Source organism: Juglans regia, chromosome 10, assembly GCF_001411555.2.
Source record: "Juglans regia cultivar Chandler chromosome 10, Walnut 2.0, whole genome shotgun sequence".
NCBI lineage: Eukaryota > Viridiplantae > Streptophyta > Magnoliopsida > Fagales > Juglandaceae > Juglans > Juglans regia.
Window position 1 is genome coordinate 37,117,620 of NC_049910.1, and position 60,948 is coordinate 37,178,567.

A 60,948-nucleotide genomic window follows, 5' to 3' on the forward strand; every position below is an offset into this window, starting at 1 on the left:
TGCTAAATTGCTAATTAATATAACATGAAATTCTAATATTATTATTCAAGTCTATTAATCTTATAATATAAAATTAATATAACATTTTATGTAAGTTAGACACTACTTATACTATTATAATTAGACACTATTTATAGTATTTTAATATTATTATTCAAGTTTATTACTCTCACTAATAAGTTAGACATTACTTATACTATACTAATATAATTGAACATTAATGAATTAGTAATTGTTAATAATAAGAACTAAATTCTAATAATTAAGTTTAGAATTGAAAAATTATAATACTAAACTTATATAGTGTCACACGTGTAAACGATAAACTGGAAAATCAGATCAAACCGGACTAAAACCGAAAAATCAAAAGTTCCTGTTTCGGTGATGAATCCATCTGTATCGGTTCTTAAATTTTCAAAATCAATGTATACCGGTTCGGTTAACAAATTTGTCCAAAATGGGGCCGAATCGTTCCGGTTACACTCCTAGGATTGTTTTATAATCCAATGATAATATAAACTTAGAAAAAAGAGTATGAGTTATAATAAAAGGTCAAAAATAAAATGACGGTACTTTCCATTTACGGAGCCAAAGTGAGAAAAGTGATTGCGATAGATTAAGAGTTCTTCCAATGAAATGATCTCTTGTTACAAAAATTTATGTTATTAAATAGAGGTACATTATTAAATTTATAATATGGAAACTTCATAAATTACACCACCATCCTACTGTTATCCAACTATGTAGATTTGAGGGATTATGATCACACACCAAACAGTGTACCTTTTGGATTTACATCCTCTCTATAGTGATTGTTCCTATAGGGGTGTTAGTTGAGAAAGTGTCAAGTGGGCATTGGTTGTGCGATCTGCCAACAAGTGCCTTGTGGTCTATAAACTAATACAGACCGTTTGTGCACAATTTGAGTACTTGCAATTCTTATGTCTATTATCAATCTATGAGACAAATACCCTACTGAGATTGTCACCATTTTGTGAAAACACCAACAACTATTTTTGTTCTTCATTTTCTAACATTGGTATCTGAGACACTTCAAGAGGCATCAAAGAAGTCCAAATCATGGTGGAAGGGATCGCCCGAAACAGGGAAGTCCAAAGATTCTTCAGAAAATTTTCTTGCTGGTTGCCAGATTCCCTTGCCCCCCAAGGGGTAGAGTGTTGGGGACACTTCAAACGTTACACATTGCTGTCCATCATGCCAGAAGAGGGTGAAAGTTGGAGTTTTTTGGAATTGGCCCCCAGTCTGGGTAAGGAAGAAGACAACACTCTTGGTCGAAATGATGTTGTTTCGACCAACAGTCATCAGAATTGAAATAATTATGTACTAAACAACATTGTCGCTTAGTCGACTAAGGAGAAAAATGATCAAAGCGTCTTTTTTTGCTTTACACCTGTAGATTCTACTCCGACAACAAATGGTGTCGTTCCAAACAAAATTGAACATGACATCATTCCAAGAATCGAGCTGACCCACGTATTGAACTTGCATGCCGAGCTGTGAGTGGAGACAAGTACAGAGCCACTGACTGGTCCATTGTGCCGAAGCTCGGTCTAGCCGTTTGAATCAGTTTTTTGACTGGTTCAGACCAATTTTGGTGTTTTTGGCCATTTTGAGTCATTTTAAACCCAATTTGGTCCGTTCAAAAGCCGTTTCGGTTCTTGTTATGTGTCAAATCTTTTTAGAACATTTTTTATTGCTGAAAATCACAAGAAACTCCTTGAAAGAGGATAAACTTCAAGAAAACTTCATGGGAACACTCGACCAAGGCAATACTTACATTATTCAACTTATGTGAAAACATATATATTATGTTGTATCTTTATTGTTAATATTAAGGTTTTTTATTAGTGGCACCGAAGGAAAGTATTGATCCCTCGAGGATTGAAAAACTAAATGGAAGGAAATTCTGGGTCTGGAAAAGGTATATAACTTTTCTTCAAACCAATAAAAGACCTTATATACATTAAAAACACTAAAGCTATATGAGAATATGAAAAATGACTTTGCAATCAGTGATCTAGGTACGAAAAATATAAAATTGTGCTTTAGAATAAAAAATTTAGAATTAATCGGCTATAATGACGTTGATTTTGAAAGTGATGTAGATAATAGAAAATCTACAAGTGAGATTAATCATGACTTAATTCTAGGATAAGGTTTTTTCCTCTCTAGGTTCCCGTGGGTTATCTACATAGAGGCCATTACCACTGCCGTCTCGTGCAGTTTCTGTTCTTGGTTTGGCTTAATTGGTTTTATGGAGGAGTCTCTCAACGATCTCTACCAGCGCCTCTCATTGACCGAGAAGGAAAATGCGGAGGTGGTGGTGGAATCAGAGAAGTTGGCGGATGCTTTTCTAAGTGGGGTAAAGTGCTTGATTATGAAGGTGTTCACTGCGAAACACTATAATAAAGATATTTTCAAGAGTACGATGAGGAAAGCATGGCATTTGGGGCTAGGGGTGAAGTTTAGAAACCGGAATTCCACTCTCATGCTTGTTGAATTCGAAGATATAAGGGATAAGGAAAATGTGCTCCACAAGAGCCCTTGGTCTTTTGATAAACATATGGTCTTAATGTCTAAAGTTGATAGTCGGAGACAAGTCCAGCTGATCCAGTTAACATCGGCTACATTTTATGTAAGGCTTCATGATTTACCTTTAATGGCTTACTGGGTGGGAAATTGGAGTTGTTAAGGAGGTGGATGATGAGGAAGGGGAGATGGACTGGGGGGAATATTTGCTAGATCGAGTTACTTTTCCAGTAGATAAACCGTTGCTCAGCGGCTTGAAATTCATGATTGAAGGTGGAGAACCGGTGTGGGAGAAAGCCGTGAAACTATATTCAGGATCATGAGTTCGCATGGGAGACTTTCCATTCTAGCTTGCTTCTCTTTCTTTCAAGGTCTCTTTCCAAGTCCGAGTCAATGACAATGTGAAGGTTTACAATACAAATTAGGAAAAACAAGAGCAAAGATACCGAGGGAAGACAGCCTGCAAAAAAGTCTGCAGTAAAATGCCCTTTGATAAGAGTTAATATATGAAGAGAAGGAAACCACAAGGGAAGTATGCAAGAGCCAAAGCCGAATAATTTTATTGGAAAAAGGTTGGTTTTTGCTATCCTTAGTGAAAATGAAACAAAGTTCTTTGTCAATGAATTGGTGGCCTTGTTGTCAATGACTCGCCCGTAATCTCAAAAATCAAAAGTGGCGTTTGTACTATCGAAAAAAGTATTACCTCATATTCCCACTTTAGGAGTTTATAGTCAGTTTCGTATTTTGGTATATATCACTGAGAATGTTATTGTCATGAAACTTGAGGCTGGCTCTAGGATCATTTTTCTCCCAAGTTTTTTAATAGGCATTCTCTCAATAGAAACGTGAATGTCTCTTGGACCCGCTTGGGATCACTGAGAATCTGAGATCAATCGACCCTGAAAGGCTGACGACATACCCGAGATTGCTAAACAAAAGGGTCTAGCGGATCATAAGAACCTAGCATCGGGGGTTAACACGTTGGTTTTGAGACGTAGGGCACGATGGACGTTTCAATTTCCCTAAGGATAAAAATCTCTTCAACAAAAGTGTGCCCTTTTGATAAAAGGTGCAAGGAGCGAAACGACATTCATCATGCTCGATGGAATTGCAAAGTTACCTTGTTGCTCATGTACTTGATCAACCACTCACTAAATTGGGTACCGTATAAAGAAGTTGACGATTCGTTTAAAGATTGTCATAAATTGAATGTCTGAATATTCTCAAGCCAAAACAACAGGAGCATTGTTCGGTGGATCAAAGAAATTCATGAAGTGCGTCTACAAAGGAAAATTAAGGCATTTTCGTTTATGATTGACTGATGTGTACCTAACTTTCATTAGTTCTGTTGCATCTTCTGTTTATTTCATGTTTAAGGCCTTTTTTTTTTCTTTTTTCTTTTTATGTTGAACGTGAGTGAGTCACTCTTCCCGCTATCTCTGTCACCTAATCCACAAGCCTCTCTCTTTTGTGTGAATCCGCGTCTTGTCCCAGCTCCCCACTCCCTTCCCCCTGTTTCCCCGGTCTGGTCCCTGTGTGCTTATCATTTCACAAACATTTTATTCTTCTTGTATAGATCACTTGATAAACTCCACGTGTCTCTATAACTACTCATGCCTAATTTTAAACTAGGGAACAAAGAAAATAACGAGGACGATTACAGAGAGAAATCATTATCGAGATGGAAGCTTTTTTGTAATAGAATTTTGTACATGCACTAAGTTACTTGATAGTGATCAATTTTCAACATACAACAAAGTTAGTTTCCTTTAATCTTCTAATCAGGATTATTAAAATAGCATCATCGTACCCAAGAGGTGAAGAAAAGGAATAAAATTAGAAAGTACTTCTCAATAATATTATCAAGAGGTTTTTATTGGAACGGCCTTCATTCCCATCTTTTTTTTACCTTCCCACTTTAATTCAATGCGAAGTAATTGGTAATTAGGTAGAAAAAGAAAATCACTTGTTTGTGTTCTTAAGGTTCGCATGCTGCATGTTTGACTACCTTGGAATAATATCAGTATTGAGAATTAGCTAGGTGCGTTCGATCTTGATGAAGCTTAGCGCTGATGAAGCAAGCATGTTAATTTGTTGTTAAGTCCATATATAAGCTATGGGTTAGTGCTTTTGATCCGTTTGTTTTTACTTCTTATAGTAGTTGGACGTTTTGGTCTTCAAGGTCGGGGCTGTTGCAATATATCTGAAGTTATAACATCTTGCATGTCTCTTTCCATCAACATTATCAACTTCATCACTTCCATAACCACAATTGATCATGTATTTTACGACAAACAAACTGCATGAATGCATGCATGCATGCAAGATTATATATATATTAACGTAGTACACAAGAACAAGAAGTTTAATTAAATTATATTGTAATAATCTTATTGTGATTTATTTGGTAACTTTAGGAATTTATTTAACCGTACAAGGAGGAGGATTATGTTTCCCACCGAGGGTTGGATTGACATTAGTGCATTGGAAAGTAGCAGGACCGTCTTTTCCTTGGTATCGGATGTCTATGTCAGTGACCTTCACATTCTTACACGGTACTGCCTTACTGCAAATAAGCTTCACTGCCCCCTTTGTATTAGCTGTACCTTTTATGTTCTTGAAGCTGACATCGCTGATCTTGATCTTGGAGGGGATCTATATAGCAGATCAAACAAACACCATCAAATTAAAGAATTAGTAATATTCATAAAGTTTGAACATTAAGAAGTCTACAGCTGATCAAAACGTAACTAGCTAGTAGTTTGATATAATATTGTAAGTACGTACTTGTGCTTTGCACTGACGCCATGGGCAGTATGATTGATCTATGAGGACAGGATAGTCGACATTGTTCATGACGAGATTCTCGAAATGCAGATCAGAGGCGGTGCCAGCAAAGGAATTAGGCCATGTCTTGATTCTCACGCCATTCTGTGTGTTTGTCATTGTGCAATCAAGAACTTTGACTCCAACCACAGGTTCTTCATTCGTGTACTTGCCAAGACTTCCGATGCTGATTCCATGGCCAGGTCCACAAGTTACTCTTTGGACAAGTATATCCCGACTGCCATCACCAATGGAAACACAATCATCACCAGTTGCAATCTTTGTATCGAGTATTCTGATTCCAGATGATCGCCCAAGATGAATTCCATCAGTGTTGGGACTATTTCCAGGTGCTATGATATTTACGCGTTGGAAGGTAACATTTTTGCAACCCAACAAATTAATGTGGAATTGTTTGCTATCCAAAGATGTTATGCCCTGAATCAGTCCGTTGCTGATGAAATCAAACCTGAGACTCTGTACATGATGATCAAAGTAGATTTTCATGAATAAGCGCGCGTACGTTCTTAATTTACAGGAATATAAAAAGAAGAGAAGATGTTGGGAAAAATATATATTAATTGATCATGTTATTGAAAATGAAGTACTACTACTACGTAGTACTTACGATGGGAAGGTCACCGCAGTATTTAATACCGGAACACGATTTCGTTCCCCATACGCTTTTGCCTTTACCATCAAAAGTTCCACCGCCAGACAAAGTGAAGCCGTCAATGCGTAAAAAAGTGACCCAACTTCCCGACTTGAAGTAACCGCGACCGCCTGGGGCTTGTACGGTTCCTTGAATCTGAAACTCGATCCTACCCTTACACGGTCCACTAAATGTTACAGCCCCCATTCTGTATATCCCTTTTGGAATCACTACTTTGCTCCTTCCCGCTGTTTGGCAGGCTCCTTGCCAAGCTTTTATCACAGCCTAATTAATATATTAATTAAACACCCACAAAATTAATTAGAATAATAATGAAAGTGAGATTAATGCATGCATGCATGCATGCAAATATATATACGTAAGTACTATATACGTACGTACGTACGTACCTGGGTGATATCTCCATTCGACTTGCCACCGTACTTTCTGATATCAAAGACACCAGGTTGGGCATTGGCAGCATATGCTAACAACAACAGCAATGCTATAGTACTTCCCATATTGATTTTCAAACCCATGATATTATTATTATAATATTGGTTTGAAAACATGACATTTGGGGGAAAAAGATGATCGATCCTGAGTTGGCTGACCAGTAGTACTTTGGTTTCAATATTTATAGTGCAACACAGAAGCTCATCACCACTAAAATCTCAAACCACCTTTTGCATGGTTTTCCGCAATTATGTGTACTATTTTTTGCCTTCACGATCTAATCTTCTTCCTAAATTATCTTAGTACCGGCCGCGCGCCAACCATGCACATGATTAATTATACCATGCAAAGCAAACCTCATGTAAAGTTTCTAAAACTTCGATATACCTAGAAATGTTTCTCTCCAATTTGTTTTCCTATAGTCCCAAATTAATTTTATATAATTTATATATATTATCCATTTTCAATGATATGGCCTCATCAAAATTAAATTAAAACTAAGTTTAGGAAAAATAATAAACTTATTAATATGAATCCCAAAGTTGGGCCCCTCGAAGAGATTTATGGTTCCACCACTGTAGCAAAAAACCATCAGTTGCTTGGAGGCCTGTACTGTTGCATAAGCTGCTGCATCTGGAGTTGCATGTCTTCTGAACTCTTCTTGTTGTTCTTCATGTTGTTTGAGGCGCATCTCCATATCTACTTATTTTGCCAATTGAGCCTTTAACTAATGCTGCATTGCAGTCAATTCTTCGATTTTGGAATTCACATTTTCTAGCGCAATAGAAGTCATAGATGCATTCCCAGAAGAAGAGGAAGAGGGAGAAGGCTTTACACAGCAACCCAAACCCTTAAATATCCTAAACGTTGACCCAGGACTTGTGTAAAAATATCAATATCACTTGTTGAGGAATCTTGATCTGACGCAAATTCAGTACGTAGGACAATCATTTTATCCTATACATATATAAGATAAAGAATTAATATCGTCATAAATATTCTAATATATTTAATTAAAACAATTTATAATACTTAAATAATTTTTGCGGGCATCAGGATGAGTCCACTCTCCATTACGATCAGTGTGCGATGCAACATATAATTTTGTCATATCATAATTGGTATTTGAATCTTGCTACAATAAATGTATTAAGATATAAAGTCATTATGATTAATCCAAATAATTAACTATATCCAATAAAAAAAAATAGAAATACCAATTTCTTAGAGAGGCAATGGAAAGATCTTGAACTTGCATGATGATTAATTTTCAATTTTGATCTATTTATTTAGAACTTCGCTCCTGCAAAGAAATTGAAAATATTATGAAGCGAAATGACAAATAGGACAATTAAAATAATTAAATTTAATTATACTTGATATGATGGATTCTCAAATATGTCACAAAGTTTTTCCCACTCAGAAGGTTGGACATCCTGAAAAGAATGTTGGCGTGCATCTTCCTTATTCTCAAACTTATTATAATGCTCATTACACTTCACCTTATATTTACGGAATGCATTACCCATAAACTCTTCCACAGTCTTACGCTCATCTCTCCAACCAAAATTTAATTCGAAATCATCCTTGAAAAAAATAGTCACAAATACATTATCATTTATAATATTCTAAATTTAAGTAAAATATAAAAATTTATTCTACTAAATTAATATTTTAAACATTTCCAAACAACGCTTCTTGATAAGCTCTTTAACATCTTGGGAGATTTTATTCCCTGAAGTCGTTGACAAAGGAGCGTAAGTTCGTGTAAGAGCACCCACATGCGATGCAAGCCAAGCCGCTGGTTGTCCTTCACCCCCGGTATGTTCGTTAGGAATGTTAACCTTGATCTTACCCACCTTACGATATTTTTCCAACATTACCCTTCTAGTGGTGCCTCGACCTTGATGAGATTGTACTGTAGACTCTATAAAATATAACATTGTAATCAATTTCATTTATATGTCTATTATATGACCTTAATTAATAACTTTTATGAGTATTAGATTTTTACCTTGTTCTGTGGAGTCAATCTCTAATAGTGAGTCTGAATGAGGGTTATGAACAAGTGAAGATGGGTTGCGAACTTCCTTCCTCTTTGGCGGCATAATTTCAAATTACTAATACATTCAATAAGTAAAATATTTGTCATCAAGTGTAATGTTAACACATAATTGTCACCAAGAGTGAAGATTTGAACCTCTGAATTCATATTAGTGAGTCTAAGGTTGCATTTGGGTAGTGAGATGATCTCAGATATTCTGTGAATAACAGTGAAAAAGTAATGATAAAATATTGAATAGTAGTGAATAGTAGTAAAAAGTTGTAAAAAATAGGTAAAAAGTAATGATAAAATAATGAATAATTGTTATGGTGATATTGCACCCTAGAATTCTGTAACAATAGTAGGGGAGTGTTCTCACTACACAAACGGAGCCTAAACCCACATTGGTAGTCTCTATCTGCATTCTTATAATACACTTAAGCACCTTGTATTCCTTGGTTGTGGGATGAAACCCAAATCCAAAATCCAGCTCTTGATTCAAATACTGTATGGATTTAGGGAGCACTTGGTAATTCCTGGAGAAGGGATTATGTAACGCCTCGACCCAGAGGGTCCGGAGAGTTAACTCATATCACTTAAAAATCATTTCCAAATAATACTTTTAAAATAAACCAGAATCTCCATAACATATTAACCTATTTGTTCAACACAAATATCCATGTTCCTACATAATGGCACATCAGTGGTGTCTCATTGATATAGATAAACTTTTCCACAAGGACTAAAAATATCCAATACTCAACATACCAAAGCCACATAAAATATCAACGCTACCAAAAGACTCTCCAAAAGTCATTGTACCCTAGGGCACATAGTCTTCTATGATCCACAAAATTTGCAAGTATTCTCTATTCCTGATTTCCAGCTGTTGCATCAAAAATTATCTGAAACATATTGTGGAGATAGATGTGAGTTATCAACAACTCAGTAAGCAGAGAACATATACTAGTATGCAAACATGAGCATTTACAGATTTCATAATGCAGAACAAAACACTTTTTATTTTCAGAATGCAGAGTAAGAACATGTTATAAAAATATCAGAGCGAAAGTTCAAAAATATTCTTATTCAAATTCTTTTGGCATAGCATAACTGACCACCCTCGTACCAGAGCATCATATCGCATCAGAGGCCATGTTTAACCCCCGTGGTAGGGTTGTGCAAACCCCAGTAGCTAACCGAGCAGAAACAGAATGTGAATCTTCCCCTTATTTATTCTCGAAACCCCGAGTGTGCACACAGGAAAGACAACCAGAAAACCACTTTGTTTCCAAAGTGGGTGCACCAGAAACAGAACAGTTGGTACCAACCTAAACAGAAGCCACTATTAGCACCCGTGGTAGGTCAAATAGGTCACCATCCACAAACAACATCCCGATTCAGAATGTCATGCCAAAAGCTTTTAGAAATTTCATCATATCAGGGTACAGAACGTTTTCAAAACATAACAGAGTTTTCAGAAATCATATCTTATCAGAGTACAGAATATATTCAGAATAGAACAGAGTTTTCAGAAAGTTACAAAACATAATTTTATGCATAAACTTTCATATTCGCTCTCTTTTGCACAGTTCAGAAACAAAATGCAAAATAGCTCATGTCTACACCAGTCATGCCAGAAAATACTTTATTTTTAAATAGAATCTCATGAGTAATGCAGAAAAAAATAACTGAGGTATTTCAAATCTCTTTTCATAACAAAACATGCATATTTTCAAAAATCAACCTCAGTCTATTTTATTTTTATGCAAATCTAGCATAGGGACCCCGCTTACCTGGACTTCTTAGCTTTTTCAAAAATTTCCTAAATAATGCCGAACAAACTTAATCGTCACCTATAAAATAATCACGTAAATTTTCATAAATTTCTATTCAATCTTGTATTTCGATATTTAAGCCTAAACTTCTAAAATAACCTATTTTTAATTCCTCAAAATCGAAAATTCTCATTATTCCTAGAATACTAGCATCACTTTCTAAACTCATCAATATCCAATTTAATAACTCCGACTAAAATATTAAATTCTAACTTATTTACGAATGAGACCTTACTATAAATTATAAAAAAAAAAAAAAAAGAACATAACTATATCGAAACCATTAAAACCATAGCTTTTGTTTAAATCAAAAATATTCTTTTAAAATGATTCAAAATAAGATTTTGCACTTACTGATCATTCTAAAAAAAAAATTTATCAGTATTTACTTAATAAATATTTCGATAAAATATCAGTCTCTTAAAAATACCAACTTAGCGAAATAAACCCACATGCAGCCCAAATAAAAATTTTTTTACTAAAACCGTGTATCAAACATAATAAAATCAGGCCTGATAAAATAAAAAAAATACACAAGTCTTTCAAAATGACGTATGTCTCATTAATCTCAAGCCCAGTCCACAAAAAAAAAGCTCATTACATTTAAACACTAATCAGTTAAAAGTAAGCCATCAGCATAAGTCTTGTAGTCCATTGAAAGCCTTTCCAAAAATTTAAAACATGTTTTAGAAAATAAAAGGGTAGGAAGGTAAAAACAGACTCTTCTTCTTTACCGAAATATCTAATATATACTGTTTCCCTTATAGTCAACTAACAGACACTAAAACATGAGTTGCGGCAGGGCTTACTCAAGGGGAAACTAGGCGGCAGCGTGCGATGACTCGACTGGGTAGGCAGTGGCGGAGCAGCTGGAGAGCAGGCGTGCGGCGGAGCTTCCGTCGAGCTGCGCTGAGCACGAGAGAGAGAGGGAGAGGTGAGCGAGAGAGAACGGTGGGAGACAGAGCACGGAGACAGAGCTTGGCTTACCGAGGGTGGTCACGGCGGACCTGAGCGTACGACCGGCGTCTTCCTGTTGTTCCCGCTTGAGGCTGAGCAGTTTGGGTGGCGGCGCTGGGGTTCACTAAGGAGGAAGGCTGCTGCCCTGTTTTTCGGTGGTGCAAACAGAGGTGGGTTTACGTGGAGAGGGTGGTGGCGCGCGGCTTGAGTGGTGGACCTGGGTGGCTGAGGTTCCGTGTGTGGACTGAGTTCGTTGGACAATGACGTGGAGGAAGGAAATGCTCTGATTTGAGCTGCAAGAACAAGGTGGTTTCGGTCGTTTGTCTCTTGGTTGGGGTGGTAGCCGTGGTTCACAGTGGAGGATGGATGCTAGGAGTTCGGATGGCTGAGGGTGATGAAGAGGGGCAGCGGCACTTATTCTAGGGTTGAGAAATGCTTAATATATACAAGAGCTATAAGAGGGAAACAGATGAAACCTAAAGATGGAGAAGGGAGATACGTGCATGAAAAAGGAAATTGGACGCAAACCGTGCGATGGAGTCTGGACCCGCGCGATCTCACGGCTGGGCTCTGAACGAGATTAAGGCATTGCTTTTATCTGAAGTTTTGGGTCTCTAATCAACTAAAATATATATATATATATATATATGTATAGATATAATTATCCCATAAATTTCGATGAATATCCACTTGATCCATTAAGCTTTAAAACCTAAATATCAAACTTATAAAAAAAATTATACACCGCCAAAAATATCTTAGGCTCAAACTCTCTTCTAAATATTTTACTCGTAATCCCAAATGATTTTAACTAAAACTCAAAAATTTTTGTAAAGTCGCTTGGCTAGCCCGGGTGTTACAGATTATGTTTGCAGAGTGCATCACTAAACAATGGATCAGATAAGCAGAGCAAACCGTTACATGAGCCTACAACATCAAACTCAGGCCGAGAAAGGCACATGTAGCTTTTTCACCTTTTCCTTCTTGTCGATGCAAGCAGGGAGCTCTACATAGTAAAGCTGGTTTCTGATTAGATAATCATAGTGGAAGATGAGGCAAAGATTGCTCTCAGCTATGCGTGTGCTGTGCATATTAACAAGATTAGGATCTTGTGCTAACATGCGCCAACCTTTGCATACAGACTTGAATTGTACTAAAAATGATACAGAAAGCCGTGAAACTATATTCAGGATCATGAGTTCGCATGGGAGACTTTCCATTCCGGCTGTTGGTGGTCCTCCTTCTAGCTTGCTTCTCTTTCTTTCAAGGTCTCTTTCCAAGTCCGAGTCAATGACAATGTGAAGGTTTACAATACAAATTAGGAAAAACAAGAGCTAAGATCCCGAGGGAAGACAGCCTACAAAAAAGTCTGCAGTAAAATGCCCTTTGATAAGAGTTAATATATGAAGAGAAGGAAACCACAAGGGAAGTATGCAAGAGCCAAAGCCGAATAATTTTATTGGAAAAAGGTTGGTTTTTGCTATCCTTAGTGAAAATGAAACAAAGTTCTTTGTCAATGAATTGGTGGCCTTGTTGTCAATGACTCGCCCGTAATCTCAAAAATCAAAAGTGGCGTTTGTACTATCGAAAAAAGTATTACCTCATATTCCCACTTTAGGAGTTTATAGTCAGTTTCGTATTTTGGTATATATCACTGAGAATGTTATTGTCATGAAACTTGAGGCTGGCTCTAGGATCATTTTTCTCCCAAGTTTTTTAATAGGCATTCTCTCAATAGAAACGTGAATGTCTCTTGGACCCGCTTGGGATCACTGAGAATCTGAGATCAATCGACCCTGAAAGGCTGACGACATACCCGAGATTGCTAAACAAAAGGGTCTAGCGGATCATAAGAACCTAGCATCGGGGGTTAACACGTTGGTTTTGAGACGTAGGGCACGATGGACGTTTCAATTTCCCTAAGGATAAAAATCTCTTCAACAAAAGTGTGCCCTTTTGATAAAAGGTGCAAGGAGCGAAACGACATTCATCATGCTCGATGGAATTGCAAAGTTACCTTGTTGCTCATGTACTTGATCAACCACTCACTAAATTGGGTACCGTATAAAGAAGTTGACGATTCGTTTAAAGATTGTCATAAATTGAATGTCTGAATATTCTCAAGCCAAAACAACAGGAGCATTGTTCGGTGGATCAAAGAAATTCATGAAGTGCGTCTACAAAGGAAAATTAAGGCATTTTCGTTTATGATTGACTGATGTGTACGTAACTTTCATTAGTTCTGTTGCATCTTCTGTTTATTTCATGTTTAAGGCCTTTTTTTTTCTTTTTTCTTTTTATGTTGAACGTGAGTGAGTCACTCTTCCCGCTATCTCTGTCACCTAATCCACAAGCCTCTCTCTTTTGTGTGAATCCGCGTCTTGTCCCAGCTCCCCACTCCCTTCCCCCTGTTTCCCCGGTCTGGTCCCTGTGTGCTTATCATTTCACAAACATTTTATTCTTCTTGTATAGATCACTTGATAAACTCCACGTGTCTCTATAACTACTCATGCCTAATTTTAAACTAGGGAACAAAGAAAATAACGAGGACGATTACAGAGAGAAATCATTATCGAGATGGAAGCTTTTTTGTAATAGAATTTTGTACATGCACTAAGTTACTTGATAGTGATCAATTTTCAACATACAACAAAGTTAGTTTCCTTTAATCTTCTAATCAGGATTATTAAAATAGCATCATCGTACCCAAGAGGTGAAGAAAAGGAATAAAATTAGAAAGTACTTCTCAATAATATTATCAAGAGGTTTTTATTGGAACGGCCTTCATTCCCATCTTTTTTTTACCTTCCCACTTTAATTCAATGCGAAGTAATTGGTAATTAGGTAGAAAAAGAAAATCACTTGTTTGTGTTCTTAAGGTTCGCATGCTGCATGTTTGACTACCTTGGAATAATATCAGTATTGAGAATTAGCTAGGTGCGTTCGATCTTGATGAAGCTTAGCGCTGATGAAGCAAGCATGTTAATTTGTTGTTAAGTCCATATATAAGCTATGGGTTAGTGCTTTTGATCCGTTTGTTTTTACTTCTTATAGTAGTTGGACGTTTTGGTCTTCAAGGTCGGGGCTGTTGCAATATATCTGAAGTTATAACATCTTGCATGTCTCTTTCCATCAACATTATCAACTTCATCACTTCCATAACCACAATTGATCATGTATTTTACGACAAACAAACTGCATGAATGCATGCATGCATGCAAGATTATATATATATTAACGTAGTACACAAGAACAAGAAGTTTAATTAAATTATATTGTAATAATCTTATTGTGATTTATTTGGTAACTTTAGGAATTTATTTAACCGTACAAGGAGGAGGATTATGTTTCCCACCGAGGGTTGGATTGACATTAGTGCATTGGAAAGTAGCAGGACCGTCTTTTCCTTGGTATCGGATGTCTATGTCAGTGACCTTCACATTCTTACACGGTACTGCCTTACTGCAAATAAGCTTCACTGCCCCCTTTGTATTAGCTGTACCTTTTATGTTCTTGAAGCTGACATCGCTGATCTTGATCTTGGAGGGGACCTATATAGCAGATCAAACAAACACCATCCAATTAAAGAATTAGTAATATTCATAAAGTTTGAACATTAAGAAGTCTACAGCTGATCAAAACGTAACTAGCTAGTAGTTTGATATAATATTGTAAGTACGTACTTGTGCTTTGCACTGACGCCATGGGCAGTATGATTGATCTATGAGGACAGGATAGTCGACATTGTTCATGACGAGATTCTCGAAATGCAGATCAGAGGCGGTGCCAGCAAAGGAATTAGGCCATGTCTTGATTCTCACGCCATTCTGTGTGTTTGTCATTGTGCAATCAAGAACTTTGACTCCAACCACAGGTTCTTCATTCGTGTACTTGCCAAGACTTCCGATGCTGATTCCATGGCCAGGTCCACAAGTTACTCTTTGGACAAGTATATCCCGACTGCCATCACCAATGGAAACACAATCATCACCAGTTGCAATCTTTGTATCGAGTATTCTGATTCCAGATGATCGCCCAAGATGAATTCCATCAGTGTTGGGACTATTTCCAGGTGCTATGATATTTACGCGTTGGAAGGTAACATTTTTGCAACCCAACAAATTAATGTGGAATTGTTTGCTATCCAAAGATGTTATGCCCTGAATCAGTCCGTTGCTGATGAAATCAAACCTGAGACTCTGTACATGATGATCAAAGTAGATTATCATGAATAAGCGCGCGCGTACGTTCTTAATTTACAGGTATATAAAAAGAAGAAAAGATGTTGGGAAAAATATATATTAATTGATCATGTTATTGAAAATGAAGTACTACTACGTGGTAGTACTTACGATGGGAAGGTCACCGCAGTATTTAATACCGGAACACGATTTCGTTCCCCATACGCTTTTGCCTTTACCATCAAAAGTTCCACCGCCAGACAAAGTGAAGCCGTCAATGCGTAAAAAAGTGACCCAACTTCCCGACTTGAAGTAACCGCGACCGCCTGGGGCTTGTACGGTTCCTTGAATCTGAAACTCGATCCTACCCTTACACGGTCCACTAAATGTTACAGCCCCCATTCTGTATATCCCTTTTGGAATCACTACTTTGCTCCTTCCCGCTGTTTGGCAGGCTCCTTGCCAAGCTTTTATCACAGCCTAATTAATATATTAATTAAACACCCACAAAATTAATTATAATAATAATGAAAGTGAGATTAATGCATGCATGCATGCATGCAAATATATATACGTAAGTACTATATACGTACGTACGTACGTACCTGGGTGATATCTCCATTCGACTTGCCACCGTACTTTCTGATATCAAAGACACCAGGTTGGGCATTGGCAGCATATGCTAACAACAACAGCAATGCTATAGTACTTCCCATATTGATTTTCAAACCCATGATATTATTATTATAATATTGGTTTGAAAACATGACATTTGGGGGAAAAAGATGATCGATCCTGAGTTGGCTGACCAGTAGTACTTTGGTTTCAATATTTATAGTGCAACACAGAAGCTCATCACCACTAAAATCTCAAACCACCTTTTGCATGGTTTTCCGCAATTATGTGTACTATTTTTTGCCTTCACGATCTAATCTTCTTCCTAAATTATCTTAGTACCGGCCGCGCGCCAACCATGCACATGATTAATTATACCATGCAAAGCAAACCTCATGTAAAGTTTCTAAAACTTCGATATACCTAGAAATGTTTCTCTCCAATTTGTTTTCCTATAGTCCCAAATTAATTTTATATAATTTATATATATTATCCATTTTCAATGATATGGCCTCATCAAAATTAAATTAAAACTAAGTTTAGGAAAAATAATAAACTTATTAATATGAATCCCATGCAAAGTTTTTTGTTATTCAATATTAAGCTTTTTAATATATATGGAATTCAAAGTCATGAGAATATAAGAAAAACCATTTAAAGTTGATGATTTATATAAAAAATAGTTGTGAGGTCTTATCCTCTAGAGTTCATTGAGCAATAAAAGAATTTATTTAAGGTGATCTCAGTTATACTATTATATGCTTAATGTGATTTGAAAATATCTAGATTTTGTATGAGACAAACTAGCTTACATATTAAGATGATCTTCTAAAAAACCACTTGATAGTTTCTATGAATAAAATAAATTCTAAATATGTCATTACAAAAATAATAATAGATTAATATTATTCCATGGCACATTATCGTAAAAAAATCTAAAACATATATTAAGTTGTATTTTTTAGATTTTTATTTCTACGTGTATATTGTAACAAATTATTGATACCTAACTTTATATATATATACAGTTATATTTTTATGATTTTTCTATTTTATATAAACGTGTCACTGAAGAAAAGTTGGGCCCCTCAAAGAGATTTATGGTTCCACCACTGTAGCAAAAAACCATCAGTTGCTTGGAGGCCTGTACTGTTGCATAAGCTGCTGCATTTGGAGTTGCATGTCTTCTGAACTCTTCTTGTTGTTCTTCATGTTGTTTGAGGCACATCTCCATATCTACTTATTTTGCCAATTGAGCCTTTAACTAATGCTATCTTGCAGTCAATTCTTCGATTTTGGAATTCACATTCTCTAGCGCTATAGAAGTAATAGATGCATTCCTAGAAGAAGAGGAAAAGGGAGAAGGCTTTACACAGCAACCCAAACCCTTAAATATCCTAAACGTTGACCCAGGATTTGTGTAAAAATATCAATATCACTTGTTGATGAATCTTGATCTGACGCAGATTCAGCACGTAGGACAATCATTTTATCCTATACATATATAAGATAAAGAATTAATATCGTCATAAATATTCTAATATATTTAATTAAAACAGTTTATAATACTTAAAAAATTTTTGCGGGCATCAGGATGAGTCCACTCTCCATTACGATCAGTGTGCGATGCAGCATATAATTTTGTCATATCATAATTGGTATTTGAATCTTGCTACAATAAATGTATTAAGATATAAAGTCATTATGATTAATCCAAATAATTAACTATATCCAATAAAAAAAAATAGAAATACCAATTTCTTAGAGAGGCAGTGGAAAGATTTTGTGCTTGCATGATGATTAATTTTCAATTTTGATTTATTTGTTTAGAACTTCGCTCCTGCAAAGAAATTGAAAATATTATGAAGCGAAATGACAAATAGGACAATTAAAATAATTAAATTTAATTATACCTGATATGATGGATCCTCAAACATGTCACAAAGTTTTTCCCACTCAGAAGGTCGGACATCCTGAAAAGGATGTTGGCGTGCATCTTCCTTATTCTCAAACTTATTATAATGCTCATGACACTTCGCCTTATATGTACGGAATGCATTACCCATAAGCTCTTCCACAGTCTTACGCTCATCTCTCCGACCAAAATTTAATTCGAAATCATCCTTGAAAAAAATAGTCATAAATACATTATCATTTATAATATTCTAAATTTAAGTAAAATATAAAAATTTATTCTACTAAATTAATATTTTAAACATTTCCAAACAACGCTTCTTGATAAGCTCTTTAACATCTTGGGAGATTTTCTTCCCTGAAGTCGTTGACAAAGGAGCGTAAGTTCGTGTAAGAGCACCCACATGCGATGCAAGCCAAGCCGCTGGTTGTCCTTCACCCCCGGTATGTTCGTCAGGAATGTTAACCTTGATCTTACCCACCTTACGATATTTTTCCAACATTACCCTTCTAGTGGTGCCTCGACCTTGATGAGATTGTACTGTAGACTCTATAAAATATAACATTGTAATCAATTTCATTTATATGTCTATTATAGGACCTTAATTAATAACTTTTATGAGTATTAGATTTTTACCTTGTTCTGTGGAGTCAATCTCTAATAGTGAGTCTGAATGAGGGTTATGAACAAGTGAAGATGGGTTGCGAACTTCCTTCCTCTTTGGCGGCATAATTTCAAATTACTAATACATTCAATAAGTAAAATATTTGTCATCAAGTGTAATGTTAACACATAATTGTCACCAAGAGTGAAGATTTGAACCTCTGAATTCATATTAGTGAGTCTAAGGTTGCATTTGGGTAGTGAGATGATCTCAGATATTCTGTGTATAACAGTGAAAAAGTAATGATAAAATATTGAATAGTAGTGAATAGTAGTAAAAAGTTGTAAAAAATAGGTAAAAAGTAATGATAAAATAATGAATAATTGTTATGGTGATATTGCACCCTAGAATTCTGTAACAATAGTAGGGGAGTGTTCTCACTACACAAACGGAGCCTAAACCCACATTGGTAGTCTCTATCTGCATTCTTATAATACACTTAAGCACCTTGTATTCCTTGGTTGTGGGATGAAACCCAAATCCAAAATCCAACTCTTGATTCAAATACTGTATGGATTTAGGGAGCACTTGGTAATTCCTGGAGAAGGGATTATGTAACGCCTCGACCCAGAGGGTCCGAAGAGTTAACTCATATCACTTAAAAATCATTTCCAAATAATACTTTTAAAATAAACCAAAATCTCCATAACATATTAACCTATTTGTTCAACACAAATATCCATGTTCCTACATAAGGGCACATCAGTGGTGTCTCATTGATATAGATAAACTTTTCCACAAGGACTAAAAATATCCAATACTCAACATACCAAAGCCACATAAAATATCAACGCTACCAAAAGACTCTCCAAAAGTCATTGTACCCTAGGGCACATAGTCTTCTATGATCCACAAAATTTGCAAGTATTCTCTATTCCTGATTTCCAGCTGTTGTATAAAAAATTATCTGAAACATATTGTGGAGATAGAGGTGAGTTATCAACAACTCAGTAAGCAGAGAACATATACTAGTATGCAAACATGAGCATTTACAGATTTCATAATGCAAAACAAAACACTTTTTATTTTCAGAATGCAGAGTAAGAACATGTTATAAAAATATCAGAGCGAAAGTTCAAAAATATTCTTATTCAAATTCTTTTGGCATAGCATAACTGACCACCCTCGTACCAGAGCATCATATCGCATCAGAGGCCATGTTTAACCCCCGTGGTAGGGTTGTGCAAACCCCAGTAGCTAACCGAGCAGAAACAGAATATGAATCTTCCCCTTATTTATTCTCGAAACCCCGAGTGTGCACACAGGAAAGACAACCAGAAAACCACTTTGTTTCCAAAGTGGGTGCACCAGAAACAGAACAGTTGGTACCAACCTAAACAGAAGCCACTATTAGCACCCGTGGTAGGTCAAATAGGTCACCATCCACAAACCACATCCCGATTCAGAATGTCATGCCAAAAGCTTTTAGAAATTTCATCATATCAGGGTACAGAACGTTTTCAAAACATAACAGAATTTTCAGAAATCATATCTTATCAGAGTACAGAATATATTCAGAATAGAACAGAGTTTTCAGAAAGTTACAAAACATAATTTTATGCATAAACTTTCATATTCGCTCTCTTTTGCACAGTTCAGAAACAAAATGCAAAATAGCTCATGTCTACACCAGTCATGCCAGAAAATACTTTATTTTTTTTAAATAGAATCTCATGAGTAATGCAGAAAAAAAATAACTGAGGTATTTCAAATCTCTTTTCATAACAAAACATGCATATTTTCAAAAATCAACCTCAGTCTATTTTATTTTTATGCAAATCTAGCATAGGGACCCCGCTTACCTGGACTTCTTAGCTTTTTCAAAAATTTCCTAAATAATGCCGAACAAACTTAATCGTCACCTATAAAATAATCACGTAAATTTTCATAAATTTCTATTCAATCTTGTATTTCGATATTTAAGCCTAAACTTCTAAAATAACCTATTTTTAATTCCTCAAAATCGAAAATTCTCATTATTCCTAGAATACTAGCATCACTTTCTAAATTCATCAATATCCAATTTAATAACTCCGACTAAAATATTAAATTCTAACTTATTTACGAATGAGACCTTACTATAAATTATAAAAAAAAAAAAAAAAGAACATAACTATATCGAAACCATTAAAACCACAGCTTTTGTTTAAATCAAAAATATTCTTTTAAAATGATTCAAAATAAGATTTTGCACTTACTGATCGTTCTAAAAAAAAAATTTATCAGTATTTACTTAATAAATATTTCGATAAAATATCAGTCTCTTAAAAATACCAACTTAGCGAAATAAACCCACATGCAGCCCAAATAAAAAAAATTTTACTAAAACCGTGTATCAAACATAATAAAATCAGGCTTGATAAAATAAAAAAAATACACAAGTCTTTCAAAATGACGTATGTCTCATTAATCTCAAGCCCAGTCCACAAAAAAAAAGCTCATTACATTTAAACACTAATCAGTTAAAACTAAGCCATCAGCATAAGTCTTGTAGTCCATTGAAAGCCTTTCCAAAAATTTAAAACATGTTTTAGAAAATAAAAGGGTAGGAAGGTAAAAACAGACTCTTCTTCTTTACCGAAATATCTAATATATACTGTTTCCCTTATAGTCAACTAACAGACACTAAAACATGAGTTGCGGCAGGGCTTACTCAAGGGGAAACTAGGCGGCAGCGTGCGATGACTCGACTGGGTAGGCAGTGGCGGAGCAGCTGGAGAGCAGGCGTGCGGCGGAGCTTCCGTCGAGCTGCGCTGAGCACGAGAGAGAGAGGGAGAGGTGAGCGAGAGAGAACGGTGGGAGACAGAGCACGGAGACAGAGCTTGGCTTACCGAGGGTGGTCACGGCGGACCTGAGCGTACGACCGGCGTCTTCCTGTTGTTCCCGCTTGAGGCTGAGCAGTTTGGGTGGCGGCGCTGGGGTTCACTAAGGAGGAAGGCTGCTGCCCTGTTTTTCGGTGGTGCAAACAGAGGTGGGTTTACGTGGAGAGGGTGGTGGCGCGCGGCTTGAGTGGTGGACCTGGGTGGCTGAGGTTCCGTGTGTGGACTGAGTTCGTTGGACAATGACGTGGAGGAAGGAAATGCTCTGATTTGAGCTGCAAGAACAAGGTGGTTTCGGTCGTTTGTCTCTTGGTTGGGGTGGTAGCCGTGGTTCACAGTGGAGGATGGATGCTAGGAGTTCGGATGGCTGAGGGTGATGAAGAGGGGCAGCGGCACTTATTCTAGGGTTGAGAAATGCTTAATATATACAAGAGCTATAAGAGGGAAACAGATGAAACCTAAAGATGGAGAAGGGAGATACGTGCATGAAAAAGGAAATTGGACGCAAACCGTGCGATGGAGTCTGGACCCGCGCGATCTCACGGCTGGGCTCTGAACGAGATTAAGGCATTGCTTTTATCTGAAGTTTTGGGTCTCTAATCAACTAAAATATATATATATATATATATATGTATAGATATAATTATCTCATAAATTTCGATGAATATCCACTTGATCCATTAAGCTTTAAAACCTAAATATCAAACTTATAAAAAAAATTATACACCGCAAAAAATATTTTAGGCTCAAACTCTCTTGTAAATATTTTACTCGTAATCCCAAATGATTTTAACTAAAACTCAAAAATTTTTGTAAAGTCGCTTGGCTAGCCCGGGTGTTACAGATTATGTTTGCAGAGTGCATCACTAAACAATGGATCAGATAAGCAGAGCAAACCGTTACATGAGCCTACAACATCAAACTCAGGCCGAGAAAGGCACATGTAGCTTTTTCACCTTTTCCTTCTTGTCGATGCAAGCAGGGAGCTCTACATAGTAAAGCTGGTTTCTGATTAGATAATCATAGTGGAAGATGAGGCAAAGATTGCTCTCAGCTATGCGTGTGCTGTGCATATTAACAAGATTAGGATCTTGTGCTAACATGCGCCAACCTTTGCATACAGACTTGAATTGTACTAAAAATGATACAGAAAGCCGTGAAACTATATTCAGGATCATGAGTTCGCATGGGAGACTTTCCATTCCGGCTGTTGGTGGTCCTCCTTCTAGCTTGCTTCTCTTTCTTTCAAGGTCTCTTTCCAAGTCCGAGTCAATGACAATGTGAAGGTTTACAATACAAATTAGGAAAAACAAGAGCTAAGATCCCGAGGGAAGACAGCCTACAAAAAAGTCTGCAGTAAAATGCCCTTTGATAAGAGTTAATATATGAAGAGAAGGAAACCACAAGGGAAGTATGCAAGAGCCAAAGCCGAATAATTTTATTGGAAAAAGGTTGGTTTTTGCTATCCTTAGTGAAAATGAAACAAAGTTCTTTGTCAATGAATTGGTGGCCTTGTTGTCAATGACTCGCCCGTAATCTCAAAAATCAAAAGTGGCGTTTGTACTATCGAAAAAAGTATTACCTCATATTCCCACTTTAGGAGTTTATAGTCAGTTTCGTATTTTGGTATATATCACTGAGAATGTTATTGTCATGAAACTTGAGGCTGGCTCTAGGATCATTTTTCTCCCAAGTTTTTTAATAGGCATTCTCTCAATAGAAACGTGAATGTCTCTTGGACCCGCTTGGGATCACTGAGAATCTGAGATCAATCGACCCTGAAAGGCTGACGACATACCCGAGATTGCTAAACAAAAGGTTCTAGCGGATCATAAGAACCTAGCATCGGGGGTTAACACGTTGGTTTTGAGACGTAGGGCACGATGGACGTTTCAATTTCCCTAAGGATAAAAATCTCTTCAACAAAAGTGTGCCCTTTTGATAAAAGGTGCAAGGAGCGAAACGACATTCATCATGCTCGATGGAATTGCAAAGTTACCTTGTTGCTCATGTACTTGATCAACCACTCACTAAATTGGGTACCGTATAAAGAAGTTGACGATTCGTTTAAAGATTGTCATAAATTGAATGTCTGAATATTCTCAAGCCAAAACAACAGGAGCATTGTTCGGTGGATCAAAGAAATTCATGAAGTGCGTCTACAAAGGAAAATTAAGGCATTTTCGTTTATGATTGACTGATGTGTACGTAACTTTCATTAGTTCTGTTGCATCTTCTGTTTATTTCATGTTTAAGGCCTTTTTTTTTCTTTTTTCTTTTTATGTTGAACGTGAGTGAGTCACTCTTCCCGCTATCTCTGTCACCTAATCCACAAGCCTCTCTCTTTTGTGTGAATCCGCGTCTTGTCCCAGCTCCCCACTCCCTTCCCCCTGTTTCCCCGGTCTGGTCCCTGTGTGCTTATCATTTCACAAACATTTTATTCTTCTTGTATAGATCACTTGATAAACTCCACGTGTCTCTATAACTACTCATGCCTAATTTTAAACTAGGGAACAAAGAAAATAACGAGGACGATTACAGAGAGAAATCATTATCGAGATGGAAGCTTTTTTGTAATAGAATTTTGTACATGCACTAAGTTACTTGATAGTGATCAATTTTCAACATACAACAAAGTTAGTTTCCTTTAATCTTCTAATCAGGATTATTAAAATAGCATCATCGTACCCAAGAGGTGAAGAAAAGGAATAAAATTAGAAAGTACTTCTCAATAATATTATCAAGAGGTTTTTATTGGAACGGCCTTCATTCCCATCTTTTTTTTACCTTCCCACTTTAATTCAATGCGAAGTAATTGGTAATTAGGTAGAAAAAGAAAATCACTTGTTTGTGTTCTTAAGGTTCGCATGCTGCATGTTTGACTACCTTGGAATAATATCAGTATTGAGAATTAGCTAGGTGCGTTCGATCTTGATGAAGCTTAGCGCTGATGAAGCAAGCATGTTAATTTGTTGTTAAGTCCATATATAAGCTATGGGTTAGTGCTTTTGATCCGTTTGTTTTTACTTCTTATAGTAGTTGGACGTTTTGGTCTTCAAGGTCGGGGCTGTTGCAATATATCTGAAGTTATAACATCTTGCATGTCTCTTTCCATCAACATTATCAACTTCATCACTTCCATAACCACAATTGATCATGTATTTTACGACAAACAAACTGCATGAATGCATGCATGCATGCAAGATTATATATATATTAACGTAGTACACAAGAACAAGAAGTTTAATTAAATTATATTGTAATGATCTTATTGTGATTTATTTGGTAACTTTAGGAATTTATTTAACCGTACAAGGAGGAGGATTATGTTTCCCACCGAGGGTTGGATTGACATTAGTGCATTGGAAAGTAGCAGGACCGTCTTTTCCTTGGTATCGGATGTCTATGTCAGTGACCTTCACATTCTTACACGGTACTGCCTTACTGCAAATAAGCTTCACTGCCCCCTTTGTATTAGCTGTACCTTTTATGTTCTTGAAGCTGACATCGCTGATCTTGATCTTGGAGGGGATCTATATAGCAGATCAAACAAACACCATCAAATTAAAGAATTAGTAATATTCATAAAGTTTGAACATTAAGAAGTCTACAGCTGATCAAAACGTAACTAGCTAGTAGTTTGATATAATATTGTAAGTACGTACTTGTGCTTTGCACTGACGCCATGGGCAGTATGATTGATCTATGAGGACAGGATAGTCGACATTGTTCATGACGAGATTCTCGAAATGCAGATCAGAGGCGGTGCCAGCAAAGGAATTAGGCCATGTCTTGATTCTCACGCCATTCTGTGTGTTTGTCATTGTGCAATCAAGAACTTTGACTCCAACCACAGGTTCTTCATTCGTGTACTTGCCAAGACTTCCGATGCTGATTCCATGGCCAGGTCCACAAGTTACTCTTTGGACAAGTATATCCCGACTGCCATCACCAATGGAAACACAATCATCACCAGTTGCAATCTTTGTATCGAGTATTCTGATTCCAGATGATCGCCCAAGATGAATTCCATCAGTGTTGGGACTATTTCCAGGTGCTATGATATTTACGCGTTGGAAGGTAACATTTTTGCAACCCAACAAATTAATGTGGAATTGTTTGCTATCCAAAGATGTTATGCCCTGAATCAGTCCGTTGCTGATGAAATCAAACCTGAGACTCTGTACATGATGATCAAAGTAGATTTTCATGAATAAGCGCGCGCGTACGTTCTTAATTTACAGGAATATAAAAAGAAGAGAAGATGTTGGGAAAAATATATATTAATTGATCATGTTATTGAAAATGAAGTACTACTACTACGTAGTACTTACGATGGGAAGGTCACCGCAGTATTTAATACCGGAACACGATTTCGTTCCCCATACGCTTTTGCCTTTACCATCAAAAGTTCCACCGCCAGACAAAGTGAAGCCGTCAATGCGTAAAAAAGTGACCCAACTTCCCGACTTGAAGTAACCGCGACCGCCTGGGGCTTGTACGGTTCCTTGAATCTGAAACTCGATCCTACCCTTACACGGTCCACTAAATGTTACAGCCCCCATTCTGTATATCCCTTTTGGAATCACTACTTTGCTCCTTCCCGCTGTTTGGCAGGCTCCTTGCCAAGCTTTTATCACAGCCTAATTAATATATTAATTAAACACCCACAAAATTAATTAGAATAATAATGAAAGTGAGATTAATGCATGCATGCATGCATGCAAATATATATACGTAAGTACTATATACGTACGTACGTACGTACCTGGGTGATATCTCCATTCGACTTGCCACCGTACTTTCTGATATCAAAGACACCAGGTTGGGCATTGGCAGCATATGCTAACAACAACAGCAATGCTATAGTACTTCCCATATTGATTTTCAAACCCATGATATTATTATTATAATATTGGTTTGAAAACATGACATTTGGGGGAAAAAGATGATCGATCCTGAGTTGGCTGACCAGTAGTACTTTGGTTTCAATATTTATAGTGCAACACAGAAGCTCATCACCACTAAAATCTCAAACCACCTTTTGCATGGTTTTCCGCAATTATGTGTACTATTTTTTGCCTTCACGATCTAATCTTCTTCCTAAATTATCTTAGTACCGGCCGCGCGCCAACCATGCACATGATTAATTATACCATGCAAAGCAAACCTCATGTAAAGTTTCTAAAACTTCGATATACCTAGAAATGTTTCTCTCCAATTTGTTTTCCTATAGTCCCAAATTAATTTTATATAATTTATATATATTATCCATTTTCAATGATATGGCCTCATCAAAATTAAATTAAAACTAAGTTTAGGAAAAATAATAAACTTATTAATATGAATCCCATGCAAAGTTTTTTGTTATTCAATATTAAGCTTTTTAATATATATGGAATTCAAAGTCATGAGAATATAAGAAAAACCATTTAAAGTTGATGATTTATATAAAAAATAGTTGTGAGGTCTTATCCTCTAGAGTTCATTGAGCAATAAAAGAATTTATTTAAGGTGATCTCAGTTATACTATTATATGCTTAATGTGATTTGAAAATATCTAGATTTTGTATGAGACAAACTAGCTTACATATTAGAATAAAAGATGATCTTCTAAAAAACCACTTGATAGTTTCTATGAATAAAATATATTCTAAATATGTCATTACAAAAATAATAATAGATTAATATTATTCCATGGCACATTATCGTAAAAAATCTAAAACATATATTAAGTTGTATTTTTTAGATTTTTATTTCTACGTGTATATTGTAACAAATTATTGATACCTAACTTTATATATATATACAGTTATATTTTTATGATTTTTCTATTTTATATAAACGTGTCACTGAAGAAAAGTTGGGCCCCTCAAAGAGATTTATGGTTCCACCACTGTAGCAAAAAACCATCAGTTGCTTGGAGGCCTGTACTGTTGCATAAGCTGTTGCATTTGGAGTTGCATGTCTTCTGAACTCTTCTTGTTGTTCTTCATGTTGTTTGAGGCGCATTTCCATATCTACTTATTTTGCCAATTGAACCTTTAACTAATGCTGCCTTGCAGTCAATTCTTCGATTTTGGAATTCATATTTTCTAGCGCTATAGAAGTAATAGATGCATTCCCAGAAGAAGAGGAAGAGGAAGAAGGCTTTACACAACAACCCAAACCATCAAATATCCTAAACGTTGACCCAGGATTTGTGTAAAAATATCAATATCACTTGTTGAGGAATCTTGATCTGACGCAGATTCAGCACGTAGGACAATCATTTTATCCTATACATATATAGGATAAAGAATGAATACCGTCATAAATATTCTAATATATTTAATTAAAACAGTTTATAATACTTAAAAAATTTTTGCGGGCATCAGGATGAGTCCACTCTCCATTACGATCAGTGTGTGATGCAGCATATAATTTTGTCATATCATAATTGGTATTTGAATCTTGCTACAATAAATGTATTAAGATATAAAGTCATTATGATTAATCCAATTAATTAACTATATCCAATAAAAAAAAATAGAAATACCAATTTTTTAGAGAGGCAATGGAAAGATCTTGAGCTTGCATGATGATTAATTTTCAATTTTGATCTATTTGTTTAGAACTTCGCTCCTGCAAAGAAATTGAAAATATTATGAAGCGAAATGACAAATAGGACAATTAAAATAATTAAATTTAATTATACCTGATATGATGGATCCTCAAACATGTCACAAAGTTTTTCCCACTCAGAAGGTCGGACATCCTGAAAAGGATGTTGGCGTGCATCTTCCTTATTCTCAAACTTATTATAATGCTCATGACACTTCGACTTATATGTACGGAATGCATTACCCATAAGCTCTTCCACAGTCTTACGCTCATCTCTCCGACCAAAATTTAATTCGAAATCATCATTGAAAAAAATAGTCACAAATACATTATCATTTATAATATTCTAAATTTAAGTAAAATATAAAAATTTATTCTACTAAATTAATGTTTTAAAAATTTCCAAACAACGCTTCTTGATAAGCTCTTTAACATCTTGGGAGATTTTCTTCTATGAAGTCGTTGCGAAATGAGCGTAAGTTCGTGTAAGAGCACCCACATGCGATGCAAGCCAAGCTGCTGGTTGTTCTTCGCACCCGGTATGTTCGTCAGGAATGTTAACCTTGATCTTACCCACCTTACGATATTTTTCCAACATTACCCTTCTAGTGGTGCCTCGACCTTGATGAGATTGTACTGTACATTTTATAAAATATAACATTGTAATCAATTTCATTTATATGTCTATTATAGGACCTTAATTAATAACTTTTATGAGTATTAGATTTTTACCTTGTTCTGTAGAGTCAATCTCTAATGGTGAGTCTGAATGTGGGTTATGAACAAGTGAAGATGGGTTGCGAACTTCCTTCCTCTTTGGCAGCATAATTTCAAATTACTAATACATTCAATAAGTAAAATATTTGTCATCAAGTGTAATGTTAACACATAATTGGTCAATCATAATCTGTATCAGTTTAATTTGACAATTCGCTCTCATCATTTATAGATAGTTCAGATGATTCAACATTTTCCTCAACTGTCGCATCAACAATTTCACCCTCAATATCTTCTCTATTTAATGGAATCATCTCATACAGATTCAAATCTACAAACAAATTTAAGGCGGGTTGACTCTCTTGGTATGTTTCTTGAGTAGAGGGGTCATCTTTTTCTTCATCTTGTCATTCCGCCTGAGGGATAACATCATATATATTTCTTGGAGAATATTTTTGTACTACTCGCCATTGCTTTCCTAACTTTGGGTCATCTAAGTAGAATACTTGAGAAGCCAAAATAAAAGAATCATCTTCATACCATTTTTTTTGATGTATTAACACTCAAAAAATATTCACCATCACGGACTCCAATACGAGGATTGCTTAAATCCTACCAATCACACTTAAACAAATACACCGCAAGCTCTCCCAAATATTTCATTCCAATTATATCGACAATAACCCCATAGAAATCAATATTTTCTTCATCATGACTTTTTTCGACTAGGACACCACTATTTTGGATTTTCCTTTAACAATCTCGATCCATTGTGTGATACCTATTTTTCCGATAAATACATGTAGAATATCAAGCAGCGCGTCTCGATCGGGTTGATTAACACGTCGTTGTGTTAATCAACGAAACTGCATATCTGGAGAACAATGGATGAATCTACCAAAATCATAATGTTGGACGACAACAGATATAGTTCGATAGTTTGCGAGAATGATCTTACAATCACAAATTGTCCATTCTGGACAATTCAAAACTTATCAATCAGGCATTCATCTGGATTAATAACTCTTGAACGGGTCTAAGGTTTATTTTGATAAACAAATAATGCAAGATATGCTAACATATGTCAAACAATAACAACATATTATTTATACAACAATACAACAAAAACATAATTAGTAGGTATTATTTAAAGATTTAATAGTATTTTAATTAAAATGTTAATTTTATTAATTTAGAATTAACTATTTAAGTGTTATTAAATCTAACTATTTGTATTTTAATTTAAAGATTTAGTAGTACTTTAATTTACAAACTTCATTTTATTAATTTAGAATTAAGTATTTAAGTATTATTAAATCTTAACTATTTGAATTTTAATTTAAAGATTTAATAGTATTTTAATTTAAATACTTAAATCTTATTAATTTAGAATTAACTATTTAAGTGTTATTAAATCCTAACTATTTGTATTTTAATTTAAAGATTTAGTAGTATTTTAATTTACAAACTTAATTTTATTAATTTAGAATTAAGTATTTAAGTATTATTAAATCCTAACTAGAGATCCTAAGAATCTCTATAATTAGATCTTAAATCTTATTTTAATTAGAGATCCTAAGAATCTCTATAATTATTTTTTATCAGTGATGACATCAGGGAATTTGTCAGCAATGGCCCATTGAATGGGTCTGATTTTACCTTCAGAAATATCATAACCAATGAATATGATCTTGATTTGGAATAATTTGATCTTTTTCACAGAAACGACAAGACTATTTAATCTAATGATGTCAAGAAACGAATTCAAGTGTTTTCAGTGATTATTAATAGATTTGGAGAAAACAAGGACACTGCCAATGTAGACAATGATGAAATGGGTGAACGAATTAAAAATATCGTTCATGATATTTTAGAATTCACTAGGGGCATTTTTTAGGCCAAAATGCACCACATTCCACTCATAGTGACTAAAATGGGTGTTAAAAGCAGTCTTATACTTATCTGACTCAGCTATCTGGATTTGCCAGAATCCTGATTTTAGGTCAAATCTGGAGAAGACAATCGCATTGCTAAATCTATGAATCAAGTCATTTTTATTGGGAATAAGGTATCTAATCCACTCTAAGATTTTGTTCATTTCTAGTTCAGCATTTTTCTGGACATAGAAGGCAGCACAAGATCAATGAGACTTGTTATGTCCAATTATCCATTTTTTAAGAAGATCAGCAATTTCAATTTGACAAAATTCTAAAGTCTGACTATTCATTTGAATAGGTCAGGTTATAGCGGAAATATTTTTCTCATCAAAATCTTTGATATATGGAAGAGTAACAACATGCTTCTTCCTATACCAAAAAACATTGGGTAAATCAGAACAAACATCTGAAATCAAACGTTTGTTAAAATCAGCAATTTTTGAAATCATTAAATTATTGGATAATTGTTCTGAAATCTTTTTGTATTTGATTTCCTGTTGGAGGAAATTCAAATGTTTGGTTTTTACAGAAAACAAAGATTTCAAACTTCTATCCATATCAATTTCAAAACAAGAAGTAAATTGAAACTTATCATTTTGACCAAAAGGGTCAGTAGTAATATCATCATTTTCAGTCAAAAAAGGATATAAAGGGGAAATGAAAGGAATCCCTAAGATTACTTTGTCAGACATGTTTCTGACTAAAACAGAAGGGATTTTAAAACAAACATTATCTTGGCAAACATGAGTATTGTTAAGCTCATAATTGATCTTCATCTGTGATCCATTTGCCGAAAATAACCTTTGAGTAGATTTTTCAAAATATTTGCTAGGCATTAATCATTCTTGAATGCAATTCAAGTCTAATCCAAAATCGATCATAGAAACTACAGAAAATTGAAAATCTCGATAAACAACAATAGTAACTCGTGAAAACCATTTAGGAGGAATAGTTTGATAGATCAAACATTTCTGATTATCATTAGCCTTATCATTTTGGTTAGAATCAGATTTATTCGTTTGCTCATTGTCAGAAAGAACATCTTGATCAAGTTGTTTATCCATTTTAAAACACAAAAATTCTTGTTTCAACATTTCATTTTCAGACTTAAGATTATTAATCTCAGTTCTGAGTTCAACGATTTCTTTTTTAATAGAATTTATTTCGTGTTGTAAATTAGAGGTAAAAACATTTTTGGGTTTTTTCTTTTGAAATCTTTCCAAAGTGTCTTGAAAACTAATCATTTGCTTAGAAGTTTCTGGTTCTTGATGAACCATAGTCTTATTAAGTTTAAGAAGATATTATTCTTTAAGTTTAGGATTTGTGATTTGTGAAATCAAAGTTAATAAAATATTTTCTTGTTCTTCTGTTTTGGTTAAAATATTGATTGTTTTACTCAAAGTTTTGCAACAATAATCAATTGCAGTTGCAACCATGCTTAATACCAGGAGAAACTGGAGATTCAGTTTCTGAGTGATACTCAAAATCACTAGAACTAATCTCTTGGATATCAGATGATGAAGAGGGTCCTGTTTCTAGGAGTCGAAACAGTTCTTCTTGATCATTGCTATCGATATTCAATTGGTTAAGCTTGTTTTTCAATTTATTGGGCTTCTTGGGACATTTATTAGCAAAATGACCAGATTTGCCACAATTGAAACATTTTCCTTTTGAAGAATTTTGAAAATTCTTTTTCTTAAAAAATGGTTTTTTAGAATTTTTCTTATAAAAATCATCATGGGGTTTTCCCCTTGTACCACCATGAGGTTTAGAAAACTTAGTAAAATGTTTATGCTTTCTTTTAGATGGAGCAATAGAAGGAATGTCAAATTATTCACAAAAAGTTCTTATTTCATATTTGGCTTTCTTACTATTTTTCATCTGTTCACGAAGCATTCTTTGATCATTGCACATACTAATACCAAGTTTATTTATTACGCTAAAAATATCACCATAGGTATAATTTTCGTAATTAAGAAATCTCGAGATATCTGTAAGTTCTTTCTTCACTTCGTAAGCAAATAAACGAGGTAGACTATCAATAAATTTCTCCTTCCAGTAAGGCTTCTGGCTATTATCTCGAAGCATTATTCTAGAGATGAAAACATCTTGATACCATCTATAATCTGACATCTGGTGACATTGAAGATTATTCAACTGATCGCTGATGCGATTAGTGATATTAGATGGTGTACCAATAAAATGTTTTAAAATAGTGTAAATCAAGGTGTTAACACCATCAGAATGTGCCATCTCTATTGTGTCATAAAAAATAGGTAATTCTTCATCAGTATGCTTGACAGCATTCTGAATGGTTTCTTTCATGTCAGTTGTGAGATGTTTATCCCACTAATGACGAAGTACACCAGAAAAACAATGGGTTAAAATCATAATAATATCAGGTTGTCTGATATTATTGTTAATATAAGCATTTGCAACTAAATACATTTTACTCATGGTATTGAGGATTTCCTATTTAGATAACCCGTCAATATTCCATTCGTAAACTTTGTCTGCAGAGTAAGAAGATTGGTTTTGGAAAAGTTTTTATTCGAATTGTAAATCAAGAGGAGTAGGTCTGGAATGCCAATTCTTCGTGAGACTCATTGGTTTGGGTCCTTTTGAAGAAAATCTGGCAATTTCAGGTTTAAAATCAAAATCTTGAAAATTATTTTCAAGTAAATCAATATCCTTAGATGAATCATCATCAGATGATTTTTCTATGGTTTCTACAAGAACTTCCTCTTTTCCTGTACTCGTTAGACTACTGGTAGAAGGTTGTTGTTTTTTCAGATCAGCTAGCATTTAATCAATCTTTTCAAGAGTCTTAGCCTGTGGATTTTGAAAATCAATTTTAGGCCGACTTGATGGTAAGACTATCAAAGGTTGTTCAAAAGTTTGCAAATTTTTCTTTGGGTGATCTTTAGGAGGAACCAAAGGATTTTCCATTTTGAAAACAAGATTTGAAGTAAAAATAGGTTTTTCAACCTTTTCTTCTATCTGATCTAACTGTTTTCCAATTGTATGAAGATCAAGATTTACAAAATTATTCTGGCGAATAACCTTTTTTCTTTCTTTTAAAACCTTGCCATTTTCAAGATCTCTAGAAACAGTTTCGGAGATTTTGAAAGGGGAAGCAGCTACTTCAGATCCTTTATAAGGAATAAGTATTGTCTTTAAAGGCGGATGGCTAGATTGAACTACCATTTTGCCTTCTTCCTTGACAAAATCAGTTTTAACAACATTTAAAGTATTTTTAGAAACATAATAGTTTTCAACAAAATCAAAGAAAATAATATGCCTTTGAAACTTATTCATTTCTTCTTTCCATTTACGCTTAACACGTAATTTTTCAACAGAAGAAAATTTTGCATGATAGGCCTTTCGCTTATCACGATTTTCTTTTGAACTATATTCATTCACAAGAGCAACCAAATCAAACTCAAAAGTTTTGTTTAAAACAGTTAAACTGTGATAAATAGGAGCAACAAAAGCTGCCATATCCGAAGCAGTAGGTGATAAAGATGAATTATCTTCTTCTTTATTAGCTTCTTCATTTACAGATTTATCTTTAGAGGATTCAGCATCCTTGGCAGAATAAAAAGCAGAGGTAACCTGAGAGGATGTAGACAATCCTTTCAGTTTTAAAACAGAGTTAACAGGCTGGGCTGTCTTAAAGAATCTTTTATAAATTGTTTGAGATTTTGGTCTCATCTTACTAGATTTTTAGAAACAGAACCAGCGAAAGAAGATCCAGACCCAGCAAAAGAATGTCTTCTTAAGCTTGGAGTACTAGTCTGATCAAAACTAATTTTAATAGTCCCATCTAAATATTGCTGAATGTAATCAAGATTACAATCATTAGGAATATTTCTGACAGGGGGAGCTTCATGTTCTAAAGTCCATTCATTGGGAAGAGAAATATATTTCTAATAAACCATCTTTGGAACTTGAATATTGGCATATGGGGTAGAACTTTGGATCAAAAGAGTCTTTCCTGCAGTGGATTTTGCAATGACTTTTGGATTTAAATTTGTTTTTAAAAGACGATAGTAAATCTGAAAAATAAGGGCAAGAGGTTTACTTCCTTCAACCATGTCGTAACCAGAGGTAATCTAACGCCTCGTCCTCGAGGGTCCGGAGAGTTAACTCATATTACCAGATAATCAACTCCAACGTTGCTAATACTCTTCCAAAAGATTCAAATCAAATGTAAACGCTTCAAATTTAATTAACCACACCTACTCGTATATAAAATCCTCAATACAGTAACCCCAAAAATTACCAACTTCTCTACATATCACTTATACTCACATTTCAACAATATAATCATAAATTTTTTTTACCAATACTCATCGAAAGTTTTCTATTCTTAAGTCATCGCACCCAATTCTTCATAGTCCTGATCCTCAGCTAAAATATCCAACAATCATCTGAAAATATTGGAGATAAGAGGGGGGTGAGTTATCAACAACTCAGTAAGCAGAGAACATATACTAGTATGTAAACATGACCATTTACAGATTTCATGATGCAGAACAGAACACTTTATTTTCATAATGCAGAGTCAAAACATATTATAAAAATATCAGAGCGAAAGTTCAAAAATATTCTTATTTAAATTCTTTTGGCATAGCATAACTGACCACCATCGTACCAGATCATCATATCGCATCAGAGGCCATGTTTAACCCCCGTGATAGGGTTGTGCAAACCCCGGTAGCTAACCGAGCAGAAACAGAATGTGAATCTTCCCCTTATTTATTCTCGGAGTCCCTAGTGTGCACACAGGAAAGACCACCAGAAAACCACTTTGTTTCCAAAGTGGGTGCACCAGAAACAGAACAGTTGGTACCAACCCAAACAGAATCCACTATTAGCACCCGTGGTAGGTCAAATAGGTCACCATCCACAAACCACATCCCAATTCAGAATGTCATGCCAAAAGTTTTTAGAAATCACATCATATCAGAATACGGAACACCTTCAGAACAGAACAGAATTTTCAGAAAGCATATCATATCAGAGTACAGACCATCTTCAGAATATAACAGAGTTTTCAGAAATCACAAAACATTATTTTATGCACAAACTTTCATATTTGCTCTCTTTTTCAGAGTTTAGAAGTAAAATGTAAAATACCTCATGTCTACACCAGTCATACCAGAAAATACTTTATTCTTAAACAAAATCTCATAAGTAATGCAGAAACAAATAATTGAGGTAGTTCAAATATATTTTCATAACAAAACATGTTTATTTTCAAAAATCAACCTCAGTCCATTTTATTTTTATGCAAATCTAGAATAGGAACCCCGCTTACTTGGACTTCTTAGCTTTTTCGAAAATTCCTCAATAATGCCGAATAAACTTATTCGTCACCTATAAAATAATCACGTAAATTTTCATAAATTTCTATTCAATCTCGTATTTCGATATTTAAGCCTAAGTTTCTAAAATAACCTATTTTTAATTCCTCAAAATCGAAAATTCTCATTATTCCTAAAATACTAGCATCACTTTCTAAACTCATCAATATAAAATTTAATAACTCCGACTAAAACATTAAATTCTAACTTATTTACGAATGAGACCTTACTATAAATTATAAAACTGAAAAAAAGAACATAACTATATCGAAACCATTAAAACCATAGCTTTTGTTTAAATCAAAAATATTCTTTTAAAAGGATTCAAAATAAGATTTTGCACTTACTGATCATTCTAAAAAAAATTTATCAGTATTTACTTAATAAATATTCCGATAAAATATCAATCTCTTAAAAATACCAACTTAACCAAATAAACCCACATGCAGCCCAAATAAATTTTTTTTTTTTCTAAAACCGTGTATCAAACATAATAAAATCAGGCCTGATAAAATAAAAAAAATACACAAGTCTTTCAAAATGACGTATGTCTCATTAATCTCAAGCCCAGTCCACAAAAAAAATAGCTCATTAGATTTAAACACTAATCAGTTAAAACTAAGCCATCAACATAAGTCTTGTAGTCCATTGAAAGCCTTTCCAAAAATTTAAAGCATGTTTTAGAAAATAAAAGGGTAGGAAGGTAAAAACAGACTCTTCTTCTTTACCGAAATATCTAATATATATTGTTTCCCTTATAGTCAACTAAAAGACACTAAAGAAGACTAAAACATGAGTTGCGGCGGGGCTTACTCAAGAGGAAACTAGGCGGCAGCGTGCGATGACTAGACTGGGTAGGCAGTGGCGGAGCGGCTGGAGAGCAAGCGTGCGGCGGAGCTTCCGTCGAGCTGCGCTGAGCATGAGAGAGAGAGGGAGAGGTGAGCGAGAGAGAACAGTGGGAGACAGAGCTTGGCTTACCGAGGGTGGTCACGGCAGACCTGAGCGTACGACCGGCGTCTTCCGGTTGTTCCCGCTTGAGGCTGAGCAGTTTGGGTGGCGGCGCTGGGGTTCACTATGGAGGAAGGCTGGTGCTCTGTTTTTCGGTGGTGCAAACAGAGGTGGGTTTACGTGGAGAGGGTGGTGGCGCGCGGCTTGAGTGGTGGACCTGGGTGGTTGAGGTTCCGTGCGTGGACTGAGTTCGGTGGAGAACGACTTGTTGGCCTGGCTGTGGGGAGTGACGGGGCTGCTGAACGCAACCGAGGCTTGCAGTTTGGTGCTTTACGGAAGTGTAGGGACTAGCTGCAAGGCCACGGTTTCTTGTGTGCTGGGGCGTGAAAATGAGGGCAGCGGCAGTGAGTGGGTACAATGGTTGATGGAGGCTGAGACGTGAAGAGAAAAAGAAAAACAGCAATGAAACTTGCTAGCGCAGTGGAGAAGGGATCTCGGTTTGGCGAAGAGGAGGACGAGCGGCACTTAGTCTAGGGTTGAGATGATAACCGTAAGTATGTATATAAAGGAGATATAAATAGTAAAGGGAAAAACCTAGATGAAGGGGATGAAAAGGGAATGCATGAAAATGGCAAACGGGTGAGACGTGCTCTGGGTGCTTCCAAGGAACGGGTTCTTAAGTCTAAAGAGAAAAAAAAATAAAGAAAATAACATAAAATAAATATACTTAAACCTAAACTCTCTTTTAAAAAAAATTATTAATGAACCCAAATGATTTTAAAACAGCCAATGAAATAAAAATAATTCAAACGCAGTGATTACAATGAAACTAAATAATTAAATCCAATAATAAGTTAATTTAATTTGAGAAGAAATTTAAACGGATAACAGTAATTAATTTAAAGAAAGCACTTCAAAAAAAATAATTTTTGTAAACTAAAAATCATAAAATAACCCAATTAAAAAAAATCTAATAATTTTAAAACAAGAGAATAAATTTTGAATCAATAAAAATAATTTCTTTATTAAAATTACACTAAAATATGGGATGTTACAGGTAACCTGAGAGTTAATTGGATTCCTTTAACGCTAATCTAGAACGCTTGTAATTCGATCGTACTCTAATGGTACGTAGTATATAATATAGGTTTAAACAATATATTTGACAAATTGACAATAAAAAGCATCACAAAAAATATTATTGTTGTATAGAACTTTCTTTCCTAATATTGTACGTTCGAATACTGTTATAGAAATTTTGCCTACTTTCTTATATGATGGTTCCTCATGATAACGTGGATCATAAAATGTATTTTTAGTGACAGTTTTTTTCCATCACAAAAGATATAAATTATGTCATGTTCGAAAATATCAATTGCGAGTGAGAAATTCTATTTGCACTCTTGCGCGCTTGTGTTGTGATGATCACATGGAGGACACATAAGCCTCACCAGCACACATGAATCCTTTGACTCAACTCCAAACACTTTCAATCTTTCCCGGCCTACATGAACACTAGGCTAGGGGTGGGCTCCGACTCCGACAAAAGTCGGAGCCAAAGTTCCCCTCCGACTCCGACTCCGAACGTAGTCGGAGTCCGATTCCGATCGGAGGTCGGAGCTCCGACCTCCTATCGGAACTCCGACTGGAGTTCGGAGGGAGTTCCGAACGGAGGTCGGAGCTCCGACTCCGAACTCAATTTCAGATTTTTTTTTTTTTTATTATTTAAATTTTGTTGTTCAATTTCGTTTCAGATAGTGGGCAACATATATATATTTTTTTAAAAGTGAACCATCTACAAATATTTGGTTTATTCAAGAGTTTTCAATAATTTAAATATTCGTTCTGATTTTGTTACTGAATTTTGATTATATCTTTAATTTGTTTTATGTCCGCTTGAAATTTAGCATTAAAAGTGCTCATGACTCATGAGTTGAAAATTACACAAATTTAAAATTTTATAGAAAAGAATGATGGTACGAATTTGTATAATTCGATTAATTTCAGTTGGATAATAAATTATAAACTTTTGAGAGAGGATGGATAAGTACTAATAGAAATTATAGAATAAAGAGTACTTATCCCACGTATTTGCTCGGGATATAAGTACATAAATATAACTATATAAATAGTTTAAAAAGTAAATAACATGTATGATGCAGCCATAAGTTATAACAGTCTCATTTATAACGTAATAACAATATGACTCAGTCTTGAAATATAACTACATAAAAATTAAACACGGGTTTCACTCAAACCCCAATGTTCCATTGGTCACGCCTGAAATGAAGATAGAAAGTAGCAATCAATAGATGAAAAAAAATTGATAATAAAAAATTATATACGATAAAAGAATAATTTGATTCTTACCAAGAAAGGAGGTTCTCTCAATTCCATCCCAACTCTCAAGTAGCGTCCGTTCCAAACTCTCAATCATCGGTAATTATGTTAGGGTTCACAATTAGATCTATAAAATCATAAAAAGTAGAAGTTAGAAACATTAAAAATAATTAAATCATCATTTAAAAGCATATAAACTTACCCGATTCAAGCCTATAGCTCTCGGCATCAACGCCAACGGTATCTAGTCCAATGGGCGTTTCACTTATCCAATTCTGTGTGCAAACGAGGGCCTCCACGGTTGACGGTGACAATGAACTCCGATAAGCATCCAACACGCGACCTCCAGTGCTAAATGCCGACTCTGAGGCAACCGTAGTGACAGGAATGGCTAGCACATCTCGGGCCACACGGGAAAGGACTGGATACTTGGTGGAATTAACTTTCCACCAAGTTAATAACTGAAATACATCACTAGGTGCCTCGACAGCTTCCATAAAATATCGTTCAACCTCAGATGTACAATGCATAATATTCCTTGTTGACATGAGTTGATGATACTGCCGTATGACACGATTGCCTCTAACCCCTACAGATGGGTCAGTATCACCTGAGGAAACTGTCGATCCTGTCGGCCTCGAATGTGAGGAGCTACCAACTGCGGATGAAGGCTGAGCACTAGTACTGTAGTGATGATATAAGTCATCAACATCACTTTTTAGCAATCTAATAAACTCTCCAGCCTTCACTGCCCCGAGGACGGAATTTACCCAAAATTCTAGAACGGCCAACTTAACTCGGGGGTCAAGGATCACAGCCACAAATAGCAATCTATTTATCTTCTCAATATTCCCCCAATATTTATCATATTTGATCTTCATCCTCGTAGCCATATCAGATAACAATCCAGCAGAGTCAGTACAACTATTTTCCAACTGGAAGTGAAGCTCTGAGAGCTCACTGAAAAATGAGTTCGCAGTCGTATATTTGGATCCAGATAGTCGCATGGTTATCTCATAAAAAGTTCTTAAAAATTCAACAAAATAACTCACACTGGTCCAATCATGTGCGTCTGGCGCACCGAGCCCCTGTCCTGCTGGCTCCAACAAAGCATACCTCAGGCCCCCATCCTCGACCTCCATCCGCTCGAATGCTTTTTGGTACTTCTGTGCCACATCCAACATCATGTATGTAGAATTCCATCGAGTCGGAACGTCCAAGCACAGCATACTAGAACATTCAATCTTCAAATCTTCTGCTATTGCCTTAAACTTGGCAAGCTTTTGAGGGGAACCCCTCACATATCGTACAATGTTGCGGACTCGGGTTATGGAATCATGAACCTCTTTTAATCCCTCAACAACTATGAGGTTAATGATATGAGCACAGCATCGAACGTGAATAAACTCGTGGGCCCGAATGACATCATCTCTCACCGTCGTGTTCCGCTTAAACCAATCAATTGCTGTTTCATTCGCACTGGCATTGTCAACTGTAATACACAGCACTTTTCGAATTCCCCAGTCCTTTAAACAATCATCCATCTTCGCCCCAATGGATGCACCTTTATGATCCACAATTTCTTTAAAACCAATAATTTTTTTATGCAAAATCTACTCACTGTCAATGTAGTGTGCTGTGATACACATGTAGCAGACGTTCTGTATGGAAGTCCATGTGTCAGTCGTAAAAGACACTCTCTGGCCAGTGGTAATAAACATCTTCCTCATCTCCTCCTTGTCCTTCGCATGCCTCTTCATACAATCTCGCATCACTGTATACCGTGATGGAATGGGAAATCGTGGCTCAACAAAATTTAGAAACTTTCGAAAGCCTCTTTTCTCGACTGTGGTAAATGGCATCTCATCAGTAATTATCATCTCTGCAAGCATGTCCCTCAACATCTTCTCACTGTATTGAGGGATGACCAATTTCTTAGTCTGTGTACCATCAGTGGCTGTAGAAGTTTGGTAACTGAGGTTGGTCTGATCAGTGGCTTGCAATCCCTTCGCTATCTTATATCGTTGGCAACCATTTAGATGTGCTATTAACACACTGGTACCTTGCTTCTTCGAATGGCATCCACAAAGTGATCCACAGTAATGGCATCTTGCCACTGGGTTCGCAATTTCACCAGGAATTTTGGTGAAATGCTCCCATGTCCACGACCTCTTTTTAGAAGGTCGTGGTGGTTGATCTTGCTCAATGGGCATCTCCTCTTCCTCGTTGAACATATCTTCATCCTCTATATCAACTGGGAGTGGGAGTCGACTACTCGCACAAGATGTAAGATGTAGCTGCCCTAGATGTAGCTGCCCTAGATGTGGCTCTAGGGGTGGAAGTACCCACCGGTGTAGGAGTTGTAGCATTGGCATCCGCCACATCCCCTTGTGGACGATCATCTCCACTATGTCTAGGATCCATATCACAATCAATGAAGCTGAAAAAATTAAATTAGAAGCAAAAAATTAGTTTAAAAATAAACTAGGCTATCGTATTATACAATAGGACATGTATTATTGTATCATAATAATACATGTATCGATGTATTATTACATTGAGGTTCGGTTGATGTGCGCTTGACTCAGACGAACCCATCCAAATGGGTTCGCTCGACATGCGCTCGACGTGCGCTCGAGCAGAAGTCATACAGAGAGGTTCGCTCGACGTGCGCTCGATGTAGCGCTCGAGCAGAACCCATCCAGAGAGGTTCGCTCGATGTGCGCTCGACGTGGAGCTCGAGCAGAATCCATCCAGAGAGGTTCGCTCGACGTGCGCTCGACGTGGCGCTCGAGCATAATCCATACAGAGAGGATCGCTCGACCTGCGCTCGACGTCGCGCTCGAGCAGAATCCATACAGAGAGTTTCGCTCGATGAGCGCTCGACGTAGCGCTCGAGCAGAACTCTTCCAGAGAGGTTCGCTTGACTTCCGCTCGACATATCGCTCGAGCCAATGTTCAATACAACGTGCGCTCGACTTGCGCTCGACACCTCGCTCGAGCGCAAGTCTTCAAAACAATGTAAAATTCATGTTTTTGAGCGCCGTGTTGGGGACTATATTGAATATTCAATACACAAGAATCACAACTGCTGGCTCCAATTCATAAGAGACGTGCTTGAATTAAATTTAGGGCTCATAAATTTAGGGCTCACCGTAGGTGGAAGCTGAACAGAGGGATGGCGGCAGGGAGGAGTAACGACGAACGGTGTTCTGAAGAATGCGAGACGGAGGGTTCACTGGTTCATGCACTGGGACGGGAGACGCGAGAGAGAAGTGAAGGAGGAAGAAGAACTGAAGAAGTGAAGAAGGAAGAAGAAGAAGTGAAAAGGAAGAGGAAGTGAGGAACGAGTCGTTCTGAAGAAGAAGCCCCTTCAAGAAGGAACTTCCGAACGACGCCGTTCCATATTAAGTGGAACGGTGTCGTTCAATAATTTTTTTTTTAAACCCAGCTCCAAAACGACGTCGTTTTGGAGCTGGGTTTAAAAAAAAAAATTCGGAGTCGGAGTCGGAGCTCCGACTCAGACTCCGACTCCGAATAATTATTCGGAGCTACTCCGAATTCCGACTCCGAATTCCGACAACTCCGACTCCGTCGGAGTCGGCATCGGAGCGGAGGTCGGACGGAGTCGGAATTCTCAGAATTCTGCACACCCCTACACTAGGCCATGAAAACATGCAAATTTGTCCAGCTCCTCGTTTATTTTTGTTGATGAGATGAGATGAGTTTAGATTAAAATTAAAAAGTTGAATAAAATATTATTAGAATATATTTTTTTAATATTATTTTTATTTTAAAATTTAAAAAAGTTGAGTTGTTTATTTTATTTTATTTTATATGAAAATTTAGAAAAATTGTAATGATTAGATGGGACGAGATGAGACCGAACCAAAATGTCTAATGAAATACTCAATTTAGGAAAACTATAATAAAATTGTAATTATTTTATTTTATATCAAACAAAACCAAACCAAAATATCGTACGAAATACTCAATTACACCGATATCCTATACAACCTCAGTTCTTGAATGAAAATTAGTAATAATGTAGTTGGATATATTATATATTAATTATTTCCCGATCGTTTATTAATAACTTTAGCTTTAATTATATATGTATAATCTAACTTGATCAATTCCATGATCACATGATATATAATAAGATGATCAGTGGATGATGATGATGTGGCTAAATAGGAGCAAAACTTCCCAATTAAGAGAATTGAAGAAGGGTCTTGACTTTAATTTAGAATGGGTAAAGATGATCAAGAGAACATCATCATCATGACCTGTTTAATTTGGGATTAGACAAATTAATTAAAAGCTAATTAATGGTCTATATATTATATTCTATTATATTATATTATCGGTAATTAATAAAACGAAACGAAATATTTATATAGGCTAACATGTTAGATATATGTGTGTGCGCGTGTGTTACGTCTATTTGAAATATAAATTATGTGGAAACATGCAACGTACAAGCTGTACTCATGAGAATTAATCACGAAAACTACTGGCTATATATAGAAACAACAGTACTAATAATTCCTCTTAATTGTAAGAAACATGAACGTACGTACGCGTACAAGTGGAACTGGAGCTAAATATATATATATATATATATATATATATATATATATATAAATGATGGATCAACGGAGTACGTACTTGAATTAGGTGAAACCGTACGTGCACGCCTTGGAATCATAGATTGCATAACAATTAGCAAGTAATTGGTTTCAAGTTTTAAAGGTGCTTAGCCTCTCTACTCCACCATATATATCCCCATGCAACCAAATCAAATTTAAAATCTTATACGAATTACTCATCAATACTGATCTCCCATATATACAACCAGCTCCGACGAAACAAAAAATATCTCAACATGAGTTTGAAATTGAATATTGCAACCCTACCGATTCTGTTTCTCCTAGCATCGGTTGCCAATGCCAAACCGGCCGTCTTTAATATTGTGAAGAAGTATGGAGGAAAGGTTAATGAGGATATCACCCTGGTATGCACTCATGCATGCATTCCCAACCGACTTATATATAATTGCTTCATGTGCTAATTAAACTCTGTTTCATGATTAATAATTTTGCATGTAGCCTTTGTCAAATGCTTGGAAGGATGCATGCGCAATGCCGGGTCAGAGTAAAGTCGTGGTACCAGCTGGGACATACAGGTTGGGTCCAGTGCAGTTAAATGGCCCGTGCAAAGGTCCTATTGAGCTTAAAGTTCGAGGCACCTTAGAGGCTCCAGGAGACCTTAGTTTTTTCAAATGGGGAAGTTGGGTCAGTTTTGAACGTGTCGACCAGTTAACTTTGTCAGGCAATGGAACTTTTGATGGCCAAGGAAAATCTGTTTGGGGTAAATACAATGGTGCCCTCCCAATTGTAAGTTTGCGACTTCTATATATATATCTTTAATTAATCTTTGTCTAAATTTACCATTCCAGTCTTATAAGTCTTATCCTTAAAGCAATGTTTATGTTTTGACCATGTGGAGCTTAATAATGTCTAAAAAATGAACAGAATATAAGGTTCGACTTTATCACCAATTCAATGATTCGGGGCATAACATCGTTGGATAGCAAACAGTTCCATTTGCATGTTTTTGCTTGCAAAAACGTTACCCTATTCCACTTAAATATCAGAGCACCAGGAGATAGCCCCAACACAGATGGAATCCACATGGGGCGATCAACTGGAATCAATATAATTGATTCGAAGATCGGAACCGGTGATGATTGTATCTCTCTTGGTGATGGCAATCGAGATATACTTATCCAGAAAGTAGCCTGTGGACCTGGCCATGGAATCAGCATAGGAAGTCTTGGTAAGTATGAGAATGAAGAACCTATAGTCGGGGTCAAAGTTCTTGATTGCAACCTAAGAAATACAATGAATGGCGTAAGAATCAAAACATGGCCTGCTTCCTTTCCTGGCATTGCCTCTGATATGCATTTTGAGAACATCTACATGAGAAATGTCAGCAATCCCGTCATCATAGATCAGGTGTACTGCCCATGGAATCAATGCAAAGCACAGGTGATTACATCATGATAAAGAACCAGTTTCATGTTATTATCTTCATATTCAAAATTTAAGAAATATTACCCATATCATAAGTATTTTTGTTGTGTTTCTTGGTTCTAGATTCCCTCGAAGATTAAGATCAGTGAGGTTAGCTTCAAAAATATACGAGGCACGTCTCAAACTAAGGAGGCCGTGAAACTTTTATGCAGTAATGAAGTACCATGTGAGAATGTGGAGATTAGTGACATAGACCTCGCATACCAAGGAAGCGATGGCCCTGCAACATCCCAATGTACTAATGCCAATCCCACCATTTCAGGCAAACAGAATCCTCCTGCCTGTAGTCTGAAATAATTTGTTAGCTAAGTGTGACAAGAGTTGAATATCTGTATTTGTACTATAAGCGAACTGCATGTTTGTGTTTGTATGGACACTGTAAGTGGAGGGAAATCTGTTTTCGATTGATGATCAATAATTACCAAAAGAGTGATATTAATTGTATTAAGTTTTACATACACTACTATACATTTGAGGGGGAGTTAATTATCATGCAGCTTATCTACATATATATATAGCACCAGATTATAATCACAATGATCAATTAACAGTTTCAATATATAAATATATATATATATATATTAATTTTCATTTAATTATAACTTTAGCTTTAATTCATGTGTATTATATAAGATCATGATATATCACGTCATTCAACTCTATAAATTTTTTTATCTAAAATTAAAATTATTATAGATTTAAGGAAATAATTAATTAATGTACAACAAATGCATGCCGTGCTTAATTTGTAACACCCCGTATTTTAGTATATTTTTTTAATTGAAAGATTATTTGTTATTAATTTAAAACTTTATTCTCTTGTTTTAAAATTGGTTGGATTTTTAGTGGGTTTATTTTTATGATTTTAATTTTGTGAAAATTATTTTAAAGTGCTTTCTTATAATTGATTACTGTAATACATTTAAATTATTTTTCATTTTAAATTAACTTATCGTTGGGTTTAATTATTTATTTTCATTTTAATCATTACGTTTGAATTATTTTATTTTACTTGCTGTTTTAAAATCGTTTCCGTTGGATCATTTTTATGACCCAAGATATGAGGATTGAACCTCATTTCTTTTCCTACATTTTCTCTTTCCTCTTTTATTTATCTTCTTTTCCTTTCTTTCTTTTTCTTTTTCTTCCCCTGCTTCTCGCGCGCCACAACCCCCCCTCCCTCTCTCCTTCCGTTTCTCTTCTCCCCCAGCCCCATCGTGCCCTGGCGGTGACCGACACCGCCCCTCCCTCTCACCTCCCCTTCGACCGGCGACCACCTCCCTGTAATTTCAGCCCTCCTCGCGCCGCCGTTATCCCCCACGCACCACACCAAGCCGTAGCACTCCTTGCGCCGCTGCGCCGCCGTCGCGCCACCTCCGGCCACCATCTTCTCACCACATCATCCTCAACCTCCTAGCAACCCAATAGACCCAACCCTACCTCCGATCTGTCACCGGTGAAGCCCCACCATCAATATTTCCGTTTTGGGTATTTTAGCCTTCGACCGCCCTCTACGCCGCCACCCACGGCCAACCGCCATCCACGGCCACAGTGCATTTGGCACGATTTTGTTGCTGCGTTGACGCTTCTAGCACCTCCGTAATCTTTCAAAAATTATATTATAGCATTGTAAGTATTTTTCCCAAAGAACTTTTGAGATTTAAATGTATTTCTGCGCTAATTCATATTTACTGTGAATTTGTTGGTTGTGCCAGACTGAGTTCGAGGAGTAAGGGGGGTCGGTTGGATTTGATGATGGAGTTGTTTGTGTGAGATTGGTTTATGCTATGAAATTTGTTGGCTTTTTTGGGTTTAAATATTGGTGTTTTGAGTTTGACATTGGTCATGGTGAATATTGATGATTTTAGGAAGTGATGATATATTTTGGGATTATGAACGTTTTAAGTTTTGAGGAATTAAAATATGTTATTTAAGAAGCTTAGGCTTAAATATCGAAATCCATAATTGATTAAAAACTTACGGAAATTATGTGATTATTTTTATAGGTGACGATTTATAGTCGATTCGACATTTTTTAAGAAACTTCTGAAAAACTAAGTTGCCCAGGTAAGCGGGGTTCATATACTAGTTTTGCATAAAAGAAATGAAATGAAGGACTTTGAAAATATGCATGTTTGTTTGAAAAGAAATACGAAACGACCTCAAATGTTTATTCTGCATATGCAGAAATTCTATATAAGAGAAATTATTTTTTGTCATGACTGGTGTAGACATGAGCTAATTTTGCGCATTCTGTTTCTAAACTATGCAAAATGAGCGAATATGAAAAATCTAAAAGTTTTTGCTATAAATAAATGAAGATGTTTTGGACTCTGTTTATTTCGAACATGTGAAATGATCTGAAACTATTCAATATTTTGTTTTGATATGATGTATCATCTGAAAACCTTGGCATGAAGTTCTGATTCTGTATTTGAATGTGATCTGGTTCTGATGATGTTCCGTTCTATTTCTATTAAGACCCAGCCACGGGTATAATGGTGGTTTATAACCCTACCACGGGGGTGAAACATGGTATACGGCCCAGCCACGAGTATAATGGTGATTTATAACCCTACCACGGGGGTGAAACATGGAATACGGCCCAGCCACGGGTATAATGGTGGTTTATAACCCTACCACGGGGGTGAAACATGGTATACGGCCCAGCCACGGGTATAATGGTGGTTTATAACCCTACCACGGGGGTGAAACATGGTATACGGCCTAGCCACGGGTATAATGGTGATTTATAACCCTACCACGGGGGTGAAATATGGAATACGGCCCAGTCACGGGTATAATGGTGGTTTATAACCCTACCATGGGGGTGAAACATAGTATACGGCCTAGCCACGGGTATAATGGTGGTTTATAACCCTACCACGGGGGTGAAACATGGTATACGGCCCAGCCACGGGTATAATGGTGGTTTATAACCCTACCACGGGGGTAAAACATGATATTTGTCACAATGTGATGCTATGAGATGATAAGAATATAATGTTTTGGTTGGATATGCCAAAGGACTTTCTTTTTTAGAACAAGTTTGTTTTTCTGAAAAATTTCGCTCTGATGTTTTGTAACAAGTTTTGTTTTTGCATTCTGAAAGAAAATATGTTGTTTCTGCATTCTGAAAGTAAATGTCTTGTTCTGCATACTGAATTTTATAAATGCTCATGTTTACATGCTATTATATGCTCTCTGCTTACTGAGTTGTTGATAACTCACCCCCTTATCTCCACAATATTTTTCAGATATTATGATGGTTCAACTGAGGATCAAGATTATGAAACACTGAGTGAGATGATTTAAGTGTAGTGGTTCAAGCATAGGAAGTTTTTTATGAGTATTATCGAATTTTATTAAGAAATTTTATTGTATTGTGATGACTTGACATTTTGAAAAATTGGTTATATTGAAAAAATTAGATTGAATCGAATTTTCTAAATGATATTGGGAATTTGGAGTCTATTTTTATATTGTTGGAATGTGAGTTTAAGTGCTAGAAAGTAACTCTCCGACCCGTGCGAGACCGGGGCGTTCCATAATTTATTTTGATACATTGGATCTTCATTTTGAAAATGTGGATCTCGTGCCATCAGGCCGCATGTCGTTGGTGTGCGATGCTTAATTAATTTCCATGTATTTCGGTTCTTACCAGTACATGATGTACTCATGTGCTAGCTAGCTATAGCTAGAATAATTCTCCAATCAAAAGCCACATTAATTTAGGCTCTGTTATATTTATTTAACGTGTATTTGCAATATATATATATATACAAGCTATAAATCATCATGTGGACACAACATATAATATATATACAAGCTAGCAGTACTACGTACTAATTAAGAAATATTATATAATTATCACGAAAACTATTATATATAGAAACAAACAGTTCCAATAATTGCTCATAATTTGTTGTGAATTTCTTTTGGGGCAGCAAGTAATGACCCGGCCTCATCGCATATTAATTCAAGAACAACTTAACGTACGGTCCGATCCACTACTTCATTTTGAACTCATGCGATGTTCAATTAATATATAATAACCATCTAAAACATGAGAAAGTGGAGTTAATTAAATATATTAATGATGGATCAACGTCGTCAGACCTGAAGAATTAGGTGAAACCGTACGAGCAGGCTTTGGATCATCAGATATTGCATATATAACAATTAGCAAGTAATTGGTTTTCGATCGAGTACTTTTTAATGGTGCTAATTAGCTTCTCTACTCCACTATATCATGTATCCCCAACCAATCCACACTTAAAATCATGTCATACCAATTACTGATCAATACTGATCATCGATCTTGCATACAACCTCAGACGATTCAAAAATTTCAATATGGCCGGTTTGAAATTGAATATTGCAACCCTATCATGTTAAAGAACCATCAGGAGTTTCTAAGTCAAAATATATCATTGACTTCCTTTGTACCCTTGCAGTTTCTGCACTTTACTCTCTTTTGCTTTCCCTGATGCAGCTAGCTTTAAGGTTCTAAAAAGGAAATTTCCTTCCAAAAGGTTCTAAAAGGGAAAACATTTTCTGTGGTTTTGGAAATGCAAATCTACAGATCACTCATTGCTACTTGTGTCTCTATTGTGGGACTTTTTGCAAGTGGGGAATGGAAGACTTTACATGGGGAAATGGAAGGTTTTGGTACGGGTAAAGCTTCCTATGTAATGACTTTGGTTTGGACATTGCCATGGCATGGCAGGTTTGCAAACTTGGTGTCGTGGGCTTGATATTTGTGGTGTCATCTCTCTTCTCCAATGTAATCAAATCTAGCTCTTTAGCTATTACTCCTATTGCTTCTGTGATTGACAACATGAATGGCATCTAGGTAATTGCTATGCGTTTGGCTCTTTGGGGTTTTGCATCCAATATTTTTAAATTATTATTGTGATAATTCTACAGCAAGAACATCTCAAAACGATATTAACGAATCTCATAAAGATTATTTATCTTGATTGTTTCTTAATGAGGGATTTGGAAAGACTAGCTAGAAACTGAATATCATAATATATAAAAAATAGCCATAATATATAACATATTGTATATTAGCAGAGTACATACGTACCTAGGTCCAAAATAGCCAAAAAATACAAGTTCCATAAACCCATCAAAATGACTCTATTTCTGCGAGTTGGTGAGAAATCGACAGAAAACCCATCAAATTTGCTGCAAGCATTTGAAGCGGCATCAACTCATTTATTCACCAAAAATGGGAAAGAGGAAAAAACCAAATATTGAAAGGGATCCCTTAGAAATAGCTGCGTTCTGTATTCTAGACGCAATAGGAAGACAATTTATTGTCGGCATGCCCCAAAATCGCCGAATCATGCATTCACAGCGGCGCCCCAAAATCACCGCATGTAGTCTTGTGAGTGTCTTGCTGCGTGAGGTATTCACCGCAATTGGGAAGTAGTGTATTGCCGGCATGCCCCAAATGGCCGATATTCTTCTTTAAGCTCAGGATTTGTAATTTGAGAAATCAAGGTTAACAAGAGATTTTCTTGTTCTTCAGCCTTAGTTAAGACATTAATTGTCTTACTAGAAGGCTTACAACAGGTAGAATTACAGTTGCAACCCAGCTTTGGATCAGAAGGTTCAAGAGTTTCAGTTTCAGAGTGATATTCTGAATCGCTAGAACTGAACTCAAGGATATCCGATGATGAAGACGAGGCTATTTCTAGGAGTTGAAATAGTTCTTTTTTATCATGGTTATTAATATCCAACTGATTAAGCTTCTTTTTTAATTTTTTGGCTTTCTTGGGACATTTATCTGGAAAATGTCCAGTCTTGCCACAATTAAAACATTTTCCTTGAGAGGATTCTTTGAAATTCTTTTTCTTGGAAAATGGTTTAGAATAAGGCTTTTTATAAGTTTCCTTATAAAATTCATCATGGAGTTTTCTCCTAAAACCACCATGAGGTTTAGAGATTTTGTGCTTTCTTTTAGATGGAGCTATAGATGGAAGGCCAAATTGTTCACAAAAAGTTTCCATTTCATATTTGGTTTTCTTACTATTTCTCATCTGTTCACAAAGTATTCTTTGATCATTACACATACTAATACCAAGTTTCTTAATTACACTGAAAATATCACCATAGGTGTAATTTTCGTAATTGAGGAACCCAGAGGCATCAGTAAGTTCTTCATTCACTTTATAAGCAAATAAGCGAGGTAAACCATCAATAAATTTTTCTTTCCAGTAAGACTTTTGACTATCGTCACAAAGCATTACTCGAGAGGTAAAAACATCTTGATACCATCTATAATCTGACATCTGATGACAACACAGATTATTCAACTGGTCGCTTACACGACTAGTTATATTTGATGGTGTTCCAATGAAATGTTTTAAAATGGTGTAAATCAAAGTATTGATACCATCAGGTTGAGCCATCCCAATAGTTTCATCAAAAATAGGCAACCCTTCTTCATTACGTTTGACAGCGTTCTGAATGGTTTCCTTAGTGTCATTGGTTAGGTGTTTATCCCACCAATGTCTCAAAATACCAGTAAAACCTTGAGTTAAAAACATAACAACATCAGGCTGTCTGATATTGTTATTAATATAAGCATTTGCAACTAAAGACATTTTACTCATGGTATTAATGATTTCTTGTTCAGATAACCCATATATCAATATTCCATTCATAAAACTTTGTTAGCAGAGTAAGAAGATTGGTTCTGGAAAACTTTTTCTTCAAATTGTAAATCAGGAGGAGTAGGTCTTGGATACCAATTCTTCGTGAGACTCATTGGTTTAAGTCCTTTTGAAGAAAATCTGGCTATTTTGAAATTAATATCTTGAAAATTCTTTTCAATTAAATCAATATCCTTTTCTTCAGAGGATTCGTCGTTAGACGATTCTTCTGTAGTTTCGACAAGAACAACTTCTTTTTCGTTGCTATTTAAAGCACTAGTAGAAGGTTGTTCTTTCTTAAGATCAGCAATTATTTGATCTATTTTTTCCAGTGTTTTGGCCTGAGGGTTTTTAAAATCGATTTTTGGCCTTTCTTCTGGTAAAATAATCAAAGGTTTTTCAGTCTTTTTCTTTGACTGATCTTTGGGGGGAATCAAAGGATTGTCAATTTTGAAAACAGGATTAGAAGTAAAAATAGGCTTTTCAACCTTTTCTTCAATCCTATCTAACTGTTGTCCGATCGAGTGGAGAGCAAGGTTTACAAACTTACTCTGATGAATAATCTTTTTTATTTCTTTTAAAACCTTGTCCTTCTCAGGATCTCTGGAAACAGTTTCAGGGATTTTAAAAGGAGAAGCAGCCACTTCTGATCCTTTAAAAGGAATAAGAACTGTCTCTAAAGGCGGATGACTGGCTTGGATGACCGTCTTGCCTTCTTCCTTGACAAAATCATTTTTAACAACATTTAAAGTATTTTTTGCAACATAAATTTTTTCAACAAAATCTAGAAGAGAAATATGGTGTTGAAGCCTATTCATCTATTCTTTCCATTTGCGTTTAACACGTTGCTTTTCTAAGTCAGGAAATTTTGCAAGATAGGCTTTTCGCCTTTACTTATTTTCAAGTAAAGCAAATTCATTAAAAAGTGCAATTAAATCGGGTTCAAAAGGTTTGTTTAAAACTGTTAAGCTATGGTGTATAGGTGCAACAGGAGCTACCATATCCGAAGCTGTGGGAGACACAGAAGAATTATCTTCTTCTTTGTCAGCTTCATCCTGTATGGGTTTACTACTAGAAGATTCACCTTCTTTGGTAGTATAGTAAGCAGATGTGACCTGTGAAGAAGTAGAAAGACCTTTCAGTTTTAAAACAGGATTAACAGGTTGAGCTGTTTGAACTGAATCTTCCAGAAATTGTTTGAGATGTTGATCTCGTTTAACTGGATTTTCAGCAACAGAACCTGAAAAGGAGGATTGAGATCCAGCAAAAGAATTTCTTCTTAGGCTAGATTGATCAAAACTAATTTTAACGGTCCCGTCAATATATTGCTTGATGTAATCAAGGTTACAATTGGTAGTAATATTTTTGACAGGAGGAACCTCATTTTCTAAAGTCCATTCGGTGGGAAGAGTTATATCTTTCCAGAAAATTCTTTTTGGAATTTGAATATTCGCATCTGGTGTAGAACTTTGGATCAGGAGAGTGCTACCCGCAGATGGTTTTGCAATTGCTTTTGGATCTAAATTCGTTTTAAAAGACGATAGTAAATCCGAAAAATTAAAGCAAGAGGTCTACTGCCTTTGATCATATCATAACCAGAGGTTAGTATGTTCAAAGTCAGGGCCTTTAAAATATGATCATCATCAAGAGAAAGAGTTAAATCAGGAAGGCAACTGAAATGAACTGGTCCTTCGGAAAGAGAGGACTGGATCATTCCAAGAATACTAGTTTCAAAGTTGTTGAATCTAGCATCTCTTAAACAGAAAAGCACAGATGCATTTATTCCTCTTCTGGCTAGGGGTTTAGCAGCAATCTGTACAGAACCAACATGTAAATATTTGTAACCATCTTTCAAATATTTCTCAATGTTAGATTTTTGAAAAAGATAACATTTTTCTTGGGATTTTGAAAGAGCATAAGTTTGTTCGACTGTCCGAACATTTTGAGAAACATTAAAAGTTTTTTGGACCCAAGAGGTCTAGTAAATTGAATTAACTGGAAGTTTGGGTATTTTCCAATTTTCCAAAACAGGGGGAATTGAAGTTGCTTCTTCAAAAGAGCAGTCTTCTTCATTTACTATGTCTGGTGTTCTGGTCGACTTGGAACTAACGGTTGAATTAGATCTAAACATTCTATCCATTTTGTTGCTAGGCAACATCGACCTTCGCACTTCAGGAGTCTGCGAACACCATCTTTTCCCGACCCGACAACCCAAAACTGCCCTTACACTCTTAAGTAAACAGGACTTACCAAGGGTACTAGACAGACAAGAAAGATACTGAACCAACTAAAGTAAGAACTCAGGGTGGGAGTTGCAGAACAACAAAATAAATGAAATGAAAGAAGTAATTGCAACAATTAGATACCAGATGGCTCTGATATATATATATATATTTATAAGGACCTATATAATTAGCAAATCTAAAGGAATTCTTTTGTTCCCTTGAAAGTAAGCTCAAGTGAAAAAGTTGTAATAAGGAAATTAATGCTATCACCGAATGTGCACCAGAGAAGGCCACGTGATTCATGCAATAGACCAATATAGGATTGTAGTCTTTCCATGTATAACCTAGTTTCCTAAAGCTGTATATTCCTTCACCTTACACGTGTAATTATATATATATATATATTGGAATAGATGACAGATGTCTAAGTTTGGTGAGATTACAAAATTCTTTTCTCTATCAATACTTGTTTATGGTATCAAGAACCAACTAAAAGACAAACGTCTAAAGATTTTTTTTTTTCTTTCCAATGGCCTCATTTCACTCTATCGGTTCTTCTTGAACCTCATAGTCCTCCATTGCTTCCCAGATAGCATCTGTCTCCATCCTGAACCTACAAAATCCTGTCACTATAAAATTGACAAAGGATAATTACCTCCTTTGGCGAGCCCAAATCCTACCGTACTTTAGAGGCCAACAATTGATCAGATATGTGGATGGCACAATCCCATGTCCACCGCCAACTCTTCATATCACGTCCAAAGAAAATGAAGAAATTCAAACTGCTCCAAATCCTGAGTACTCTCACTGGTACAATCAGGATAAAGTCATACTCGATGCTCTAATGTCCTCTCTCTCTGAATCAATTATTACCCACATGGTAGGACTTGAAACTTCCAAGGATGTGTGGAATGCTCTTGAGCGAATGTTCTCTAACCATACCCCAGCACGCGTGGTAGGAATTCACATTGAACTATCAACCCTCAAGAAGGGTAATATGTCCATTTATGAGTATTATCAGAAAGTGAAATCGTCTGCCGATATATTGGCTGCAGTGGGAGAGCCCCTTCGAGACTCAGAATTTCTGACATATCTACTTGCAGACCTAGATTCTACATACAACTCCATAGTCACCTCTCTCTCAACTCGGGTTAATCAAGTCTCTCTTGATGATGCATTTGCTCACTTAATGAGTTTTGAATTAAGACTCGAGCAACACAATACTGCTCTTGATATCTCTATTGGATCAGTGAATATTGCAACTCGCCATACTCAAACTCGTGGCTGTGGAGGTAGACATGCCCAACGCTCATTTCCTAACAATCGAGGTCAAGGCAATCGTGGTCATGGAAGGGGCTCCCAAGGACATTATTCTAGAGGATCACAAATGGTTTGTCAAGTATGTGGCAAGAATGGCCACAATGCAGTGCAGTGTTACCATAGGCTCGACCTTTCTTATCAGGGTACACAGCCAACCATGCAGGCCTATGTGACTAACACTCAACCTCTTTGTTTTACACCTGTAGATTCTACTCCGGCAACAAATGGTGTCATTCCAAACAAAATTGAACATGACATCATTCCAAGAATCGAGCCGACCCACATATTGAACTCGCATGCCGAGCTGTGAGTGGAGACAAGTAGAGAGCCACTGACTGGTCCATTGTGCCTGAGCTCTGTCTGAGACGTTTGAATCAGGTTTTTGACCGGTTTAGACTAATTTTGGTGTTTTTGGCCATTTTGAGTCATTTTAAACCCAATTGGGGAGGCCGTTACTCTTCTTGTTATGTGTCAAATCTTTTTAGAACATTTTTTATTGTTGAAAATCACAAGAAACTCCTTGAAAGAGGATAAACTTCAAGAAAACTTCGTGGGAACACTCGACCAAGGAAATACTTACATTATTCAACTTATGTGAAAACACATCTATTATTGTTGTATCTTTATTGTTAATATTAAGGTTTTTCTTATAGTAGTTGGACGTTTTGGTCTTCAAGGTCGGGGCTGTTGCAATATATCTGAAGTTATAACATCTTGCATGTCTCTTTCCATCAACACTATCAACTTCATCACTTCCATAACCACAATTGATCATGTATTTTACGACAAACAAACTGCATGAATGCATGCATGCATGCAAGATTATATATATATTAACGTAGTACACAAGAACAAGAAGTTTAATTAAATTATATTGTAATAATCTTATTGTGATTTATTTGGTAACTTTAGGAATTTATTTAACCGTACAAGGAAGAGGATTATGTTTCCCAGCGAGGGTTGGATTGACATTAGTGCATTGGAAAGTAGCAGGACCGTCTTTTCCTTGGTATCGGATGTCTATGTCAGTGACCTTCACATTCTTACACGGTACTGCCTTACTGCAAATAAGCTTCACTGCCCCCTTTGTATTAGCTGTACCTTTTATGTTCTTGAAGCTGACATCGCTGATCTTGATCTTGGAGGGGATCTATATAGCAGATCAAACAAACACCATCAAATTAAAGAATTAGTAATATTCATAAAGTTTGAACATTAAGAAGTCTACAGCTGATCAAAACGTAACTAGCTAGTAGTTTGATATAATATTGTAAGTACGTACTTGTGCTTTGCACTGACGCCATGGGCAGTATGATTGATCTATGAGGACAGGATAGTCGACATTGTTCATGACGAGATTCTCGAAATGCAGATCAGAGGCGGTGCCAGCAAAGGAATTAGGCCATGTCTTGATTCTCACGCCATTCTGTGTGTTTGTCATTGTGCAATCAAGAACTTTGACTCCAACCACAGGTTCTTCATTCGTGTACTTGCCAAGACTTCCGATGCTGATTCCATGGCCAGGTCCACAAGTTACTCTTTGGACAAGTATATCCCGACTGCCATCACCAATGGAAACACAATCATCACCAGTTGCAATCTTTGTATCGAGTATTCTGATTCCAGATGATCGCCCAAGATGAATTCCATCAGTGTTGGGACTATTTCCAGGTGCTATGATATTTACGCGTTGGAAGGTAACATTTTTGCAACCCAACAAATTAATGTGGAATTGTTTGCTATCCAAAGATGTTATGCCCTGAATCAGTCCGTTGCTGATGAAATCAAACCTGAGACTCTGTACATGATGATCAAAGTAGATTTTCATGAATAAGCGCGCGTACGTTCTTAATTTACAGGAATATAAAAAGAAGAGAAGATGTTGGGAAAAATATATATTAATTGATCATGTTATTGAAAATGAAGTACTACTACTACGTAGTACTTACGATGGGAAGGTCACCGCAGTATTTAATACCGGAACACGATTTCGTTCCCCATACGCTTTTGCCTTTACCATCAAAAGTTCCACCGCCAGACAAAGTGAAGCCGTCAATGCGTAAAAAAGTGACCCAACTTCCCGACTTGAAGTAACCGCGACCGCCTGGGGCTTGTACGGTTCCTTGAATCTGAAACTCGATCCTACCCTTACACGGTCCACTAAATGTTACAGCCCCCATTCTGTATATCCCTTTTGGAATCACTACTTTGCTCCTTCCCGCTGTTTGGCAGGCTCCTTGCCAAGCTTTTATCACAGCCTAATTAATATATTAATTAAACACCCACAAAATTAATTAGAATAATAATGAAAGTGAGATTAATGCATGCATGCATGCATGCAAATATATATACGTAAGTACTATATACGTACGTACGTACGTACCTGGGTGATATCTCCATTCGACTTGCCACCGTACTTTCTGATATCAAAGACACCAGGTTGGGCATTGGCAGCATATGCTAACAACAACAGCAATGCTATAGTACTTCCCATATTGATTTTCAAACCCATGATATTATTATTATAATATTGGTTTGAAAACATGACATTTGGGGGAAAAAGATGATCGATCCTGAGTTGGCTGACCAGTAGTACTTTGGTTTCAATATTTATAGTGCAACACAGAAGCTCATCACCACTAAAATCTCAAACCACCTTTTGCATGGTTTTCCGCAATTATGTGTACTATTTTTTGCCTTCACGATCTAATCTTCTTCCTAAATTATCTTAGTACCGGCCGCGCGCCAACCATGCACATGATTAATTATACCATGCAAAGCAAACCTCATGTAAAGTTTCTAAAACTTCGATATACCTAGAAATGTTTCTCTCCAATTTGTTTTCCTATAGTCCCAAATTAATTTTATATAATTTATATATATTATCCATTTTCAATGATATGGCCTCATCAAAATTAAATTAAAACTAAGTTTAGGAAAAATAATAAACTTATTAATATGAATCCCATGCAAAGTTTTTTGTTATTCAATATTAAGCTTTTTAATATATATGGAATTCAAAGTCATGAGAATATAAGAAAAACCATTTAAAGTTGATGATTTATATAAAAAATAGTTGTGAGGTCTTATCCTCTAGAGTTCATTGAGCAATAAAAGAATTTATTTAAGGTGATCTCAGTTATACTATTATATGCTTAATGTGATTTGAAAATATCTAGATTTTGTATGAGACAAACTAGCTTACATATTAAGATGATCTTCTAAAAAACCACTTGATAGTTTCTATGAATAAAATAAATTCTAAATATGTCATTACAAAAATAATAATAGATTAATATTATTCCATGGCACATTATCGTAAAAAATCTAAAACATATATTAAGTTGTATTTTTTAGATTTTTATTTCTACGTGTATATTGTAACAAATTATTGATATCTAACTTTATATATATACAGTTATATTTTTATGATTTTTCTATTTTATATAAACGTGTCACTGTAGAAAAGTTGGGCCCCTCGAAGAGATTTATGGTTCCACCACTGTAGCAAAAAACCATCAGTTGCTTGGAGGCCTGTACTGTTGCATAAGCTGCTGCATCTGGAGTTGCATGTCTTCTGAACTCTTCTTGTTGTTCTTCATGTTGTTTGAGGCGCATCTCCATATCTACTTATTTTGCCAATTGAGCCTTTAACTAATGCTGCATTGCAGTCAATTCTTCGATTTTGGAATTCACATTTTCTAGCGCAATAGAAGTCATAGATGCATTCCCAGAAGAAGAGGAAGAGGGAGAAGGCTTTACACAGCAACCCAAACCCTTAAATATCCTAAACGTTGACCCAGGACTTGTGTAAAAATATCAATATCACTTGTTGAGGAATCTTGATCTGACGCAAATTCAGTACGTAGGACAATCATTTTATCCTATACATATATAAGATAAAGAATTAATATCGTCATAAATATTCTAATATATTTAATTAAAACAATTTATAATACTTAAATAATTTTTGCGGGCATCAGGATGAGTCCACTCTCCATTACGATCAGTGTGCGATGCAACATATAATTTTGTCATATCATAATTGGTATTTGAATCTTGCTACAATAAATGTATTAAGATATAAAGTCATTATGATTAATCCAAATAATTAACTATATCCAATAAAAAAAAATAGAAATACCAATTTCTTAGAGAGGCAATGGAAAGATCTTGAACTTGCATGATGATTAATTTTCAATTTTGATCTATTTATTTAGAACTTCGCTCCTGCAAAGAAATTGAAAATATTATGAAGCGAAATGACAAATAGGACAATTAAAATAATTAAATTTAATTATACTTGATATGATGGATCCTCAAATATGTCACAAAGTTTTTCCCACTCAGAAGGTTGGACATCCTGAAAAGAATGTTGGCGTGCATCTTCCTTATTCTCAAACTTATTATAATGCTCATTACACTTCGCCTTATATTTACGGAATGCATTACCCATAAACTCTTCCACAGTCTTACGCTCATCTCTCCAACCAAAATTTAATTCGAAATCATCCTTAAAAAAAATAGTCACAAATACATTATCATTTATAATATTCTAAATTTAAGTAAAATATAAAAATTTATTCTACTAAATTAATGTTTTAAATATTTCCAAACAACGCTTCTTGATAAGCTCTTTAACATCTTGGGAGATTTTCTTCCATGAAGTCGTTGCCAAAGGAGCATAAGTTTGTGTAAGAGCACCCACATGCGATGCAAGCCAAACTTCTGGTTGTCCTTCGCCCCCGGTATGTTCGTCAGGAATGTTAACCTTGATCTTACCCACCTTACGATATTTTTCCAACATTACCTTTCTAGTGGTGCCTCGACCTTGATGAGATTGTATTGTAGACTCTATAAAATATAACATTGTAATCAATTTCATTTATGTCTATTATAGGACCTTAATTAATAACTTTTATGAGTATTAGATTTTTACTTTGTTCTGTAGAGTCAATCTCTAATGGTGAGTCTGAATGTGGGTTATGAACAAGTAGAGATGGGTTGCGAACTTCCTTCCTCTTTGGCGGCATAATTTCAAACTACTAATACATTCAATAAGTAAAATATTTGTCATCAAGTGTAATGTTAACACATAATTGGTCAATCATAATCTGTATCAGTTTAATTTGACAATTCGCTCTCATCATCTATAGATAGTTCAGATGATTCAACATTTTCCTCAACTGTCGCATCAACAATTTCAACC

The 60,948-nt window shown here is 35.8% G+C and overlaps 5 protein-coding genes and 1 pseudogene across 5 annotated transcripts; 2 read left to right on the forward strand and 4 right to left on the reverse strand.

The window, feature by feature from the left end:
* Positions 1 to 3,996: 3,996 nt before the first annotated feature.
* On the reverse strand, positions 3,997 to 6,773 carry LOC109008347 (exopolygalacturonase-like). The gene is made up of 4 exons (XM_035694646.1): positions 6,439 to 6,773; positions 6,005 to 6,313; positions 5,338 to 5,853; positions 3,997 to 5,205 (listed from the first exon to the last, which is right to left on the reverse strand). The coding sequence occupies exons 1-4, from the start codon at positions 6,598 to 6,600 to the stop codon at positions 4,972 to 4,974; spliced, it is 1,221 nt and encodes a 406-aa protein (XP_035550539.1). The 5' UTR covers positions 6,601 to 6,773; the 3' UTR covers positions 3,997 to 4,971.
* Positions 6,774 to 13,164: 6,391 nt separating this feature from the next.
* On the reverse strand, positions 13,165 to 16,451 carry LOC118349570 (exopolygalacturonase-like). Its single transcript, XM_035694647.1, has 5 exons — positions 16,110 to 16,451; positions 15,676 to 15,984; positions 15,007 to 15,522; positions 13,666 to 14,874; positions 13,165 to 13,180 (listed from the first exon to the last, which is right to left on the reverse strand). Exons 1-4 carry the CDS (start codon positions 16,269 to 16,271, stop codon positions 14,641 to 14,643), a joined length of 1,221 nt encoding a protein of 406 aa, XP_035550540.1. The 5' UTR covers positions 16,272 to 16,451; the 3' UTR covers positions 13,165 to 13,180; positions 13,666 to 14,640.
* An 8,282-nt stretch (positions 16,452 to 24,733) lies between these two features.
* Positions 24,734 to 26,620, reverse strand: LOC109012590 (exopolygalacturonase-like). Its single transcript, XM_035694648.1, has 4 exons — positions 26,286 to 26,620; positions 25,852 to 26,160; positions 25,183 to 25,698; positions 24,734 to 25,050 (listed from the first exon to the last, which is right to left on the reverse strand). The coding sequence occupies exons 1-4, from the start codon at positions 26,445 to 26,447 to the stop codon at positions 24,817 to 24,819; spliced, it is 1,221 nt and encodes a 406-aa protein (XP_035550541.1). The 5' UTR covers positions 26,448 to 26,620; the 3' UTR covers positions 24,734 to 24,816.
* Positions 26,621 to 44,319: 17,699 nt separating this feature from the next.
* On the forward strand, positions 44,320 to 45,826 carry LOC118349723 (polygalacturonase-like). The gene is made up of 4 exons (XM_035695272.1): positions 44,320 to 44,448; positions 44,543 to 44,830; positions 44,969 to 45,484; positions 45,593 to 45,826. The coding sequence occupies exons 1-4, from the start codon at positions 44,320 to 44,322 to the stop codon at positions 45,824 to 45,826; spliced, it is 1,167 nt and encodes a 388-aa protein (XP_035551165.1).
* A 4,059-nt stretch (positions 45,827 to 49,885) lies between these two features.
* LOC118349724 lies at positions 49,886 to 50,447 on the forward strand (annotated as a pseudogene).
* A 5,781-nt stretch (positions 50,448 to 56,228) lies between these two features.
* Positions 56,229 to 58,459, reverse strand: LOC118349571 (exopolygalacturonase-like). The gene is made up of 4 exons (XM_035694649.1): positions 58,123 to 58,459; positions 57,689 to 57,997; positions 57,022 to 57,537; positions 56,229 to 56,889 (listed from the first exon to the last, which is right to left on the reverse strand). The coding sequence occupies exons 1-4, from the start codon at positions 58,282 to 58,284 to the stop codon at positions 56,656 to 56,658; spliced, it is 1,221 nt and encodes a 406-aa protein (XP_035550542.1). The 5' UTR covers positions 58,285 to 58,459; the 3' UTR covers positions 56,229 to 56,655.
* Between the last annotated feature and the right edge of the window lie 2,489 nt (positions 58,460 to 60,948).

Excerpts from the sequence above, each read along its gene's own strand:
- LOC118349571 (XM_035694649.1), bottom strand. The coding sequence starts at position 58,284 with ATGTTTTCAAACCAATATTATAATAATAATATCATGGGTTTGAAAATC. Across the intron at positions 57,538-57,688 it reads ACTGCGGTGACCTTCCCATC|AGTCTCAGGTTTGATTTCAT; the intron begins GTAAGTACTACG and ends CATCATGTACAG. Across the intron at positions 56,890-57,021 it reads GGCGTCAGTGCAAAGCACAA|ATCCCCTCCAAGATCAAGAT; the intron begins GTACGTACTTAC and ends TCTGCTATATAG.
- LOC109012590 (XM_035694648.1), bottom strand. The coding sequence starts at position 26,447 with ATGTTTTCAAACCAATATTATAATAATAATATCATGGGTTTGAAAATC. Across the intron at positions 26,161-26,285 it reads CGAATGGAGATATCACCCAG|GCTGTGATAAAAGCTTGGCA; the intron begins GTACGTACGTAC and ends TATATTAATTAG. Across the intron at positions 25,051-25,182 it reads GGCGTCAGTGCAAAGCACAA|ATCCCCTCCAAGATCAAGAT; the intron begins GTACGTACTTAC and ends TCTGCTATATAG.
- LOC109008347 (XM_035694646.1), bottom strand. The coding sequence starts at position 6,600 with ATGTTTTCAAACCAATATTATAATAATAATATCATGGGTTTGAAAATC. Across the intron at positions 6,314-6,438 it reads CGAATGGAGATATCACCCAG|GCTGTGATAAAAGCTTGGCA; the intron begins GTACGTACGTAC and ends TATATTAATTAG. Across the intron at positions 5,206-5,337 it reads GGCGTCAGTGCAAAGCACAA|ATCCCCTCCAAGATCAAGAT; the intron begins GTACGTACTTAC and ends TCTGCTATATAG.
- LOC118349723 (XM_035695272.1), top strand. The coding sequence starts at position 44,320 with ATGAGTTTGAAATTGAATATTGCAACCCTACCGATTCTGTTTCTCCTA. Across the intron at positions 44,831-44,968 it reads ACAATGGTGCCCTCCCAATT|AATATAAGGTTCGACTTTAT; the intron begins GTAAGTTTGCGA and ends AAAAATGAACAG. Across the intron at positions 45,485-45,592 it reads GGAATCAATGCAAAGCACAG|ATTCCCTCGAAGATTAAGAT; the intron begins GTGATTACATCA and ends TCTTGGTTCTAG.
- LOC118349570 (XM_035694647.1), bottom strand. The coding sequence starts at position 16,271 with ATGTTTTCAAACCAATATTATAATAATAATATCATGGGTTTGAAAATC. Across the intron at positions 15,523-15,675 it reads ACTGCGGTGACCTTCCCATC|AGTCTCAGGTTTGATTTCAT; the intron begins GTAAGTACTACC and ends CATCATGTACAG. Across the intron at positions 14,875-15,006 it reads GGCGTCAGTGCAAAGCACAA|GTCCCCTCCAAGATCAAGAT; the intron begins GTACGTACTTAC and ends TCTGCTATATAG.